The sequence below is a fragment of the Hyperoodon ampullatus genome (assembly GCF_949752795.1).
Source record: "Hyperoodon ampullatus genome assembly, chromosome: 15".
Lineage (NCBI taxonomy): Eukaryota > Metazoa > Chordata > Mammalia > Artiodactyla > Ziphiidae > Hyperoodon > Hyperoodon ampullatus.
In genome coordinates this window covers 81,774,541-81,835,488 of record NC_136928.1, presented here as the reverse complement: position 1 = coordinate 81,835,488, position 60,948 = coordinate 81,774,541, and the positions used below count along the sequence as shown (strand labels likewise).

At 46.4% G+C, this 60,948-nt stretch overlaps 1 protein-coding gene across 1 annotated transcript; it reads left to right on the top strand.

Moving 5' to 3' along the window:
- Positions 1–6,064: 6,064 nt before the first annotated feature.
- On the top strand, positions 6,065–52,029 carry GRHL1 (grainyhead like transcription factor 1). The gene is made up of 16 exons (XM_079720982.1): positions 6,065–6,097; positions 9,337–9,523; positions 12,068–12,138; positions 14,068–14,458; positions 15,506–15,582; positions 17,019–17,175; positions 17,361–17,472; positions 18,437–18,531; positions 37,228–37,386; positions 41,419–41,470; positions 42,751–42,890; positions 43,965–44,002; positions 46,099–46,190; positions 46,528–46,613; positions 49,127–49,191; positions 50,374–52,029. The coding sequence occupies exons 1-16, from the start codon at positions 6,078–6,080 to the stop codon at positions 50,486–50,488; spliced, it is 1,857 nt and encodes a 618-aa protein (XP_079577108.1). The 5' UTR covers positions 6,065–6,077; the 3' UTR covers positions 50,489–52,029.
- The last annotated feature ends 8,919 nt before the right edge of the window (positions 52,030–60,948 follow it).

The following is a 60,948-nucleotide window of genomic DNA, read 5'->3' as shown; positions in this document are numbered from 1 at the left end:
CATAGCAGCAGCACCACAACCTAGAGGGAAAGTGTGGGATTTGGAAACGAGATGCCTGGGTTCATGTCCCGAATTTACTGGCTATGAGACTTTGAAAATATTGTTTGATCTCTCTGGACCTCGTTTCTCCATCTACAAGATGGGCGTAACCCTCTCTACCTCGTAGGGTTGCTTTAAGAATCAGGTGACTCAGGTACGTGATCGCTTTGAGCACCAGCTACCTGCAGGAGGTTGTGTCATTACCATCCTGAAAAACAACAATCGTTGGTCCTCTGTAATGGGCTCATCCCCACGCTAGATGATGAGGGATTTTTAAAAATATGACATATAGTTTCTGTTCCTTAAGCAGCTTATACTACAGTGAGGGAAATGGGGAGATGGAACATTTAATGTTTATTGAGTTCTAATAGGTCTGGCATTGTTTGAAACACTTTTCATGAAACAAAACAAACCTATCAGCCCTTGGTGATAGGGATCTCTCATAGTCTCCAGTTGAGGAAACTGAGGCTCAGAGGTTCCAGAATCTCCTAAATCATAGAGCTGGGAGGCAAGGGTGGAGATTCCACACCCTCCCTTCCACACCCCATTTGTCCGGCGTGGATGACTTTCATCTCACAGGAGGCACTGGCAAACGGGGTGAGACACAATGGCTCTGGTGAACTGGCTGGTACAGATTCTTGGATGTCAGGCATGGAGGCTGTGCCCTTCAATATGGGCTGTTTCAGGGTGAGGTCCCTGCCTGTGACAAGCCCTGCACATGGCTGGTCAGGCTACAGTTAGGTCGCATGGCCAACAAACAAGTGCTTGGATGGATGGGACAGGGTTCCTGCCCTGCTGGTCTCTAAAGAAGATGGAAGCCAACCATTCAGGGCCTTTGAGCCAGGCATTGCGTGAGATTCTGTAACTGCATTATCCTTTGTAACTCTGCAAAACTTGATACTGTTTTCCTCATTTTACGGTTGAGAAAACTGGGGACTGGCAGTGAAGTAGACTGCTTAAAGTAAAAACAGGAGGCAGATCTGAGATTTGAATCCAGATCTTATGCACTTAAAGTCATCCCCTCAAACTCATGCAAAACTGAATTAACTAAAAGGCACAGATGCTCGTGATGAGTGGTTATTCAGGGGTAGCTGAGGAGCTGGGGGATGGGAAGGGTTCCTGGAGGAGATGGCATTGGAAGTTGGCCTTGAAAGACGATGCAGGACAGGGGTGGTGAGGTGGAGAGAAGGAACAGCACAGGAAACCCGGGGCCTGAAATTGCAGGACGTATTCAGGGAACTCTGTGATGGGGTCCAGGGCATTGGGGGCTTTTAACTGGGACATAAATCTGGAACTGTAGATTGGGGCCAAATTGGGAAGGAACTTGAATGCCAGGCTTAGGAGCTTGGACTGCAGTCTGTAAACTGTGGGTAGCTAAGATCAGAACTATTCTTAGCAACCATTCTTAGAGTTGGGGGACACTGGAGCTGGAAGGGACCAGATGACCTGTCCAACCTCATCCTTTTCCGGAGGCCCAAAGAGAAGTGACTCTACTGAGGTCACCAGCAGGTCAGTAGAACTTGGACTAGAACACAGGTCTGTGACTCTCCCAATCCACCTCCCGGTCCGCCTCTTTACTTCCACAAGTCTGTTAAAACCAGGTGGTCTCCTACAGGAGAGGGGCCCAAAATTCGTTTCCTATTCTGAAGCCCATGACTTGGGAAGTTACCGCAAAGATCCTCCTTCTCTTAAGAAAAAAAGGACCCAGGGGCTTCCCTGGTGGCGCAGTGGTTAAGAATTCACCTGCCAATGCAGGGGACACGGGCTCAATCCCTGGTCCGAGAAGATCCCACGTGCCGCGGAGCAACCAAGCCCATGCGCCACAACTACTGAACCTGTGCACTAAAGCCTGCGAGCCACAACTACTGAGCCTGTGTGCCACAACAACTGAAGCCCGCACACCTAAACCCCGTGCTCTGCAGCAAGAGAAGCCACCACAATGAGAAGCCCACGTACCGCGACAAAGAGTAGCCCCTGCTCGCGGCAACTAGAGAAAGTCTGCATGCAGCAACGAAGACCCAACGCAGCCAAAAATAAATAAAATTTTAAAAAGAATTGTTAATTAAAAAAAAACACGGATTGCTTACTCATAGGGTCTAGTTATCATACATCCATACGAAGAAATAATATGCAGCCATTTTTAAGGTGCAGTAGATGTATAGGTGCTGACATGGAAAATGTGCAAGACCCTATAGTAAGTGAAAGCAAGCAAGCTGAGGAGGAGTGGGCACAGTATGCATCCCACTGTATAAGAAAATAAAACATATGTATGTTTGTGGATGCATATGAAATATCTGGAAAGTTCTACGAAAACTGGTAACAGTGGTTATCTCTGGGGAGAGGGACAGGAGGGAAGAGGGAGCAACTCCGTGCTCTAAACCCTCTGTATTGCTTACATTTCCTTCTCCTTTTTTTACTATAAGCATGTATTATTTTTATAATTTTAAGAATAGTAAAAATATTTAAAATAAGGAAGGTATTGCCAACAACTCATAGATATGTATTTTAACTTCTATTTTAGAGAGCTCTTGGAGACAAACTAAATAAGCCAATACTCAGATTTACAAAATAGACCCAATGTTTTTTACTAGTACATCTAAGTTCTAATAACCTCGGGCCTTTACTGTTCTTGTTTTTGGATTTATGGTTTGATATTTATTCATTCATCCCATATTTATTTTGTGCCTATCACGTATCAGGTATCAGGCAGTGGGACTGAAGCACGAGGTCGTGCGTCTTCCGCAATAGGAAAGTCATTTAAGCCAATCCCCGATGTGGTCCAGATGGGAGGAGGCTGAGGGCCAGAAGAGATGCCTGCAGAGGAATGTACCCATCCAGTGAACACTTCCTGGACAGCTTCTATGTGAATACGAGGAGGCTGGGAACAGTAAAATGAAAGCGGTACAGTCCCTGCCCTCTCTTGAAAAGCTCCCACTTATGGTGGAGACAGAAACAAACAGAAAATCGAGTATTACAAACAGAATGTGGTAAGTGTGGTGATGGGGTGGTGCACAAGTACCGTGGGTGCACGTGGGCCATTTAACCCAGCCTAGAAGGCCGGGGAGGACAGCTGGAGGAAGGGGAGGGGGTCCTAGCCCAGCCTGGACGCTTGAGTGGAGTTTGCCAAGCAGGAAGAGGGGGAGCAGGGGCTGGGGGGCAGGGAGTGTCCTCAGCAGAGCAGAGCAGGGGCAGGAGCAGAATTGCAAAAGCATGGGCGGAGCTGTTCAGTCACACTCGCGCTAAGGCGTCTGGACTTTATCCTGAGCGTAAAAGGTGACACGATCTAAAATTTGTGCTTGATAAAGGTCACTCTGGCCACATCTGGAGACGGATTAGAGGAAGAAGAGGGAAGGATGAGGTAAAGAGACATTGTTTCCCAACTTGAGTCACGTCTGCGGCACAACTCTGCCGATTTGCACCATATCTGGGGACCACCTGTACTATTATTTACTTAATTTTTTTAAGTTAGCCCACTTTAAAAATATAATTTATTTAAACAAGATAGTGAAGAATAAAAAAGAACAGACTCCCTGGCTCCAGCGTGGTACCCAGGGCTAGAGGACAGAAACTGGAAACGGCAGAAGGGCCTGATGGTGAGAAGCGTCTGTGGTTGCCGGGTTAGGTCCCAAGAGGCCTAGAGAACAGGCAGCAGGAAGTTGGTGGGAGTGGATGAGGGACCAGCTGGTGCTGAAAAAAGGCCCTAATGGCCTCCATGCTGCTAAATGCTCATCTTCCTTAGCCTCCTGGCAGCACGGGACCTGGCTGACCACCCTTCCTCCTGGCTTCCTTTTCCTCCAGTGTTGGTCCCATTCTTTCCTCTCTCTCTGCCACAGAGATGCATCCCATCTCCAGGCTCTCAATACCATCTCTGTGCTGATGATTCCTGGAGGTCATTTCAAACCGGACTTCTCCCAGGACTCCAGGCTCATATCAAACCATCTGCTGATACATCTACTTGGATCTCTAATAAAAACCTTGAAATGAACATGACCAAAATGAAACCCCGACCTCCTCCAGACCTTCTCTGCCTGCAGTCTTCCCCATCTCAATGATGGCCAAGCATTCTTTTCCGTTTTCAGCTGAAAACCTTGTAGTCCTTGACTCTCTGTTTTTTCTCTCACACCCTATATCTGATTTTCAGGAAATCCTGTTGGTTTTACCTCCAGAATAGATCCAGAATTTGATCACCTCTCACCACTCCACCCTACCACCCTAAGCCAAGCGACTAGTGTCGTTGGCCTGGTCTCCCTGCTCCCACATTTGTCCCCTACCACCCAACAGCCAGCTTATTTACTTTCAAACAGGAGTGAGGTCATGTCACTGCCGTACTCCAAAACTTCCAATGCTTCAGCTCACTCGGTAGATGCCAAAGACTGTACAAGGGCACCTAAGCCCCACAGGGAGTGTCCCCTGCCCCCATTACCTCCCTTGTCCTTCTGTTCTCCAGCCCTTCTGGGCTCCTGCTGTCCACCGGGCGTCCCCACCTTCCCCAGGGCTGAGCCTCTGCCTGGACCACCCCTCCCCCACCTCCTGAAGGCCTCACCTCCTTCAAGTCTTCAAATCCGAGGCCACCACCTGCTCCCCAGCTGCCTGCTCTGCTTTATTTCTCTCCTGCAGTGGCCACTTTCTAACACATCATACAATTTATTTTGTCTACGGTCTGTTACAGCAAGAAGGATGCTGGAAGAAGGCAGGAAATTTCGTCCCCTCTTTTCACTGCAGTATCCCCAGCATCTAGAACAGTGCCTGGCATAGAATATTTGTTGAATGAAGAGCAGACCCTGGAGAAGGGAGCTTCGGCTCAGGGAGGACAACTGCGGCCAGGAATAAGTAAGGGCGGAAATGCATGGAAGTTGGCTGGTGAGAGGAGTGAGACGGCTTTAGGGGTGCCGGGAGGGGCGGCAGTCGGGGAGGAGAGTGCAGGGTGGCGGGTGAAGTCGGGATGTGGTTCCCAGAAGGCTAAGACGTAGGCAGAGATGGAAGTTCGGGACCCGTGGGGTCGTCCAGAGAGGTGGGGCCCAGGAGAGGGGAGGGGCAGGCACTTGGGACGGAGGCGGCTCCCGCGAGGCTGGGGCGACCACGCCACGGGCACCCACGCTGGCCGCACCGGGGGCGGGGGAGACAACGGGTTAGGAGACTGTGGCAGTCTTCCAGTGACATAGGGGACAATCTGAAGTGGATGAACAGGGGGTGCTAAAGCCAGACAGTGTCGGTGGGCAAGACGAGCAGGGAGACATCTGAGCTTCCTCGGGTAAAAGCCAGAGTAAGTGCACGCGGACTGAGAGGTGAGCGGGGGCACGAGGAGGGCGGGGCGCTCCACAGCGCCAGGCGGGAAGGTACCCGAGGCAGCCGAGCGGCGGACCGCGGGCACCGGTCGGGGGCACAGCCGCCGGGTGGGGAAGCTCCATCACTGGAGCAGCGGGTGGCTTGGGTGGGTGGGTGGGTGGGTGGGCGGGCGGGCGGGGAAGGAAGAGCGCCCAGCGCCCGGGAAGGCGGCGCCAGGGCACGGCCCGTCCCGCGTGTGGGCGGCCGAGGGCCGTGACCGTGGCGCAGAGCGGGGACGCAGCGCCTGGCCGCCCTGCCGTGGGAGCGCGGAAGACCGCCGAGGGGCTGCAGGTGCGCACTGGGAGCCTCGCGGCTTTGCCAGTCCGGACAGGAGGGAGGCCACGAGTGCCGGGCGCGCCACACTGACGCGGCCACGCGGAGCGGCGGGCCCCAGCCCGCGCCGCTCGGCCCCGTTGCCTCCCTTCGGCCCCTCCCCGGCGCCCCGGCGCGCCGGCCAATCAGGCAGCGCCGCCAGGCTCCCGGCCCCGAGGCCCAGCCCCGTGCCGGCGCGCCGCCAGCCAATAGGAGGCCGAGCCCGGGCGCCCTGTGCTCGCTGCCCGCGCGGAGCCGGCTCAAAGCGAGAAAAGCGAACCCAGCCCGTCGGGGCCGCCGCCGCCGCCGCCTCCTCCTCCTCCTCCTCCTCCTCCCGGATCGGGTGTACTGTCCCAACCCGAAAGTCCAGTTCTGCGGCCCGGCAGCGGCGAGCGAGCACGATGACACAGGAGTACGACAAGTGAGTGAGGGCGCCGGCGGGCGAGTCCGGCCGTGCAGCCGGGCCCCTGTTGCCCGGCCGGCCGGCCGGCCGGCCGCACCTGCCGCGAGGCAGGTGCGGGCGGGCGGGCGAGGCGAGGGCCGGGGCGGGTGCGAGGTCTGGCGGGCGGGAGGGCGGGGGGCGCCGGTGCGAGGCCGGGCGAGGAGGCGGGGGTGCCAGGCTGGGAGGGCGGGCGGCGCGCGTCTCGCCGTCCGCCTACTTCTCCGCCGCGGCCTTTGCCTGTCCGCACCCCCAGCCGCCTTTGTTCCCCCGAAGACCCCTGAGGGGACCCTTGCCTTGGGGGCCTTGACTCCGGAGAGGAACCGCCACTCCCGGCCTCCGCGTCCTGGTCTGGGGGACCACCCCACGGGCGCGCCCCGCTGCTGCTCTCCGGTGGCCCGGGTGCGCGGCGGGAGCTTCGGGGCGCCCCGCTCGCGGGCTGGGGCTCTGCCCGCCGGCAGCCCCGTGTCCCCACCGGGGCGTTTTCGCTCAGGGGGGACAGTGGAGCTCTTTGGGACGCGCTCCGCGGCTGGAAAGGGAGAGCTTCTCAGGTAATCTCTGTTGCTCAGCCGTGTCATTCGGCCAGGCTGCTAGAACTTCCGAAAGGAGAAATTGAGGGGAGAGTGGAAGTGCTCCGGTGTCCTGGCATTTTCTTTTCCCTGCTTGAGAAAATTGTTGCAGGAGTTTTTTTTCCCACTTGCCTCACTGATGGTAATTACAGATTATTGCAACTAGCAATGCTCAGAAATATCAAGAGGATGGAACTTTGAAATCAGGATGGTAGACTAGAAAGCACTGTGCTTACTAACGTGCTTTTTGGCGATCGTGATTAAAGAAATATTTTCACAAATGTGAGGCGATAATGTAAGATGCTAACATTAAGAGACACTGGGTGAGGGACAGTTCTGTATTTTCTTTGCAGCCTTTCTGTAAATATAAAATTGCTCCAAAAAAGAGAAGAAACAGAAAAACCCCGAAAAACCCCAAGTAAATCGCACCAGACCAGTCAGTGTATTTGAGATCAGTAAGTCCAGGGTAGAGGGGTAACTCTCCCAGCTTTATAATTATTTGCTGAGAATCACTTTGTTTAAGGGTGCTTTTCTTGTGGATGAGAGGTTTAGATGTTATTATGTATGAATAACTTAAATTTCAGTTAATCTTGTGGTGTAGAATATGCAGATAAATTATTGCTTGAACTGTATTTCAGAAGTCTTCCAGAGATCATTGATGAAGGGTTTAAGACTCAGGGAGAGGGCAGTGATGAGGCTTTAGGGACTAACAACAGCCTGACTGTCATGAGGAAGTAGACTAAAAAAGGCAGCTGGTTTCGTGTTTATTTCTTGACTTATAGTTTAGATAAGGCATATTTCCAGAGCTCCAATTTTGGCCTTAGGCACAGTTTGGAAATGTAAGACACCTTCAGGGTGATCACAAACAAAACCAGTGGCAAAAAAATATTTATTTTCTGTTGCTTGTGCAGAGTTGGGATGGGGGTGGGAGAAGAAGGGAAGCTGAAAAACTAGCATTATGGGAATTGAATGAGCCAAGTGCTGTCATAATCTTCTGGAAGTAGCTATTACACTATCAATAATAGCGTAGGACACCAAATCACCCCCAAGCTACCACTGGTTCAGTAGCTGTTCTGTCCTGATGGCACAGGGAATGCCCCTTTATATATTACATAATTGTTTTTAAATTTGAGATTTGTGGAAAGTCTTCATTTGTAAACCAACCATGTGCTTTGAACAGCCCATCGTGTTTGTGTTAAAATAGTATACCACCTCAAAACTTTTCCTACCAAATGTGAGCTCCTAGGACTTTAGGAGTAAAAACACTGGCTTTGAAATAAGACAGTTTTGACTGAGGATACATTAAGTTGTAGGATTTTTTTCCCCCTTTTTTTCAAAGATGTTCTCCTTTTTCTGAATCTGTATCTGTTTTTAAAGGGCCTGGGTGACTGCCAAACCCTAACCTTGTTGATTACTTGAGAAGATAATCAATCTTTCTACATTCACTTTTAGAGTAGGTAGGTCACCTTTAGGCAATTTACATATTTCATTTGTGTGTTGCAATGAGAACTGATCCTTTAATTTGCTTTGTTAGGATGGTGATAATTCAGAGTAGCTCTGAATATTTAAAAAGCTTTTCTTAAAAAAAAAAAACTGCTTGATTTTGCTGGAGGTAGTGTTCCACTTCTCTTTATTGACTTACTGAACAGAACCAACTGAACAGTTACTGAGGCTGTTTACATTTCAAGTTTTTGGAATCAGTAATGTTTGCTTTAATCTTTTAAGTTAAATCTTCTATAAGACTCTACTAAGTTCTCCGTTGATTTTTCTGGATTTTTCCCACCGAACTACAGTGTTAAAGTGGAACAGTTCTTGCCCAGTATGAAAAACCAGTAAAGATTTTTAAAAACTGATTTCCCCACTTATTTCCTTAAAAACCTCTTTTTGTTCAGTGGCTGCATTTATTGTTGTAGATTCTTAAGTGTTTATCTCTACGACAAACAGTTAACTCCCATGCCAGAGAATTGTGCCTCCTTATTGATTTACAGTCCCCTTTGGCCACATTCCATGCTCAATCTGCTGGTAATCAGTAGAATATTCTAACTCTCTCTTATACCCCCGAGGATTAAACCAAGTAGCCCTTTTTCTTTCCGTCTTCTCCTCCTCCCCACTTTGTTTGTAGTTTTTAAGGCATGGCATCACCGGGAGAAAGAGGGAGATATCATATACCAGCGTGGTGATTGAACCATATATACTCTGTTTAAGAGGGTACAGTCCTGGATGTATATGTCTGAAGAGAGTGAATGTTCTGTTTTGCCTTACTTTGTCCTTGTGTTTGTTTTTGTAAAGTGTTTGCATAGCCTGACATTTTCTTGGAGTGGGTTTTTGACTTTTGCTTTTGGGGTTTTTTTGTGCCAGGTAGTGCGTCCTGGGTTCCATGTGCAGGTTAACTGCAGGTTCCCTGGCTGCCTAAATACCTTATATCTTACTGGGTGACCCGTTGGGCTGCATTTAAGTGGATTGTCTTCTGATCTTGTCTTAATTTAACTTTACTAGGGTCATTGATGAAACAATGGACTATTTTATTGGACCATCAAGGAGTTGGTTGTTTGCCTTTTTAAAAATTAGCTTATGATGACTTGCAGTAGAAAAAGATGTGATATATATATATATATATATTTTTTTTTTCTTTTTAAAAAAATTTCTCCTAAGCAAACGGCCAGTGTTGGTTCTTCAGAATGAAGCACTTTATCCACAGCGTCGTTCCTACACTAGTGAGGATGAAGCCTGGAAGTCTTTCCTGGAAAACCCTCTCACCGCAGCCACCAAAGCGATGATGAGCATCAATGGAGATGAAGACAGTGCAGCTGCGCTGGGCTTGCTCTATGACTACTACAAGGTGGGGTTGCCTGCTGTTTAAAAGCCCTGACAGCAGTCCAAGGCACACTTGATTCAACAGCATATAAAACAGTAATTTGCTGGTAGAATGTAATGCAGGTTGCTTCTGTAGTGGCTATAAGTAGTTTAATGAGTACTTTGACTTACTGTGGTTCAAAGCTGAAAATCTACAATCATAGAATCAACGGGTCACTTTTAAAATGTGTAAAGTAGCCAGCTGTTCTGGCTCTATCTGAAAGGTGAAGCTCCCATAAAAGAAGATGTTACCTGTGCCTTAATGAGATTGATCATTTTTCCAAAGGTAGTTCTTAGTGCCATCAAGAGTGGACATTGGTTCATTGACCTGTGCTCTAACCTCTATTCCTATGTAGTCAGAGTGGTTTCCTTTTCCCTAAATGATATTACAGAGCATTTGATTTGATTTGATTGTGGGATTCATGAAAAAAACAAAACCCGTATTTTCTAGCCTTGGACTTTCTAGTTCTAAGGTCAGGATATATTTTGTTGCCTGTTCCTAGAAATTTGGATTAGTCTTAGTTAAACACAGCCTGTTCTCCGCCTGGAGTTTTACATGGTGTTCATATCTGGAGATGACACCCCTGATCTGTACCATCATCATTATCCTAATAATACTACTACCACTTACTGATTACCTGTATTGTGCTAGCCAACGTTACCAGAATGAATGTGATTTCTCATCCCTCCAGCAGCCCTGGAAAATATGTGCTATTATCCCTGTTTTGCAGATGATAAAAATAAGATTCTCAGGTCACACAACTAGTACGTGTTGCAGCCAGGGTTTCAGGTTGTGCCCTAGCCCCCCGCTCAGTGTGCCTTGCTGTCCTGTGGGGGACAGGCTCTGCTTGCTGGGTTCACTCTGGCATTCTTCTCTCTGACCCATAGCCCGTATATATATGAACTGTAAGGTACAGCCCAGGAATGGCTAATATTACAGCTTATTTTTTACCGTCTCTTTGTTTTTGAAACGTTCAAACCTATAGAAAACTTAGAATAACAAGATAATTAACTCCCAGATACTCTCACCCAGATTCACCAGTTGCCTGCCCTCTGTTACATTCTGACACTGTATTCTTCTCTGAATACAAAAAAATGCAGAGGGTAAAAAACAAAGAAGATAGTTTGATTATCAAAATGGGGGGGGGGATGACCTAAACAAAAGATTTAATTGATTTAATTGTTTTCTGGTATGAGGCCATGTGTCCAGCTTGTGTTTGAGGTCTGAGGTAAGTTTTTTTCCCTTAAATATGAATGGAAACTTGCACAGTAACCAAGGATGCTAGAAGAAACCCTTGCCTGGGACGTGTGCCACAAAGGGTTCCTTTGAAGTAGAACTTATATTATCTGTTCTTCTTATGGCTTGTTTTATTGACTCGGTGTAAAACCATAAGTTTCTAAGTATTAATTATGAAGTTTGAAGTTACATATTTTTAATTGAAACTTTTGAGAATGGGAGAAACCCAACAAGTTTAGTGCCAGAAAGACCTATGTAATAACACTAATTGCAGTGGTTGTATGTGTGTGTATTTTAAATAAAGGGTCATCCTAAAAGTATTTTACATCTTAGGAGGAGATAAATCCTCATGTCTGTCCATTAAGGGTGGCAATCTTAGTAGTACTGTATGTCAGCCTTCCTGCAATAGCTGTAGGGTTATTTATTTTCCTTTTTAAATAAACTGACTTATTTGTTTCAATTCTTTGGGTGTAACTATCAGTCATTTTTATATAATAACTTTGGTAAAGCTTTAAAAGCATGTTGTTAATACGTGAAACAATAATTTATTTTGTCTTTAAGGGTAGAATAAGAATGTAGGAATAGAATTTCTACGTTCACATTGAAAACCAGTTTCAAACGTCTTAGCGGTTTTGGAGTACATGTTGGGAATAAGTCTCAGCTGGGTTGATGTCTGCAGTACACCCAGTAATGTTTGCCTGCTGTCACCTCCTATGCAAAGAGGAGCAGAATCACAAAAGGAATAGACCCAACAGAGTTTGATTTGTCCTTTGGGTAACAGCGTGAATCCCAACGTATCTAAAGAAATTTACCATTTGGAACCAACATTTGGATCTTGGAGTGAACTGTTAATATGGCTGATCCTTTTGGCTGATCCTTTTGATTTTGCGTTTGATCTGAAAGAAGGGTAGCAGAGAAGAGCAGGGAGGATGTTGAAAGAGCCCAGTTGTGTTTTCAGTAGCTTCTTTATTACATTATGTAGATAAATGGGTAGAACCAGACCAGAGGCATTTCTTTTAACAGATAAAACCCAAACTCCATGACAAAGTAAATTTTGGATATTCTGAACTTATTTGACAACTAAATAAAAGTTGGTTTTTACATATCAACCCGGTGACCAGATTGTCAACTCCTTGAGGGCAGATACTGTCTTATTCATCGTGTGTCCTCAGAGCCTGGGGTTCGGTAGGCATCAGTAGACATGTGAATGGTTGCGCTTACTGAAAAGTAAGGATTGTATCTCTACTTCATGAGTAAGAACTAAATTGTTGTCATGTGTGTTTAATATCTCAGGTTCCACGAGAGAGAAGGTCATCAACAGCAAAGCCAGATGTTGAGCACCCAGAGCCAGATCATAGCAAAAGGTAATGTTTAATGTAGAGCGTAAAACAGTACACTTGAAAATGCCAGGTTTCTGTGAAAGTAAAGCAAAAGTTTGTTTAAATGAACAGGCGCTAGTGGAAGAGATGGGTAAGTTGGACTCTTAATTTCTGAATTCAGATTTCATTACTGATTTGTCTCTTACTAATTATGATTCTGTTGCTGAGAAGTCACCCGTTTCTTTAGGTGTAGTTGCCTTTTCTAGAAAACAAAACAATAACTTTCTCCTCACCCAAAGGGATGTTTTTAGTAATCACGTGAGTGCACTGTTTGCTTATTTGTCTTTTAGGTTCTCTTAAGAAGGATGTGGCTTAAGGCAATGGTGGGGGTCCATTAAAAAAAATAAGTATCAATGATCTTGAATAACTGCCTAACTGAGTAAAATTTAATAAAGTATGTTCAGCTGTATTCCAAACTCCTGTTGAGGTTATTTTTGAAATCTTTTAGGTTAAAACTTTCAGAAATTCAAATTAAGGCTTGACTTTATAGCCATGAAGAAAAAAAGTTAAATGCGCCTTTTAAGTTGCCCTGTGTTCTATTAGTAATAAAAGAATAAAACATTTTTGAAGAAAGAATGATCACTCAGAATCCCCCTGTGCTCACAGTTTAGTTGTTTGCCGTTTGGGCGTGCAGGCGCATTTTATGGGGCTGTGATTATGTTCACAGATAGGATTTTCTTCTACTCAATATATTTCATAAATATTTTCCATATTGCTGTTTTAATCTTCATAATTTGGAAAAGGGCTTATGGCTTTTATTTTTTAATTTTTGTTGTAGGCACTTTCAAATGTAACAAAAGTAGAGAAATAGTATAAGCCAGTAGGTACTCAGCTTCAACTTACTTCCTCCTTTTTGATCTACTCTTCCCTCTTCTCCAACTTTCTAATTAATTAATTTTTAAATTTTATTTATTTTTGCTAGAGTATTTTAAGGCAGACCCTAGCTATCCTTAACATTAAGGCTGTATCTGATTTTTGCTATTACAGAGCCTTAATGAACAGCTTTCTAAATAGCTTTTTCCTTTTCCTCTAAAGAAATTTCTTTAAGACAGTCTTGGGAGTGAACTTATGTTTTAAGGTTTGAATATTTTATTGATCTTGAAATGTGCAAAGTTGCCGAATAGCTTTTTTCCCTTAAAGGTATCAGCCTATATGGTTTGAGGGGGCTTTGAAAATGTATCAATTTTACTCTAAACTAAAAATCATCTTATGTTGCCCAGGATATTTATTAAGCTGAAAGTAATTTGTACAAATATATCTGCTGGTACTATGTAATCATAGGGTGTTTTTTTGTTTTTTTTTTTTTTTTTTTGGTGAACGGGAAAGCAAGTGAGTCTAGTACTGGGAGAAGTGGTGGTTGGGGACCAGTACCTCACACTTGCTGAGCCCTTGTGTGTCAGGCATCGTTACATGCATTTCAGTGTATTCTTGTCTCATCCTCATCACCACCTTGTGAGGATACGTACCATCATTATCCCCATTTTATAGATGAGCACGTAGTGACTGAGAGATTTTGAATCTACATTGTCTGACTACAGAGTCTGTACTTTAACCACCAGCCTATACTGCTCCAGTTAATCACGTTTGTAGCTTCAGGCTTCTAGTACAATAGGATCATTTTATTAGGATTATTGGAAATAAAATATAGTAGAGGAAAGCTCTGAGTTCTCAGCATTTCAAATGAAATTTTACTCAATACTTTTGGATTTTACTTGACCTGTAACTATAAAGCATTTTTTTTCCTTTCTCTGGTAATGGGGTGTTGTGCCATTTCCTGTTTATTTGGTTTCTACCAAGTATATTATTATTATTGCCTGGGACCCAGTAGCCCAGTGCCATTAGGAAAATAAAAATTGTCAAGGAACTGTATCAGCACTGAGTTTGAAAACACAGTTTTCTTTTCTTTTCTTAAAGAAATAGCATATCAAACGTGACTGAGCAGCCCCTCATTTCTGCTGGAGAAAACAGAGTGCAAGTGCTGAAAAATGTGCCATTTAACATTGTCCTTCCCCATGGCAACCAGCTGGGCATCGACAAGAGGGGCCATCTGACAGCTCCTGACACCACAGTCACTGTCTCCATAGCAGCGATGCCTACCCACTCCATCAAGACGGAGACCCAGCACCACGGCTTTGCTGTGGGGATCCCCCCAGCAGTGTATCATCCTGAGCCCACAGAGCGTGTGGTGGTTTTCGACCGGAACCTGAATGCTGACCAGTTCAGCTCTGGTGCTCAACCCCCAAACGCTCAAAGGCGTACTCCAGACTCTACCTTCTCAGAGACCTTCAAGGAAGGCGTTCAGGAGGTACAGGAAATGAAAGCATCTTCCTAAGACGCTGTGTGTTTGTATAAGTATTGGGTTCCACCTCTTCCTTGTTATGTAAGCTTGAAACTCAGCCTGAAGTCAGTGGATTGGGAACAAAAGAGTTGTTTTTCTTTTTTTCTTAAAGAGAAAAGGTCCATGGGTATAATTTGTAAACTAAACCTATAAAGCCAGAAATTATTATCAAGGGCACATGGCTAATCTTACAAGCAGCTGAGTTAACAATTATGATTTCAGCAAAGTGATTTGCTGGAGGATGAGAAGGAGAGCCACATACATAATCTTCCGTGGACGGACAGCAGACATAGACACACAGTCTGTTTTTGGCTTTTGTCCTAGACCAAAACAAGCTCCCCGCAACTGGTCTTCATATAAAATGATTTATCATATATTTGCTTAGTGTTTCTTGCTTGGTACATTGTCGGGGAGGCGGGTGGAGCTTGATGACAAGTGCATTGTGTGACATTTACCAATTAATTCCAAGTACTTCTGAGGGCTCCGTGGTGATGAACACGTCACTCGGGTGAAAGTTAGGGGCTGAGGACGTTTGGACCTGTGTTTAATGACTTATGGGGGAAAGGAGCATCCGCCTCCACTTACGGAGTGAGGAGAATAGTAACCTGGGAAAGTGCACCGACCCATCGAGCCACGGTGCCGACTTGATACTGTATCTTAACTTGGTGCAGCAATAGACCTGACTCCTAAAAGTCATGAGATTTTGGTTGCATATTCCAGAGTTTGGACAGAATTGGGATGTGTGGGAAAGATGGGAAAAGAGAAGAAGGAAGCGCTTTGTGGGAGCACTTATGTAAATTGTCTTAATTTAATCAAGGGATGTATAAATGGATGTTTTTTTCTTTTTAATTTTCTTTTAAAATTTTTTGTAGAGTTAAAACTTTTGTTTCAGACAAATTTTGAAAGAGTGGTGGGTTGCTGTAAGCCACATACTCTGATGCTGTACCAGACGTTGGATTTTAGTGAGCCTGATAACCAGTTACATCGTTGTGGCTTATCACGTTGATATTTCAGGTTTTCTTCCCCTCGGATCTCAGTCTGCGGATGCCTGGCATGAATTCAGAGGACTATGTTTTTGACAGTGTTTCTGGGTAATAGTTGTCTTTTAATTTGATTTTTAACTTTCAGCTTGTACGACTTACTTCCTTTTTGTTAATTTGATCTTGGAAAATCAGAGGTGGCTTTCGCAGCTTTCAACTTTACTTTCTTGCAGTTAGTGTGGTGACATCTTTGCTGAAGGACATTTGCTTTAGTGCATTCAATTTTGCACTCTGAACTGTGTTTCATGTTTCCCTAATTCTTGGTGTTGGTGCTTTTTCTTTCCTTTGGTTTCTTTATATGATGGTAGTAGTAGTGGTGGTAGAATGGAATCTCAGAGAAGAGGTGAAGGGATTAAATTAGATCTGAGGTCCCTTCTGTTTCCAAAAGTGTATAATTCTGTGAGAATTTAGGAATAACATCAGGTGGATAAAGGCTTTTATATTTTTATTAGTCTCACTAATGATAAAATAAATGAAGTCAACTGTTTACTGGGCTGACAACCTCTTTTATACATCACAAAATTGCATCTCACTCTGGAAATATCAATATTTTCCAAGTTATATATAAACATCTTTAGTTTTTTTAGGAGTGTAATTTCATTTTATGCATTTTTATGTGTGCTGTATTTTAAAATAAAAGTTCTATTTAAAAGTCTAAGATTTTATGGGAATTGAGACTGCCTTATAGACCTGCCTCAAGGTACAGGAGTCACAAACTCAAATGCCTTCAGGATCTAGGATAGAGGTCAACAAACTTTTTCTGTAAAGGATCAGATAGTAAATATTTTAGGCTTTGTGGGCCATACAGCCTCTGTCGCAACTGACCAGCTTTGCCCAGCTCTGTCACTGAAGCCATAATGTGTAAACAAAGGGCGTGGCTACATTCCAATAAAACTTTATGTATAAAAATAGGAGTAAGTTGCCAACCCCTGGCCCAACAAGGTTATTAAACAACTTCAGGGGAACATATATGTGGTGCTATAAGATAAAAGAAAATGTAGACACCCGTGGAGTGCCATCTGAGTACATTTAAATTATAAGCAAAAACAACAAAAAAGTGCTGGCAGGCCAAATCACATTTAGTCAGAGGCCTCCTAGCCTCCTGTTTGCAACCTTTGCTGGGTAAATACCACGTTGGTAGCGTGTCTTGTGAGAGTTCCTTCTGGAGCGCTTTTCACTCATTCATACCATTAATATCCTTTGCCTCCAAACTTCTAATTTGTTAGCATCACTTCACAGATTTTCTAGTAGGCATTTAGTAGTCCCACATCTGAGAGATTTGAGAATTTCTGGGTTGCTTAAGATTATATTTACTTTGGAAAAAGCAGCAAATGCTGTCTATTTATAGCATGACATGGTCAGTTGGATGTTTCTGGTCATCTGCTCTCTGCATACATCCACACTGAAGCATGTCAAGTTTGAGCTCAAGCATTTAAGAAGCTTCCAGGAGAGTGAATTAGAGATCTGTGAGTTTTTTTGTTTTCTAGGAACAACTTTGAATATACCCTAGAAGCCTCAAAATCGCTCCGACAGAAGCCGGGAGATAGCACCATGACGTACCTGAACAAAGGCCAGTTCTATCCTGTCACCTTGAAGGAAGTGAGCAGCAACGAGGGCATCCACCACCCCATCAGCAAAGTCCGAGTGAGTCCTGCTCTCAGTTCTCGTCTCTGGGAAAGCTGGTCAGAGCTCACTAGTTCCAGGTCTGAGGCAGATCTAAATTAAGGTCTAAAATTGCGGTTTGAATTCACCGCAAAATCGAGAACTAAGTTTTCCAAAAGATACTCCCGCATTTGTGTCTTTACGTTGTGGTGCGTTCTCTTTCACAGAGTGTGATCATGGTGGTTTTTGCCGAGGACAAAAGCAGGGAAGATCAGTTAAGGCACTGGAAATACTGGCACTCGCGGCAGCACACGGCTAAACAAAGATGCATTGACATAGGTAAGTGGCTCCGGAGCCTGCTTTTATTCCCAGAGGTGCAAGCATCCAGTTTTCTAAATCCAGTTATTTTTGGCAGTGATCAGCTTCCTGCCGAATGCATTTGAATTTTTATGCCAGCTACTGGTCTGTTCCAGACATTGTCCTTGGCCTCCTGGAATCGGTGCTCTTAACGTTACTTCCTTCATGAGGACATATGCCCCATGTGGTAGCTTTCCCTGTGACACTGGGGCCAGGAGCTGTAGAGCCAGCTCGTGTAAGAGTGTCCTGCTTTTCAGTCTACACATTTTTTGAGGGGTAATGTCTTCTTTAAGAGATTCTGATTATTTGGAGATGATAATCAGGTGGAGGGAAAAAAATCACCAAGTTAAAGAAAATACTGCTGATGTGCAGCAACACACACACCCTTCCCTAGTTCCGTGCTGAGCTGCATCGGAGGTCTCTTCTGTCTGTACACAGACCCAGAGATTCGTCACCTGGAGTGTAGCAGCAGACCTGTGCAAATCCACATTTAGTCAGGGAGCTCTGTGAAAACCCGTGTTCTTGCCATGTATATAATTTTCATGTAAAACCACTGTCTGTATCGCAAGATGGCTCTTAATCTTTGTGTTACTTCTTTTCTTTGCCTGTGGTAATATTCATGTTCTCTTTCAGAAGAATGAAAAGAACTGAGTTCCAGTCTTGATTCTCTGGACTAGTTTTGTGGCCTTGGGACAGTTATTTAAACTTTTTAGACCTAAGTGTCCTAATTTTGACAAAATGGGATAAATTTAAATATGCCTAAGCTTGCCTCCATTACAAAAATTCTGTGATTCTTTTTCTTCCTTTTTTGAACTTCTTTCAACCCAACAAAATGTTTTTAAAGTATCCAACAGTGATAATATTAAAAGCTGAATCTTACATTGAACTGCTGTAATCTCATGTTGGAAACTAGAAACCACGACTTTCTTTCTCATCCCTCGTACAGCTGACTACAAAGAAAGCTTCAACACCATCAGTAACATTGAGGAGATTGCGTATAATGCCATTTCTTTCACTTGGGACATTAATGACGAAGCAAAGGTAGGTAACGAAGTCCAGGGACTCCTGTGTTGACCGGCACTTTGAGGAGGAGTGGGAGGAACTTAGTGATTTGACAACCGATTTTTTTTTTTTTTTTTTTTTTACAGTTTTACTTGTTTTCACTCCTTTGCTAAGGAGGAGGGAGAACAAGCGAGGCTAGGAAGGCAGGTCACAGCCATGGTTGTGGGGGGCTTGAAGCAGGACAGGACTCCAGGAGAAGAAACAGGCCCCCTCCTCAGCCCGTCCCTGTGTCCTGTTCCTCAGCCAGCGGGTTCTCACTTTCTGTCTTTTCATTGGTTCACATTTTCTGGACATATGGCACTTTCCCAGATGTTACAGAACCGTCCCTCTCCCCTGTCTGTTCTCTTCTCCCGGAGCAGGGCCGGCAGCCACTGTCTGGCCTCGAGTCTGACTTCTCATTCTGGGCTCCGTTTCCTCCTTTGCGGAGTGGCATCAGTTCCTGTCTCTTCCCTCCTCCAGGTGTGTAGTCAGGGTGATTGGAGCAGGGCCTGTGAAGCTGGCGGCGTTTCTCCAGAAAGGCCCTTGAGTACAGGTTGTCATAGTGCTCCGTCTTGTGTCGCTACCCTGGGAATACAACTTGCTTACGGTTCTTCTCTCTTGGGCTTTGACAAGTGAAGAGTTGCCTCCAGTTCAGATGGTCATTTGGAGAACTGTATTTGGAAGTTTTAGTGCCTTTTAAGAAAAATTAAGCAGATTTTTCAGTCATTGCTGCCTTTCCTACAGCCCTCTTCCCTTTTAGTAGAACCCGTCTCTTCACTAAATTATTAGCACTCTGGTATTTTTTTTTTTTTTGCCTTAGTTTAAAATTTGGAGCTCAGGCAACACAATAGAAACACATTAATTTCAGGCAGTTGCTCAGGTCAGGCTGATCTTTACTGTTGGTTGCAGTTGTAGGAATACTTTTGTATATCAGGGACCAGGTACAAAGTTACCATCACCTTCCTGTCCTTTCTCAACCTTTCTTCTGTTTTCTCTTTTATTTATTCAACAAGAATTTTAGCAATTATGGAAGAAGACACTGAGTTAGGTGCTAAGTATTGTAGAATTTAATTTTTTCCCACCTAGCCTTGCTATTAAAAATCATATAACTGGATTCTTGAGACCCATGTTAACTTTGTATTATAATTACTTTCCTTTCTTACTATGGTTGTGGTGTCTAAGGCAAAAGTGTGTCTTAAGAGTGCAGGATATAGTAAGCGGGGTCTGCCAGTCTGTTAGGAAGCTTAAGTTGCTGTAATTGCCTTAAAGGTTTCCTACTGACCACCTCCATCCTATGCAAACGTCTTTGGGCTGCTTAGTCCAGAGTTTGGTGCTTGATTAAAGAGTGAATTCACTACAGAGAAGCTAGTAGAAGGAAAAGTAAACATTTCGTTTTATACAATTGTTGTTACAGTTATTCTGAAATTAAATATCATAATAGGACTCAACGTGCAAGAAGCCTATAAGAAGAGTTGGCCATGTGCCCCCCGGGTGCTTCTGTCCTTAAATCAAGCTAGGGAAATTTGTCCTCTTTGCCATTAGGGGCCGATGGAGAAATTGTGGAGGAGCTGATCAAGCGCATTGAAGTCCTGAGTTCATTTTCCTGACTTACCTGTGACCTTGGATTGGTCCCTTGATTCACTGGCTCAGTTTTCCCCCTCTTTCTGCCTAGGAGCATAAAAAGGCCACAGTGGTCAGCTCTCTTCTTTGCTGGGATGTCGTCAGGACTAATAAGCACTTGTCGGGGTACATGGAGATCTTGGCGGAAGGGCCCTGCGTGTGGGCAGGGTGCTTTGTCTGTTTGATGTGTCACTCTTCAGGGTGGGAGTAATGAAAGTCCAGATGAGGGGTAGGGATAATGGCTGGTTTTACTCTGAAGGCCTTCAGCTTGTTTGTATTAAAGAGAAGTAATGTCGGAGGCATGTCCTAAGTAGCCTTAATAGCATTGTTCACTGATGTAGGTAAATTCAGTTTCATTCTCCTTTCCAGACCCCCAGCACTGACTTGATTTTTTAAGCCTTTGCCAGCCCCCAGATGGGGCTCGTGTCATTTCTTAATGAGGCTGCTGCCTTTTGAAGCTGATATCAGGCATCAGCTTCAAGCGTGTGTTGAAATTAAGTCCATAGATATTTTGCTTTCCCTGGCCAAGTTGATGTTTTCTGTTTTCACACTGAAAGTAATTGATGCCCCAGGGCAACTAGAATGAATAGATATACATGCAGAATCCTGTATAGATTTTTTTTACTTCTTTTTTTGAAAGCAACCCACTTTCTTGTTCTAATTTAGGAGGCATTTGTTGATTCTTAATTCCAGTTCATTCTCCCCCACAAACATAGCGTTTCTTGGAGACATGTGGCATTCCCTTCTCCCCCCACTTATTAAAGATATCTAATATACCCTTTTGGCCCAGCCAGGAGGAGTAAAACCAGAATTCCAGCCCAGGGTCAACATGAGAATCTTCTCTGTAGCTTCTGCTGCTCTTTGGAGGTGATTGTTTTTAGGACGTGTCAGGTTGAATCTTGAACACCTTGGCTTAGGTTCTAGTTTGGGAAAAGCACTGTCCAAGCTAGACTCATCTTATCCTGTCCCTGTACACACTCCATTGCCAGCATAATCATATACTTGCTGTTACCATGGAGATTTGAAGAAGTTATGAAACTTGTTTAAAAAAGAAGTTATTAGACTTCAAAGCAGCAGGGGAGAAGGAAGTTGCTTTGAAAAGCAGAAATATCTTAGAAGCAACCCCCCTGGCGGCCCTGATCGCTCTACTGTATAGACCTATTTCATTCATTTTTCTGTACTCCACACAAAATTAGATGTGTTTGGGTGGTCAGGCATCTTTTTAAGAGTCAGAAATATCTACACAAATTATAGTTTATCTGACATTCACATTTCATTGAGAAATAACTTAATCAGATTTCTTCCCTCCTGATTTATGGCTGAGATCAGCTGCTTGAGGTAGTTTTGGCAGGGAGAAGAAGCGGTTCCCTTTGAAACATTAAAATATGGTGCTCTGGTGAGATGCTGAAGTTTACAGTTTGTAAGATAGGAGGGCACTGGTCACTTGGGGAAGAGAGGATTAGGAAATTGTTGGGCGTGGGGAGACATCAGGAAGGTGGGAGGAAGCTAAATTTCATCCAAGGCCAGCTGTGCACCTTGCCCCCAGTCGCAGGAATTCGTAACTTTACCCAGCAAATATCCAAGTGCTTGCTATGTCCCTGGTACTGTGCTCCATCCCGGCAGAAACACTGGTATTGTAGTTCAGATGTATTGTGTGTTAAGTAGGCGTTTGTGGCCTGAGATCCTAAATATAACATCGTGTTTCTAAGGAAAAGAAACTTTGCAAATGAACTTTGGAGACACAAATAATTTATAAGTTGGGGTTATCTGTCCTGCACCAGTTTCAGTATTTCCACAAGCAACTGAGTAACTCTAGATACGCTGCACATAGTGGACTAGGGTATAAGTTTTTGCTTGGATTGTAAATCTAAGAGTTTACAAGAGCTTTGAGACTTGGATGGTGATATGAAGCCTGAAGATCTAAAATCAACAGAGGAAAAGGAAGTTAGGCAGAGAGAATTAACTTCTTTGAATGCCGGTTTTATGCCAGGCACTGTGTGTGCTGAGGTGCCTTCTCTGTGTTCGCACTTAACGTGTCAGTGCTGCCTGCTCAGTACCCGTGAGAAAGTACTTAGTCCTCCAGGTGGGAAGATGTTTGCTGCTTGGTCATCCAAATGAGATCACCTGAGGAGGTAAGAATCTACACCTTGTAATGGACAGAAGGTGTTCCTGACAGGGGGGAATACTTAAAAGTGTCAGCATTCTTATTAATAGAGCAGCATTATGGATTCACTAATATAAATTCCCGGGATAAGTAGACCACTTTTGCTACAAGGAAACAGTTTATGTTAATTGTGGGATCAGTGATGTTTACCTACAAAGGAGAGGAAATTATAAACCAAGAAACCTCTGTATGGAATCGAGTGAACATTGAGCCAGCCAGCTCTGAGGGAGCCCTGGCATCCAGGGGGGCACTCACAGGAAGGGGTATCTCTTGATGGTATAGAACGTGGTTATACTTAACTAGACAATATGGGAAATGGGAAAACAGGTGCAGTTGAAAGCAGAGCTCAAGATTGCTTTGATCATCTGTATGTGGCTATGGTCTCCATGAGTACGAAGCAGACCTTTTAAAGATGTAATGAAACCCCAGGGATACAAAATATCTAACATGTTTTTCCCAGAGGTGACTTCTAATCCTTACTAGAAGGTGGATTGGGGTGCAGCTACCATTCATACATTTCGTGTTTTAAATAGTAGCAGAAAAGAACTTGCTGTCAGACACGCACTAAAGCTCCACCTGGAGTGAGCAGTGTCAGACAAGGAATAGGTGTGGAGTCTGAGTTTCTTTATGCTGGATTTTGTACCCGTGGCTTAAAACAACCTGAAGACTCGGGAGTTGTCCCACCGTGCCATGCTGGAAGCCGGTGCTTCCCGATGTCTTCATCAGACCCACAGAAGGAGGTACTCCGGACCAGGTGTGATGAGCATCCTCACGGGCAGAGGGAACTGCACCTTGTCCTTGTGGCAGGATCGTATCTCTGGCGGGACAGAGCCCATTGCAACAGGCTGTTCATCTCTTCATGGTTCACTTCCTTCGCATGTTTCACCTTCCGCGTGGTGCCTTGGCCTGCAGAGAAGGGAGAGGAGAAAATCAGAGCATCCCCTTCCCCAGAGGGAGAAAACCCTCAGTGAGAGAGCACTTTGTGCTTTTACTTTTAATTATGAATCTGTCAGCTCTAAGGAGGAACTCCAAAGCATTCTGCAGGATTGTCCTTTGGAACCAAATGTTTTCTGTCATGGAGAGGCTCGTGTTACAAAAGAAAGAGGATTCAAGTAGAATGCAGAGCCTGTCTGGAGCACTGAGAGGCTTGAGCACGGGGGGCCTGGGTCCGGCTGGAGCCCTGGTATCTTTCCCTTTTGTCTCCTGTCTCAGCAAAAGTGTATGGGGTTCCTGCCGAGGATTATTGAGGCTCCCGGAGTTCATTCTGTCAGAGGGGTGGAACCCTGCTGGTAACTTGAATTTAAGACTTTGTGTGTGTGCTGTGGGATACAGGTTTATGAGTTTAATAACAGTTTGTTGTTTTGTCTAAGCATAATACTTGGAATTCATCGTGAGAGTAAGTTTTAATTTGTTTGGACTGAGCGTATTGCTGGCGTTTTATAGGGATTCCATTCTGCTGAAGCATCTGTCACGTGCTCCAGTAAAATAAGGTGTCAGCCAGTTTGGTTGCATTAAGCAGGGACAGGTTCGGTTTGTTTCTCAACTTTACATTTCCAGTGTGAATGGGAGGGAGGGGGGAGAGGTGAGTCAAACATCTTACTTGCAATTGCAATTAAATGTAGGCAGGAGATTTAAAACAAAAGTGTATCCTCCCTGGCCTAACTAGAAAAGGAAGCCAGGAAGCATTGTTACTTTTAAAACAAAGATAAGGGACTTCCCTGGTGGCCCAGTAGGTAAGACTCTGAGCTCCCAACGCAGGGGGCCCGGGTTTGATCCCTCGGCAGGGAACTAGATCCCTCATGCATGCCACAACTAAGAGTCCGCATGTCACAACTAAAAAGTCTGCATGCCGCAACTCAGAAGTCCGCATGCCGCAACTAAAAAGTCTGCATGCCGCAGCTAAAAGGTCCGCATGCCGCAAGACCCAGAGCAGCCAAAATAAATAAACAAACAAACAAAGGTAAGAGACTTTCAGAGTCCAGACAGATGCAGGCTAGACTCTCCGTGTGTCCTGTCCTTAGACCCTAGAGAAACTCAAGGTAGCCGAGGAGGCTTCTTAACTGACATTCTTTCAACTCCAGGGGTGTCCTTCCATGCAGTTGGAAAATACATATTTATTAAGGTAAAAAATAAAATTTTTGGTGCCAGAAAGGTAAGTCACATTCCTTTATGGGGAGTTGTGGTTTGATCAGTATTGGAAGTGACAAGAAATTTTTCTTGATTGGAAATGTGTGGAGAATGCTTTTCATTAGCTGATACAGAATAAACTCTTCACTTGGCAATTGGAAAGCTGACTTTGAAGAACCTGCTCTGGGTCTGATTATGAGGGAGGTTTCTCTTTTAAAGTGAGCGTCGTTGGGCTTTGGCTGCAATGTGTTTCACGTGTTACCCTAGTGTCTGGGCAAGAGGTCCGTCCTGAATCCGGTGGACCTTCAGAACCTGCAGGTAACCAAAGCACACATTCATCACTGCACACACCTGAGGGTGAGGGCCGAGTCACGATGTTTCTGGTTGGACAAGGGGGACACGTGGCAGCTGAAGAAAGCCTCGGTTTAGTAGTGAAACTTGCGTCTTGTGAAACGGATTTGAGGCACCGTGTCTGGTCAGCCACTAGAAAAGTGCTGTCACTTGAACTTGTTTTTCAGTCCTTTTTTTGGTGGGGCAGAGGTCAGGTTTTTCCCCATCCTCCACCCTGCCCATGTCACGAAACAATGAGGTCCTCTCTAGAGCTTTTTCTTTTTGACACTTTGTCACATTAACCCTCCTGTTCCTGGGTCCTTCCTGGAAATTCCATCTCGAGTGGTTTTCTAAATCTGTCACGTCAACCAGTTTTGCTACTTGTAAGCTAAACCAGAGGGCTTTGACTCAGCCCAGACATTTTTAGTCATAACTGAATTTACCTGGAGTAGAGATTTCAGGGCAATGCAGGGTCTGGGAGTTCAGGGGTTTTTTATATGGCAGATCTTCTTCATCCGAGACTCCAAATCTGGTAGTAAATATAAGTGAACTCTACGTTAATTACTCAGGGACTTTTTCTTTAGCTTTTTAAAGTTCACAGTATCTAATTAGAGATTTTGATTGGAAGTCAGCTTCCTGCCAAGTCTTCCCTTACGACCTGTCTGCCCCCCTGCCCTACTCTGTGCCTAGAGATGCTGGAATGTGGCTTGTGTTTGCCTTGTGTCACACCTGCATCCAGATTTTCATATTTCAAACAAATGTTCTACTTATTTGGGACAACAGGTGCCCGATCACTGTATCTGGCAAGTGTCCTTAAGTTCACCAGGCCCTGCTTGTGGGATATTGACAGAGGGAAGATGGGCCGCAGGTGCCTCCGGAATGTTTCTCCCTCTCTCTTTTTTTTCTCTCTCTGGGGCTTTTCCCCCGGCTCGCTGCAATCCGTGCAGGAACTAAAGCTGCCGTGTGGGCGGCGTGGGAAGGCAACACTGTGGCAACAGTAAGGGTGATGACTGGATCCTTGTTTTGTCTTTGGGGAAACGCCCCGTGCCAAGTCCATGTGAGATTGCACGTTAGTGCTTTGCTCTTCCCACACCCCTTTCCTCGCTGCCCCAGCCTTCCAGTTCTTTTCTCTTGATGGTTGTTTGATGGTCTGCGAAAGGACACAAATACTAGTTGCACGTGTGAAGGGTTTTCGTTCGTGCTGATGTTATTCCGTAGTGGGATGTTTTACTCACCTCGTGTCATGAGAATAGTGGGGAAGTGTGACTTTCCTAGGATTAGCTGGTGAATCAGTAGTGGAGCTGGATCCTGCTTCTGAATTTATAACTCAGTCTCTGATACCTTCTGGGGCTTAATTAATTAATTAGACCTGCACGTCGGGAGAAAGTAGGGGAGCGACAAGGCTCATACAGAACTAAGATAATCAGCCTTTGTTTGGTTTGGGGTTTTTTGGTTGGCGGGGAGGGAATGTTGATTAAGATTGTGTCTGCTGGGCTTCCCTGGTGGCGCAGTGGTTGAGAGTCCGCCTGCCGACGCAGGGGACGCGGGTTCGTGCCCCGGTCCGGGAAGATCCCACGTGCCACGGAGCAGCTGGGCCCGTGAGCCATGGCCGCTGAGCCTGCGCGCCCGGATCCTGTGCTCCGCAACCGGAGAGGCCACAACAGTGAGAGGCCCGCGTACCGCAAAAAAAAAAAAAAAAAAAAGAAAAACAACAACAACAAAAAAGATTGTGTCTGCTGTATAATGCTCAATAAGTGTTCCTGTCTGATTAGACTTTAGAATTGGACCTTGATTTCTTCCTTTAAACTGTTTCCCACTCCATTGGTTTCAACCGGCATAACTTCATATACGCACATTGGGAAAATGGTGATTGTATTCTAATTAGCACTGTTGGATTTGGTGAGAATAAACTATGTTATTGGCCTCATATTGTAATTTCATTTATCAAGAGGTTTCTAAGAAAAGCTACTGAGAAATATTTTAGAGTGATCTTTTTGGCTGATATGGAAGAGAGTTAAATGAAAACTCGTTCTAGGGCTTCTGCTTTCAACTTAGCAGATCAGTTACATCCCAGGAATGAGGTTAGGAATGTGATCTCTTTATTTGACTAAGTTGAATTTTAATACTAGAATGGGTTAGAATGATAAAGGCTACCAGAGGCAGCGGGGATGGTGCCTGTGACGGCTGCCACTGTCTGACGGGGCCGAGCCATCTCTAAGTCCCTTGCACGTTAGGAAGTCACAGAGGGACTTGGCGTAGACTCCCCCACGTGATCTGGGGTATAGGACCTTGACCTCATGCCTCCTGAGCAACAAGGGACCTTCTGCTCACAGCCATTTTGGGGTCATTTTTTCCCCTACTTCACTGAACAGTTTTTCCGTTAGGTTCGTCTTCAAGCTTTCTGTGCTTCATTGTGTCATTGTGGTTTCAAGAGCACAGATTTGGAGCAGGAGGCGTGGGTCCTGGTTTTGCCTTTGTCATCTGTGTACCGTGTGTCTGTATCTTCAGAGCCTGAACTTCAGCCATAGTTGGACACTGTCTCTCTTGAATTAAAAGGTGTTGAGTAGCCAGATTCTGAACCATGTGATGCTCGTGTTAAAGGTCAATGTTTCCAGGGAACACAGCAAGGATAAGTGCATTCTTGGGACATAAAACATTTTTCAGTTATCAGCTTTGTGAAGTGTCTTCCATAGTTAAGTCAGTCCATTTTCCTTTTTCCTTTTCTTCCTTCTATTAGATCTTTTCTCTTTTCTTGCGTATATTTACCAAGCAGTTAGAACTCACTTGAACTATCTGAATGTGCACCGTAATACACAGTGCACACATGTAATTTTGACACAGGGGAATCAGGCACACTCTCAGCTCTGTAGGCTGACACTTTTCCAAAAGTCTGTTGTATATAATCTGACTTAAAAGAGCAAAACACCATTCTCCCTTGAAAACTTTTTTCAGTCATTATTGATCAATTTAACTCATGTCTAACATCCTTCCAGGAAATTCTCTGCAGGGTAGTTATCAGTTGCTCCTGTGTGGAAGGACTGGCTAGAAGTCATGCTGCAGAGAGTTGACTTTCTCAGCTGTACGTTCATTCATTCAGCAAATTATTCACTGTGCTTCTTTCTGCAGGCAATGAGGGAGGGAGTAAAAGACGATGCAAGCAGAAAGCCTGTCCTCAAAAGAGGTGACACTCTCTGTGTGATGATACAGGTCATAAGGGAGGTTTTAAAATGCTCTTTAGATTTCCAGGGCAAAGGGGTGCTTTCAGCTAAGGGAGTCAAAGGCTTTATGGAAGAGATGGCACTGGGCACCATGCTTTGAGAGATTGTAGCTGCAGAATATTTTTGCAAAGGCTGTTTGATGGGCCCTTTTTTCTTCCTTATTTTTCCCCCACAGAGTAGCTGTTGTGAATTTAAGTGGAAACGAGGCACCTGGAACAGCTTACTTAGTCTGCAGAGGTGCTGTGACACACTGAGGCCCAGACATTGCAGTGCAGGAAGCAACATTGGGGTTTGTCTGCTGCAGCACTCTAATTTTGCAAGAAAGTTGTAGATGTTACCACACCTGTCAATATGACACAAAGCTACAATGAAGGGATAACATGCTTAGTTATCAACTACAGACTGTTAGGTATACCTGTAGTTTCTGTAATGGAAAGATGGTCACTGTAGATAATGTTTTAAAGTATAAAAGTGAATAGATGCAGTAGAAAATTACCTCATGGCTCCCTATGTGAATTTATCTCTGCCCTAGAACTTACCTGTCTGTCTCTATATATACATCAGTGAGCCTCTAAATTCCATAATCTTTTCCAAATTGAGGGGGTATACAGAGTCAGTTTAATTATTCATTCAACAGATATTTATTTAATGTCCAGTATGTATAAAGAGCTGCTTGGGGGCTTCCCTGGTGGCGCAGTGGTTGAGAGTCCGCCTGCCGATGCAGGGGACACGGGTTCGTACCCCGGTCCAGGAAGATCCCACATGCCGCGGAGCGGCTGGGCCCGTGAGCCATGGCCGCTGAGCCTGCGCGTCCGGAGCCTGTGCTCCGCAACGGGAGAGGCCACAACAGTGAGAGGCCCAAGTACCGCAAAAAAAAAAAAAAAGAGCTGCTTGGTATCCTAGGTTCTACCAAGATGACCTAGATTGACCTAGGTGTTCACATCTGCTTGGAGGACGGATGTGATCATAAATAACCTGTGAACTTGGGCAGCAAGTTACCTAACCTCTAAACTTCATCTGTGAAATGGGGTCAGAGCAGAACCAATTTCATAGGTTGTTTTGAGGGCCAAAGAGTCAGTACATTGCAGGAGTACAGTAAATGTAACTCAAAGGTCATAGCAGCATGTAGTTTTATTTGGCTGGAGTTTATGAATTTGGGGTCATTCGTTCAGTGGACGTGTATTTCTTATTGGCCAGGCACTGCAAGGATGCCTGGGGAATGTAAAGGTGGGTGGGACGTGGCCCAGTTCTCAGGAAATGCAAAATTTAGTGGAGAAGATTGCCACTCTAGTACTTACAGTGATAAAAGTAAACACAAAGGAATAGAACTTACCTTGGAATAGGAAGATCAGAGAAGGTTCCTCAAGGGTGACACCTGAGTGAGTCATAACGGACAATAAGAACTAGCTGAGCATTCAGAGCCCAGAATGAGCCTATAAACTTGATGTGTGTGAGTACAGAGCTCAGATCGGGGCTGGACATCCAAGGCAAGTGGGCGGAGGGGAGGTAGGGACCAGATCCTGAAGGCCCTGTGGTGCCCTAGTGAGGACCTTGGACGTCTCCCTGTAAATGAGTTGTCTCAAACCCTTGGAGTCTGTGGACCAAGTATATTGGGGTTGGAATTTCTTTGCGTTTTCAATTCAGTGATTAGACTTTTAAAATCACAAGTATATTCTGGTGCCAATTGCTGCCAGGAGGATTCAGTGCTAGTGTTTGTGCTTAGGTGTTAGGTTTGAGCTAGATAAAGGCCAGGTGAATTCTTAGGGTGCTGTGTGATCAAACATTATGTAGCTGTTTGAATAGAGTCATATTTCTCAGACTAGGATTGGATATGTTTTTAGGGGTTGAGGAACTTTTTTTTCTCTTTTAAAAAGGATACATGTATTATAAATACATTTGAGAGGTACTGCTCTCGGTGGTGGAAAATATGGCTGGAAAGGCGGATTGCATCACATACGGCATTTGACTGCTAAGGAATTTAGTCTATTACATAGGCAGTGGTGAGCCACTGAAAATTGTTGAGTAAGAATAAATGATTAAGATTCTGTGGTGATACTGGTGTTTGGTGATTGCCTAATGTCAGGGAAGCAGTCTCTCTTTTTTCATTTCTTTTCCTGATTTGTAGCCATTTTACTGTTTAAAGGGCCCTCTCCTAGAGGCTGGAAGAAAGAAGGGTTAATTTATGTAAATTTATATTAGCTCTTTTTTTTTTGTCAAGTCTTTTCATTTGTTTTTTTGGCAGGGGGAGCACTGTTGTGTGTATTTAAAGTTTTGTGAGGATTTGAAGCTTGTTAAATTAAGATTCGGAGATAATAGCTGGATTTTTATATACCTGTGGTTTTTCTATCTCTCGTTACCAGCTTTTAACTCAGTACCATTTAGTAGTAGCAGGCATTAGGAGAATACACAAAATATACTAAACACTGGAAGAAATGTTTAAAATGGGTCACACGTAATTCCTGCCATCAAGGGGCTTAGAGCACTTATAATCACAGTGTGACAGAGTGACCAGGTGTTCAGTAGAGGTGACGGGGGTGTGGATACCAGGCCCTTGGCCTGAAATAGAAGCTCACAGTAGGGCCACAGGGTGCTGGGGGCAAGGCTACTTATCACATTGTGGTAGATAGTAAAACAGGGTTGTAATTCTTTTGGGGTAGTTAGGGAACCGCATCTCAGAGAAGTTCTATCAGTTGTTACTAGGTCTTTATTTATAAGAGAGATGTCAGTAGAGAATGGAATAAAAGTTACTTTAAGTTGAGGGGCAGAGAAAATAAAGATCCCCAAAGTGTGTGTAAACATTCCTGTGAAGGAGGTGTGAAACTAGAATGGGAGTTTGGAGCTGGGTTTTGGAGGGCCTTAAGAATTTGGGTCCCTTCCTTCAGACTCTGGAGAAGCACTGCAGCTTGTTAATGACTTAGTTGTCCCGGTCACTGAGGTGGCATTATGTGGCTGAACTCCTGTGACCTCTCACTCTTACGAGCATTACGCTTTGTTACTCTATTGTAGTGTAAAAATCAGAGCCCTTCAAATGAAAACTTTATCCCTTAAAAAAACTTAATTAAAAAGAAAACTTTATCCAAGCTGTCATAAGAGTGGTTCATATAATGTTCTTAGTGAATCTAAAGGTTCACATTTTGAAATTTTTTATTCCACTCATTGAGAAAACCATATTATGGAAGTCAAAGGAAATGATTTTCACCATTTTAGAAGCAATGTTATAATAACGTGTAAAATTCCACCTAAATCTCTCAGTGGGAAAAAAAATTAAAACTATATTATTTGGCTGTCAGGTTCCTGTACAGGAATAATAATATAGAATGAGTATTACTGTTGTGGTAACTTTTTGAAAAGGAGCAGCCTTTTTGTTTATGAAAATTATCCTAGTGTATTTAAGTGAGTCAGTTTCATCATTTAGCTTCTGACTCACCTGCTTATAATTTTTGAAACTTCTTCCTGATGAATTCCAAGTGCTTTGTTAATGCTTTCTTTCTGTGAATTAGGTGGGTGAAAAATTATTTCTAGAATATCTCCCCACAAATGAAACTCACTTGTCAAAGCTCATGCATCTGACTACACCCTTTAGACTAGAGAGTCCATAAGTTTTCTGGAATTGTGCCTTGGTTTGTGGAATTGATGGTAAAGCCCCCAAAGAACAGGAGAGTTGGGGGTTTATAACATTTGACCTCAGTTGCTTTCACTCTACCGACTGGGAAATGAACTGCTGATTGTGACCTGTGTTTTGAGCAGATTAGTTCCCTGTGTCTTTCTTCTCCTTTTCTTTCCATTTGAGGAGTAACAGTGGACACAGCAGCTGGCTAGTGAACAGTATTGTGCAGCTGCCATAATGCTTCCTGGAAAAATCATCATGAATTAGTTCAAGATCTGATTTCTTGTTGGTTCTGTGCTTATAAACATTTGGAATGAAAATATCTATACAAGTTACTCCTTTGATAATGTAAATCTTTATTCTGTTGTTTTTTTCTCATTTTCAAACTGAGGTTTGAAAACAAGATTAAATCTTTTGAAAAATTCTAAGTGCATGAAAACAAAATTAAATTTTTTGAGAAGTTCTAAGTGCATGAATTCTCGGCCAAGAATGAGGAACTGTCTTAGAAAAATGGGCTGGACACTTAAAGAGGAATCTTGCTGAGCATCTTTCCACCTGTTGAGCAGGGTTTTTTGTGGTTAGTTTTTTTTTTCTCTCTAGTGATTTTAGATGGGAACATTAGTTGCTCATCTTTTGAGATTTATGTTCCAATTATTTGAATAAAATCAAACTTTTCCTCCAAATAAGTGGCAAGGAAGTATGAAAACAGAGAAAAGGTCATTACTTGAGTTCTTAAAGATCTTTATTTATGTCCTTCTAGAGAAGGAAGGTTGTGTATCTTTCAGCCTACTCTCAGACTTCAGAAATAGGGCGTTTTAAGTGTGTCTGCGTGTGTGTCTGTGTGTGTGCTGCACACACGCGTGTATTTTATAGAAGAGGAGCTGGATGTGCAATAATCCATCTTCCTTTTCACCTCTTTCCCACCTTCTGTAGGTGATACTGGAGTTTTTCTGTAATCTCATTATAGAAAATATTTCTCTGCACAATGAGTATGGTCTGAACATTTTGTTTCATCCAGACTTGGGTGACTTGGCCTGTTGTCCAAGGCCAAGTCAAGGCCAAGTCACCCAAGGTAGAACCCACCCCAGGTGTTAACGCTGTGAGGAACAGAACACGTCCACCATGTTGCCGCCCCAGGACCCGAGCACAGCTCTGCCTCGTGTTCCTGCACGTGCTCTCTCCCTGTTTTGGGTGCTGCTGATTAAAGATTGTCACCTTCCTAAATAAAGATTCACAGACACTGACTGAGCTTCTCCAGCAGAACTTAGTGTAGTCCGTCCACGAGCGTGGGCTGCATTGATCAAGAGTGTGGGTGTGTGGGTGAAGGTCACACTAAGGGGAAGTCCATAGCGGGTATCTTCTCAGGAGGTCACCTGCGGGGAACGTGGAAATACTGAATTACAAAAAGGGGGGTGGTGCTTCCTCGCTGTTTTTACCACATTGTGATGTCGTAAGGATCAATTACTATCTCAGCAGCTTAGAGAATGGTGTGGCTCGGGGGTCAGCAAACTGCAGCTCTCAGGCCCTGGCCAGCCAGGGGCCTGTTTATGTGAATAAAGATTTTTCAAGATATCGCTACCCGCATCTGTACACGTATCGTCTCTGGCGGCTTTCACACCGTTACTGCAGAGTTGGGTGGTCGCATGGGGCCCACAAAGGCGAAAACTCTATCAGGCCCTTTTGCAGAAAAAGGTAACCCACTGCTGGTTTAGATAAATACGTGAAAGCCGCTTTAGGTGTCTGCATTGTATTTCTTCTTGGTCATGTTTGTTCACTGCACCCTCGGCATCTTCCTCCTCTTGCTAAAAACCTGTGAGCTGAGCGTGTGCTGTGTACCAGGCCCCAGCAACAGGAAGGGCTGCTTGCACGTTGTACCTGTCCTCCGTGGGCACGACGCCACCAGCCAGTCTCACACCCGAACACACAGTTCATCCATACACGTCAACCCCCATGAAGATCAAACGTCACGTGAGGGATAAACATAAGAAGTAAAGTCTGACAGGTTTTTAATAGGTTTTTTTCTGGTCTCTGTCTTCTAAAGTAGGAGTTCTTGAGAATTTACACGACCTTATTGAATAGCAAAGTTGAGCAGATGCTTTCATCTGTATCTTTCCTTTGATTAAATGAATATTATTCTTATTTGATAGGGCTGTACCTCTGTAAAAAAATTTTTTTAATTAAAAACAACCTGATGGGATACATATAAATACATGTAAGCACATCGGAACTCTTTCAAGAAAGGAAACCATATATTGGGACTCGTTTTAATAACCTCAGAGTTTTGGAGCCAAAGGAGATCTTTTATCGCTCAAAGTGTGTAAGTACACAGAAGATTAATTACTTGACAGCAGTGGTTTTTATCCCGGCTGATCACGAGAATTACCTAGGGGGGACCTAAGACAGTTCTCGAGCCCGAAACCCACCCCGGGCGTGGGAGCAGGAACTGTAGGCGTGGCCTCACCGTCACCGGCTCAGGTACAGGCTGACAGCCCGGGGATTCCAGGTGAGTCAGGGTGTGAAGCACTCGAGCTCCCAGGCAGGATTATGCTCCGGCCACATTTCGAGAACCACTGCTTTGTGAGAGTCTTAATTTTATACAGGTAGCTAGTATGATAACTTTAAGTGGCAGCTTCACATGGTACTCTTAAAAGAACACGATTTGTAAAACGTGATTGATCAACGTATTACACAAAATTATTGTCACTAGACATACAGAGTCGGGATATAGGATTCCTCGCCTTTCAGTGTAACTATGCTGGGACTGCAGTTGAAAGTCATCTGGAGACCGTTGTCTAATCCACGCCTGTGTTTGACAGTGGAGGACCCTTGCCCACGTCACGGCACAGGTAGTGACAGAGCTGGGACCACGACTCAGGCGTTTTGATGTTCAGACCAAAGCCTTTCCTGTTGACCACGTTACCTCTTGCTAGAACATACATAAGGCATCTTGCACCCTTGCCAGCCTTTGGGTGAGGCTTCAACACGGCGTGCGTGTCCCCCTCGGGGCCAGCTGTCCCCGTGACTGTCCAGCTTGTTCTTGTGCCGCCCCCATTTTTCTCCTGCAGGGCTTCAGCCCGCTGTTCTGTACCTCGTGTCCCAGGCCTAGATACCGCACAGCCCGTTCACTGTTTACTGGTATGTTTATGTGTTTATCTAGAGAAGGTGGCACTTTTTTAATGCTGAGTTAGGGACGCCGTACACTTTCTCTGACACATTTAGAACACCGCCAGGTTTAGAAAGAGTTGATGTGAAAATAGGAGAAGCATGTCCATAAGAAAGCAGTTGTAAGTGATCATGAATAATAAGAAAGCAATTGTAAGTGATCATAACAGTGAGAGTAATGTCTTTCTGAAGGCTGCATGTTTATACTGATCCTGGGATCTGGCTCCTGCTTATTTTTCTGCTTTGAATAGAAACTTGACACTGGGAAGCAAGGGCAGGTTAGGTTTTAGGTTGGATTACCGTGCAATCTTCTTGTAAAGGGAACATCACTTTGGGTCAAAGACTTCCTGGAATTGTTGAGGGTAAAGTGTAACTTTCCCAGGCAGCTGTTTTTGAGTTAGGAATCGAGCCGGGTGGCCTGGAATGATGGAGAAAATTTCAGATTTTCCATTTAGTTGTAAAATGAAAAATGTGGTGGTTTGGTTACTTTATGTACTCAGTTGTTTGCGTGAACTATTGTCTTTCTGTCTGCCTTTCTGTTTGTCCTTTCATCTATTCCATAGACTATCTTTTTAACTTTGATTTATGGATTATATATGAAATGGTTTTTAAAAAACGTATAGGAAAAGATACAAAGTCAAAGCACTAAGTTTCTGTAGTGGATTTGAAATTCATGTGTGCCACTTTTGCCTACATATCTAGATTTATGTATTTAAAAAATGAGAGCAATTTGCTTATTTGCTGAAAATTACTTAAATGAAAAGAAAAAATCATAGGTAAGATAAGACAGTCCTAGATCAGGAACCGTGTCAAGTGGAGAAATGGACCCAGCCTGCTGAGTATTTACGATCTAGTCAGGGACCTAAAACATACACATATAAAAATGGCAAACCATTTCAGGTAGTAAAGGAAAGCCAAGTGATTTGTCTATAGGATAAGAAGTTGGTTTGGGAAACAGAGGCAGCCAGGAGTGAAGGGGAAAGTCTTTTATATGAATCCCAGCCCTTTGCTTTCTACCCTGGGGGCAGTTTAAAAGGTCTCTCCAGGCCTCACCTGTAAACAGAGGATAACAGGCCCTCCAGGCTGTGCTGACGACACCAGGTCCAGGTCGCGTGTGTGAGGTGCATGCCCAGCAGGACAGCTCGGTGCTGTCGGCTCCGTGTCACAGTGCGGGCTGAATGCAGACAGTCTGGGAGCAGGGCCTTGAGGCGGACCTTTAGATGGAGAGCAGCAGAGAGGAGCTGTGGAGGGGACCGGCCTGCGACAGGAGGGGACAGGAGCAGGAGGAGGGACAAGGACAGAGGGGAGGCCAGGCCACGCTGCCAGCGCGTCCTCGGCTCCAGAGGGCGGCCGGGGCTGAGTGGAGGGGCGAGTGAGGGGCGACTTCTCAGTCTGTTTATTTGGACAAGTTCTCAGTCTTTTTAGGATGTTTTGGTCTCTTCCTACTTAAAAACAGTATATAGACTAGAGCAAGAATAGAAGCCCTGGTTCAGCAGTTTGCATACCTTCTGGAGAGCGTTCTTTGTCCCGTGGTTATAATTCTCTTCTCCTTACCCCCTGTTCCCACTCCGTGCTCTCTTATCTTACCTTCTTATAGATTTTCCCCCCTCTGCTGACTGAAACGTCTCCCTCCCTCTCTGGGTCTTGCTTCAGCCAGCGGCACCCCGCACGACTGTGGCGGATCTGTTTTTGGTTGTTAGGGCTACAGGGTTGTCACCTCACGCAGGTCTGGCAGGAATCCAGAGTAAGGGTCTAGGGTCTTTAAAATGCGCCAACCGGTTTTAAAAACTGTAATTCCAATAATACCCACTATGTGGTGCCCATGCATCAGAAATAAATTCTAAAACTACAGCATTGACAGGGAGCTTAAAAACCTGTGACCAGGTGTGGAGAGGTTAAAATCCAGGATCACAAATAGGGGGCGGGGCGGGACGGGGCGGCGGAGGAGGCGGGTGGGGGGAACGGAGCGTGTTCGTGATCTGTACAAGGTTCACCTGGGTCTCTCTAAGGAACAGTTTCCTAAATTCCAGAATATTTGGACATAGATGTTACAGGTCATCCTAGGAGGTGGTATAGATATAAAGACAGGGGGATCCCCAAAGAGTTTGTTGCAAGCTCTAAAACAGCTGCAAAGAGAATGTATACCATTTGGAACATTCAAAAATGACATCAAGAAATACAACCAGCCTCAGCCCCACCGTATGATACTAAATAAGTGTTGTGGGGGAGAATTGGCAGGGGGGTCAAAGCTGCTGTCTGTTTTTTCCCTTTAAGGTCTGCATTCTTAGGACCAAAGGTGATTTTAAAGTAAACCCTTTGTTACCTCTTTAAAAAATCTTTTAACCAAGAAGCTGAGCTCTCATTTAGAACATATTTGGATAGGTTCAGTGACATTACTGTTTTTACAAGCTGTGCAAAGGTTGACCGTCAGTGCCTGGTGCTTACAGAACCTTTTCTTCGCTTTGCAGGTTTTCATCTCCGTGAACTGCTTAAGCACAGATTTCTCTTCTCAGAAAGGTGTGAAGGGGCTGCCTCTGAACATTCAGATCGACACCTATAGCTATAACAACCGCAGCAACAAGCCTGTGCATCGGGCGTACTGCCAGATAAAAGTCTTCTGTGACAAGGTAAGGCTGCCGACTCGGCAGGGACACTTAGAATACAGCGTGCAAGGGGCACCCTTCCTCACAGGACAAGACCAGGAGCTGTTTAAGTTCAATAAGAATGTATTGCTGATAATACAAAATAGCTTATTTTAAATAAGCAATTCATGTTTTAGCCACACAAAATCACATTATATAGGGGAGAAAAATAATCTCCTTTTGACTGAAAAACTGGAAGCGTCGATGAGCACATTTTGCCAGGCGTGTCTGATAGGGTGGCACACAGGGACTCATGCCAGCTGCAACCAACCCTTGGTGGCCCCTCAGCTTACGGGGACCTGCAGGCCACGGCTGCAGTGTTGGAGCTCTTCCTGAGCTCTGGGTCTGAGGACTCTGTGCATGTGTTATCACTGGCTCACCTCCCTCCAGGCTGTTTGGCAAGTGGTCAGCCAGCTCACTAAGGCAGGAGAAAATGAGCTGCAGATTCTTCTTGACAGCAGCAGGTAGGCAGGAGGAGAGAGCACAGGCCCGAATGATGTCAGTGTCATTTCTTTTCTCTGGTGTGACGCCCTTTTTTCTGGAGAAGAGATGTGCACTTTTGCCGGGTGCAGAGCGGGGGGCTCAGCTGGATGAAATCCGGAGAGAAGCTGTAGGCCCACCCTGGTTTGGGGTTTGGAGACAGTGGTATCCTCAAGAACGGGGCGGAGCCATCTGCTGAACTAAGATTGAAGAAGACTCTGACTTTTCCCACTCAGAAATGTCGGACTGTATTGCTTTTGCCAGTCTCCTCTTTTCATCCCGTTAAAACCTCTCTGTTATTAAGATTTTTAGAAGGAAACTGGCAGTGTATTTGCCATCAGGGGTCTGGTATCCTGGCCTGTGTTCTGGGTGCGCAGAGCAAGCATGCGGCCCTATGTGGATGAGCCTGAGGCCCTCCAGGCCCAGAGGACTCCCTCAAACACCCAGGCTCAGCGATGTTTACCGAGTACCGGCCACGTGCCTGATAATGTGCTAGGTGTGTTAGTTCTCTGCTGCTGTTAACAAATTACCACAAACTTAGTGGCTCAAAACCACACACATCCATCATCTTACAGTTCTGTAGGTCAGAAGTCTGACCCAAGCCTTACTGGGCTAAAATCAAGGTGTTGGAAGACTGATTCCTTTCTGGAGTCTCTAGGGGAGAACCTGTTTCCTTGCTTTTCTGCTTTCCAGAGGCCGCCCGCATTCCTTGGCTCATGGCCCCTTCCATCTTCAGAGCCATCCTCACACGTGCTCCTCTGGCTCTCCTGCTCTTGTGGACCCTTGTGATTAGACGGGGCTCACGCAGGTGCCCCAGGATACTCTTCCTGTCCTAAAGTCAGCTGGGGAGCAGCCTCCTTCTCCTTTGCTGTGTAAGCGGACAGAGTCACAGGTTCTAGGGTTCAGACGTGGACAGCTCTGAGGGGCATTAGTCTACCCACTGCAGTGCTTTAACATGTGCTGCATTTTACAAATGACAAGTTACATCTGCTGTAGCGCAGGGATTTCTGACCCGAAGTCACGTCTCTTTCCTCCATACCACATTCTTCTTTTTAGCCAAAAGACAAACTATTGCGATATCCATGTTCTTTTTTTAAAAATCTAGGGAGAAATTAAAGTTTTATCCGTTTAAAATTTTTTCTGACATCTCCTGTTTCTTTTATTTATTTATTTATTTTTGGCTGCATTGGGTCTTTGTTGCTGCACACGGGCTTTCTCTAGTTGCAGCGAGCGGGGGCTACTCTGCTTTGCAGTGTTCAGGCTTCTCACTGCGGTGGCTTTTCTTGTTGTGGAGCACGGGCTCTAGGCACGTGGGCTTCAGTAGTTGCAGCACGCAGGCTTAGTAGTTGTGGCTTGCGGGCTCTGGAGCACAGGCTCAGTAGTTGTGGCGCATGGGCTTAGTTGCTCTGCGGCATGTGGGATCTTCCCAGGCCAGGGCTTGCACCCGTGTCCCCTGCACCGGCAGGCGGGTTCTGAACCACCGTGCCACCAGGGAAGCCGTCCACTGGCTCTTGAACACGTGGCCTGAGGCTCTGGTGACCGTGTTCACGTCTGATTTCTGCATCAGTCCTGGGCTGTTCCCGTGGTTTGATCCTCCTCCTCACTCTTGGTCTCCTGCCTCCCTGCATGCCTGGCGTCTCACTGGACACCAGACGTGTGAGTTTTACCTTGTTGGGTGCTGGTTGTTTCTGTCATCCCGTGAATCTTCTTGAGCCTTGTCCTGAGATCTAGTGAAGTTCCTTGGAAACAGGCTGATCTCCCCAGATCTCCCGTTTCCGGTCTGCTGGGCGTGTCTGGAGCAGTGCTCAGCGTCAGGCCGTTCTTCCCCACGGCTGAGGCGAGCTCTTCCTGACTCTTCTACCCAGTGCCTGTGAATTATCCGTTTTTCCAGTCTGATCGCTGGGATCAGGCGCTGCTTCTGGCCCTGGCCTCTGGTCTTTTCAGTTGTTTTCTGCTCCCCGGCTGCAGGTGGCTTCCTCACACCATGCGCTCTCGGTGCTCTGCTGAGTGTGTGGGGCCCTCTGAAGACATCCAGCGTTCTTTCTCTCCCAGCTTTCCTCTTTGCCACTTTGCCTGCCACCTTGATCTCTCTGCTTCGCCTCTGCCTTCTCATTCCGAGGAATCTGGCTTGTGGAGACCCCCGGCCATCCCTCCCTGGGCCGCAGCCTGGAAACTCTGGAGGGTGCTCCGCACCTGGGGGTCTGGCCCCGCTGGTTTCCCGTTTCTAGGGAATTGCTCTTCTTCGTTGCCTGGCGGCTGGGGCCTTCAGAATCCTCGTTTCATGCACTTTGCCATTCTGTCAGTTGTTTCTGAGCAGAGGGTAAATCTTGAGTGGAAGCAAAAGCCCCTTCTCATTCTTTGTAGATGTAGCTGATAAATAAGGAGGAAAGTGTCCTATTTTGTAAAACTTCGTTTTAGGGAATATAACTTACCATCTACATGAAGTTATTGTTAGACTGTCAGAAGGGCCTGAGAGATGCCGACCGGCTCCCGTCGGCGACTCGAGGAGACGCGTGATCTCTGCCTGTCCTCCTCCGTCAGGGAGGTGATGTTTGCCTCAGTATCGCGTAGCAATGTTGACAAGCAGGTTGTATGTTTACTGGTACGTTAGTGGAGCAACACCTTCTAAAAGGCAGAAGGGGGTTTTGTATTCCGTATTTTAAAATGTGGTTTTGTTGTACAGTCGTGCTAAACTCAGTGGGATGACTTTTACTGCCTCTCTTTGCTATTAGGGAATTTATTTACAGAAAAGTAAGTCACCTTAAGTCAAGTAAGTTCATACCTGAATAACTTTGTCAAGAAATCTACGTCATCCAGAAAAAATGCCAGTGGGTCAAGCAAAACGACTAAAGGATAGTTTTGTTTTTATTGCACTTGCTTGCTTACTTTCAGGTCGTGCTTGTTACTAACAGGCCTGTGGGTTCCGCTGTGTGGCACTGCCGTCCTCTGTGTGGTTGGAGCGCACTGTGTACATGTGTCCTCTTTGTAGGCCTGGGAGCATACTTTTTCTCTTTTAGGTGACTGCAGCTTTCTAGTTAAATGTTTGCTTCTCTGAGTCACAGTTGGTCCTCTCTGTCACTTAGTAGATGCCAAGTCCTTGGACAAAATCACAGTTTTCAGTGACCACATTGCCCATACAGGAAAGTACACTCAAAGCAGGGTTAACATGTGTTTTTTCTTTCATTTTCTTGTTAATAGACAACAAGAAAAGTCACTTGTGTCTTTGAAGCCAGTGTGTGGTACATCAATGGATTTTCTTAACTTTCCATTTAACCTGGCCACGTCCATTGTCGAGGGGAATTTTGCTCTATTTGTTTGTTTTTTAAATAAGTGTTTTCCTGTGATTTCATATAGTTAAAAATAGTTTTAAGAGTGGGCTTTTTGGAGGAAACTACTGTGATAAGCTTCATGAGTATAATAAGCAATGCAGCTCATTTCCAAAGAGGAGATATTTTCCCCCCATAGGTCAGGAGAAGAGTTAAATATTTTCAAGAGGATCAGATAAACAGAACCATGTCTTGTCTTCTCTTGACCTAGGGAGCTGAACGGAAAATCAGGGATGAAGAACGAAAACAAAGCAAAAGAAAAGGCAAGTGTACTGACCCCAGCTCCCAGTTGAATGCCTGTAAGTAGAAGTGTTTTCACCAAGCATTTTAGACCTTTTCCATTCAGAACAGTGACTTGAAGGTTTCAAGCAGAAGATAGAGCAGTGGATATTTTTTACTGCTGTGAGGTGGTAGCTTTGCTTCCTTTAACCAGGTACAAGGACAGATGAGGGCTGAGCTAAGTCATTTTCTGGGGAACTGCAGGAAGGATTCCTGAGTTTCTCCAGAGTTCAGACGATTTTGGCTGTCAGTTCTGCTTCAGGTTGCTGGCTCCAGTCCTGAAAAATAACACACAGTCCGCCCGAATAGCTCATGATGAAATTGGAACTTGTCTAGGTTTTTAAGAATAACACCCTTTGGAATTCATGTTGTCTTCATTCCAAATGAGTGTGGTGGTCTTATGTTGAGTATTCTGACATTTGCAGAATCTGTAGGGCTTCTGTTTGGACATGGCACTGGGAAAGCTTTTTTTCTTTTTCTCTTTTAATGTGACCAGCATTCATGTTCACAAAATCCTGTAGCTTTCAGCTAAAACGAAAAAAAAAAGCAAGCTGCTCTGTGCGGGCAGCGCTTCATCCACAGTATGTGGGCGGCCGCACCTGTTCTCTTCGTGGCTGGCGCCCAGCAGACGTGGCCTGAGTGCAACAGTCAGGGCTCTCGCGCTGGCGTCACACTGCAGCCTCACGACGTCACTTCAGAGAGCAGCTAACTGGCTAGGAAAGCTTGTCACTAAGCCCCGCAGGGTGGGGGATGATGGGGTCTGTAATTCGGTTAATAAGAGTTAGATAGTCATGCTGACTCTCAGCCTCCCTGAGGTTCGGTTCTGAAGATGAAGGTCTGAAGTTGGGGTTCGTGTTCTGAATTCAAGCGTACATCGCTGTCAGAACAAACTATCTAATGAGGAGAGCTAGGGTGAAATTAATTCCAAATTATGTTTATACAATCATAAGTTTTAGCCTTTCAGGCAGAAACTAAACATGCTTTGCCTCTGTTCTGGATCTTCTGGTTGTGTGTGTCTGGGTGTGCTTGAAGATGGCTTTTTCTCTCCTGATTTTAATAAGATGTGCAGTTGATTTTAGTGCAAATACAAACAACCTGTTCCTTCACATAAGCTGCAATTTTTCTCAGTTCAGGCAGCGTGACCTGTATTCGATATTCTTCCACAATTTAAGTTTCTTAAACAGTGAGGAAAATGCTCTCTGGCCTGCATCCAGTCTGCGTATGTAAGCTGTTGACTGTGGTGTCCTCTTTTTTTTTTTTTAAGTTTCTGATGTCAAAGTACCACTGCTTCCCTCTCACAAACGAATGGATATCACGGTTTTCAAGCCCTTCATTGATCTCGACACGCAGCCCGTCCTCTTCATTCCTGACGTGCACTTCGCCAACCTTCAGCGGGGCGCTCACGTAGGTAACCAGGATCCCAGGGTGGCTGCAAGGAAGTGACACTCCACAGAAAGAAAGTCTTTGGCATCGTTCATGGCAAACAGAAGCCAAAACTTCGTGAGGTCAGGCCAGTGTTAGGTGTCAGCTCTTTGGAGTGTTCGGTTTGGGCAACATGATGTCCCTGCAGTCAAGTGTGTGTGAGCATTGTTGGTGGAACCACAGTGCAAGACCCGGCAAGTTAATTCTGTGTGAATTTATCTCTTTGTATCTTAGCTCATTTAAAGGATACTGGAATAGTAACAGAATTTGGAGTTTGAGTCTATGATCCTGTGAATTTAACTTACATGGGTCTGGACAGGAGGGAAAAGCCAGATGAATGCCTGGGGTGGGATCCTTAATGGGGTAAAGAACATCTGAGGGCTCTCTCTACGGTTTAAGTTAGGGGATCATCATTGGCACATGTTCGGCTGTGTTTTGCCGACTAATGTGAAATTTAACAAATACGCAGTCAGCTTTGCTTGGAGCAGAAACTCAGTGGAGGTAGGACGTGGGTGGAGTGGAGCGTGCCCGCTGAGCTGAGCTCAGAGAAATACCCCAGAGACATCTGCCATGCACTTTGTACACAGATTCCTACAGACATGAGTTTTCAGAATTCTGCAGGAAAGTCACTGCCAGCGTCTTCAGTTTCTAATGAGAAGCTTTGGGGTGAGCAGGGGTCAGCAGTCTTGTGCTGTAAAGGGTCAAATAATAAACATTGTAGGCTTTTGGGGGTCAGACGGTCTCTGTTGTGACCACTCACCTGTGCCACTGTGGGGTCAGAAGCACCGTAAATGCTGCGCCATGAATGGGTGTGGCCGTGTGCCAACAATAAGCAGGCACGGGGCCAGGCTTGTCTCGTGGGCTGTAGTTTGCCAACCCCCGAGTTAGAGGAGTTCAAGACATCCCCAAGAATCTGGGCATTGAAAAATAAGGCTAGAGGATTTTGTATGAGATTGGTCACATTCCATTTTAGGAATAATTCATTTAAGGTCTAAAGTATTTTAGCATATTCTTGAAAAGCAACCTTTTTTTTTTTTTTTTTTTTTTTGGTCTTAGGTCCTTCCCATTGCCTCAGAAGAATTGGAGGGTGAAGGGTAAGATTTATGTTTTGTTTTAGCAAATTCTTTTTATTTTGAAACAATCTCAAACGTATAGAATAATTATAATACAAAGAACTCATTTTTTCCTGAGCCATTTGAGAGTAAGTTGCGGACCCAGGGACCCATCCACCATTCCTAAATACTTTGGTGTGTGTTTCCACAAATGAGGATGTTCTGCTGCATAAAGAAGTCAGGATATTGACATTGAGACCTTAGTACCAGCCAGTCCATGTTCCCATCCAGGCTTTGCCAGTTGTTCCAGTGATACCCTTTATGGCAAGGAAAGGTCCAGTTCAGACTCCCACAGTGTACTTAGTTGCCCTGTCTCCTTAATCTCCTTCAATCTGGAATGGCCTCAGTCTCTCCTTGACTTTCCTGAGCTAATACTTCTGAAGGTTACAGACCCGTTGTTTTGTACAACATCCCTCTGTCTGGGTCTGTCCTTCGTTTCTTCTTGGTCGGGGTAGATGGTGCGTCTTGGCGGGAACGTCACAGACAAGGCCCTGCTCTCAGTGTGTCCCGTCGGGGGCACACGCTTTCAGGGCACCCCGCGGCTGGTGACGTTTGCTCTGATCGCTTGATTCAGGCGGTGTCTACCAGGCTTCTCACTGTGGAGTTCCTCTTCTCCTTTTGTAGTAAGTGTTTTGAGGGGAGGTGCTTTGTAGCTTTGTAAATATCTCATTCCTTGCCCCACTCTGCATTTCTTCATTTACATGTTTATATCAGTATGGACTCGCGGTTTCTGCTCACATTATCCGGGGGCCACGGGGTCCCTCAAGCTTGCTCCTGGATCCCTTTGACACGACCCTCCTGTCCTCACTGCTCGAGCACTTCCTCACTTTCAGGCAGAGTGTGTTCCAGGTACTTGCGTTTTCCCTTCTCCGGCCCTCAAGTCAGCCTCTTCTCTAAGAAACCCTGGTTCCTTGTGGAGACTGGGCTTTAGAAACCCAGAGGAGGCCTCTGGGTGTGCTTGTTGCTGTTGAGGTGTTGCCGCTCCCCGCACCTGGGGGCACCCTCCTTGGCCCACACCAGCAGCCCTCCCGCTCAGCACTCTACCGTGTTGAGGGTCCAGTCCCCCTCTCTGGGCCACCCTGGCTCCCCGTGCCCACCCGAATTGGCCACAGGCCTTCTCTCTGCCTCTTTAACTCGTTGTGTTCTCAGACGTAAATCCTGCAGGTGCTTTCGTTGGAGGCCTGTTATGTGCTGGCAGCTGACACGGAGTACTTTAAGGGCCAGCCTCTATTCTTGAAGTGATGACTCTGCTCAGAAGCAAAGCACTTAGTTCGTTTTCAGTTTGTTTTGCTATTTTCTTGCTCACCTACTCTGAACCTCACACATCGAACACCGCATAACTTGTGACTTTGAAAGCCAGTCACTCTGATCTTTTCACTTCTTTCTCCAAACATACTGTAAACATTTCCCCTTTTTATTTCCGCTGACACTGCTGTATTTTAACCCTTTGGAGTTCTATGCTACGATTGTCTCCAAAGTCCTCCAACCGGTTCTTCTGCTTGTACGTCCTGGAGTCCCCTCCGATCTCTAGCACACACTGATTACAGCATTCTTGTCTCACAGAACTTTCAGATTCCCTGATAACTGCAACATAAAATCTAGAATTCCTCAGAGCTGAATGATCAAGATTTTCCAGATTAGATTTATCTTCTTCTGGAACATTCTGTTTCAGCCAGCCTGGCTTTGCATTTTCCTGCTCACACTTCCTCCCTTTTTTGACATGCCCTCTCCTCTGTTACCACCTTCCTGTACGTCTCAGACCCCACCTCCTTCATAAGTGTTTTCCTGAAAAGAAACTGCGTTCCCGCACCGGCAGCTTGAGCTGTGTTAAGAGCAGCCGGGGTGTCTGGCAGGTGCCTGAGTGTAGTCCCAGCTCTGCCATTCAGTAGTGCGAGCCTGGTTCACTTGGCATCTTTCCTTGGGCCTCAGATTTTCATCCACGAAATAAGGAAGCTGGATCAGGTAGAGAACGAAGGTCATTTTAAATCTAAGATTCAGCGATACACCCCCAGACTCCTTTTGTTTCTGCAAGTGATTTAAGGTGAAGTCACTAATTGCATACTTCGGATCACCTGCAGGTCTAACTTGAAAAGGGGGCCTTATGGCTCGGAAGACGATTTTGTGATCCCTCCTCCCGCTAAGCTGAGCCGGATAGAAGAACCAAAGCGAGGTGCGTTGGTTTACATTTCCTAGTGGGAGCTTTCAGTGGGAAGTGAGCTCTGAATTTGTCAAAAGCATACATTGCTCAAACAAATCTCATCAGTGTTGACTTCCTTGAGCGTTCCTCCATCAGACCAGCTCCCGGCTTGAGCCGGGACTTCCAGCAGAGTTAAAAGAAGCTGAAAGCTGCGTTCCTTAAGACAGATTTTATATCGGTTCGTGTTTGCTGTCCTTGATGTGGACGTCTCGTTTTATTTTAACCAATGCCCACGGTCTTTTTTCTTATTTTGCTCCTGTCAGTGAAGTGTGTTTTTCTTTTTCCCTCCTTATTTCCGATTGGGGGTCAGTGCTGCTCTATGTGCGAAAGGAGTCGGAAGAAGTCTTCGATGCCCTGATGCTCAAGACTCCGTCTTTGAAAGGCCTGATGGAAGCTGTAAGTAAGAGGAACTTTGTGGTCCTCTTTAAAAAGTAAAAACAAACTTACATAGAATTTGATTGGAACAAATCTTACCAGACCATCTGGATTTGTGTGTGGTACTGAAGCCTTTCCTGAGTCCCAGCGCCCTGGCTGTGGCTGCAGCACGTGCCACGTTTTTCCCCACGTCCCAGGGTCCTCAGCGGCTGCAGGGCTGTCCCCACCTCAGACCGCTGCACCCAGTGCACTGGTTGGTAGATAGTAATCACTCAGCCATGTCTAATCCTCTGAATTGAGTGAATTTGTGATGACCTATGGAATAGTTTAATCTTCATAGACTTGGTTAAAGGGAGATTGCCACTTAAACTACTTAGAAGCCGGCAAAAGTTAATTCTAGTGAATAAAATCTCACAAACTTCACGCATAAAACAGTGGCTCCTGGGTCTGCCTTTGAAACTCCTGATCTGGGGCCTGACCGAACTTGTGTCGAGATCTTACTCAGAGCCTGTTCATGAAAATGTAGACGTGTGACCAGAGACGACCACAGCCCCTCCTGCAGGATCTCAGCAAAGGGCCCACAGCAAACTGACCCCAGCCTGCCCTTAAGACATCAGAGAGAGATGTGAGAAGGGTGCCATGCTGATGTGAGAAGCGTGCCATGCTGATTTTGGCTTTGCCCCAGGGGGAAATTCAGGGACTCAGCACTGTGTCTTGATATTCATCAACCTCGGCCCCCTGTAAACCATCGGGATCCTTGAGCTCAAAGCACGCCCATAACTGGGCTGGAGATAGGTTTCTCCCGGCCCCCCCAACCCCTGACTACTGCAGTGTGTTGGATTCATTTAAGAAACATTTGTTAAGGGCCTGCTTTGTGCCAGGCACCGTTCTGGGCCCTGGAGTTAGAAGGGTACGTGACAGTGCCAAATGGAGCTTAGATTCTAGTTAGGAAGATAGAGATAATGATGTAAACGAAGACATTACTGTGTAATGTGCCAGGTACTGATAACTGCGATGGAGAAAACTAAAGCAGGGCAGCGGGACAGAGGCTGGGGGCGCTATCGCTCAGCCCCTCAGGGAGCTCGGCGTTCACAGCGGCTCTTAGCCCGTGCCTGCCACCCGTAGCCCTCTGCTTCCTGCGATTTCTCCTGGGTCCCTCTGGCTTACCTTGTCTTCTGACGGCCCTTCGTAAGAATCACGCAAACTCTTGATTATGGGGAGAGGAGAATAGGAAAAAGAGACTGACTATGCCGAATATACCTTGTTCACAGCTCACGAGGAATTCATTACAGTCTTCCATCTCCTGGGCGGGGATCACATAAATATACAAAGAATTACTCTCCAGTGGTACAGAAAAGAAATGAACTTGTTTGTATGATGGGAGCTTGGATTTGGTTTGAAATGTATGTTTTTGTTAGATTGAAAGTGATCTGAAGGTTGGTCTTCTGCGGCCCCATTTTCAGGGCCCCCTGGAGCTGTGCTCTTCAGATTGAGGCTGGGTGGGCAGTGACCCCAGTGTGGGAGTGGCCTGGACAGCAGTGCAGATAAAGCGTTTGATCTCAACTGAATCAGCTGTTTGTCCTGTAGTAATCCATCCCCTTGATGTACAGATTGCACCTGTGCCCTGAGAGGAAAACCCCCAAAGTTTGTACCGTACTGATTTCATCACACTGTGTGGACCACCCATTGGTCATGAAGGGAGGAGGAGCCACACCTTGGCCGGAGCCTCGCTGCCCTCTGGAGAGGCTCTGGGCAGCCCTGGCAGAGGTGCAGGCCTTGCTGTGATCAGGGCCTTGGTGTTCCTTCTGGGCTGTGGGATGTTAAATTGTTTCTTTCCTTCTCATAATTCTGTACCCCAAATGAACTCCTGCTTTGTGCTGGACACGTTTTAATCCCACAGCAGTCCTGGGGTGGGCGAGGTGAGATAAGAGGAGGCTGAGGGTTAGAAAGGTCACCTGCCAGTGGAAGGTGAGTCAGAACTGATCCCGCTTAGGTGTGTCTGACTCCAAAGCGAGGCCTTTGTGTGCTGCTTAAAGTACCTGTGACAAGATGGATGTGTGTCATTGTACGCTTGTCAAAACCCATGGACGTACAGCTCAGAGAGGGAACCCGAGTGGATGGTGGACTTCAGTTCCTAATGGCGACTGAGTCGCCACAGTGTCGGCTCAACCACACACAACACGTGCAGCTCACTGGTGTGGGGGGCAGTGAGCAGCTCTGTACTTTATGCTCAGTTTCTCTAGAAATGTCAAACTGCTCTGTGAGGTATTAATTTAAAAAAAAACTATGGCCATATAATAGACTTACGACATCTGTAATCTCGCGAGAAATAACAAACACCCGATTCCAGCTTTCTCCAAAGGCATATAACACCCCTCCCCAGGATACAGACGGGCTCTCATCTGGGTCTTTGCATGTGCATTTGTGAGAAATGGAAAGTCGAGTGTCTGTACCACTATATTAATATATATATTGTTTGTTTGTTCAAGCCATGAAAACAGCATTTTGCGATTATTTTTCTTTTACTCTTTCAGATCTCAGACAAATATGATGTTCCCCAAGACAAGATTGGGAAAATATTCAAGAAGTGTAAAAAAGGGTGAGCAGTGACTGGCGTACTTAGTACCTCTAAATAGTGTTAATATTATACAACATTCATGTTATTCACGTGCATTTGTGCCCGGTCAAGAACCAGTTAATAGAAGCATTGATGCAAGAATGTATTTTTTCTTACTAAATTATCCCATAAAGTTGATTTACTTTTCCAGGACATTTTTGTGGGTTTTTTTCAAGTAGAGTCTTTGTTCTTCCCATGCTTGGCTGCAGTGCAGTGGCTCCAAATTCCAGAACACATGATGAAATTTACTAAGGATGACAACAATCGCTACGCCATTTATTGAGCCCTGTCGTGAGTCAGGCACTGGACTGGGCACTTCGTGTGTTATTTAATTCTCATGTTACCCTAAGACAGGTGCTACTACTCATAGTTTTTAGACGAGGCAGCCGAGGCCCAGAGAGCCTGAGAGGCTTGTCCAAGAGCAGGTGGTGAGTTAGTGCCGAGGCCGTGACTCAAGCTCTGTTTTGACCAACTGCAAAACCTTTGCCCTTCCCACTCCATCCTCCTGCCCGGGATCATGTTTTCAATTGCAGAATATTGCTTCTTTGTCCAGAAGTTAATATTTTTAGTACTGTTTTACTTAAGCATCTGTGCTGTTTGGCATGCGTAAGCAGGGTATAGAATAAGAATTTTTTGGCTTAATTCTAAAGCACATGGAATTTCCTAGATGGGCCTAGTGGGAACGGTTGGACTTGATAGTAGTTCAGCTAAACTTTAAGGGTAATTAAATTAAAGGGAAGATAATTTGTCAGGGAGCTCTGGCTTCAGATCATGTAGGTTAATCTTACTGATGTGCTTTCGAAAGCTGGACCAGTGAAGTGCTCCTCTGTAGACTTACTTTGTTCATTATAATAAATGCTGTTTATTGAATGATTACTACATGCTGAAATAATAACAATAACAAGGCTGGTGTGTTTTCTCTAGCACATGCCCTGCATGGTAAGTGTTTCACCTGAGTCCCTCGTTTAATCCCTACAATAATCTTACAAGGTGGGCACTGCTGTTATACTCATTTCGTAGATATGGAAATGGAGGCATGGGGAGGTTTCAGCAGTTTGCCTCCCGCGTCCTAGCCAGTAAGCGGCAGAGCTGACGGTGACGGCCGGGCCTGACGGCAGAGCGGGCAGGACTGAGCGGGTCTGTCTTGGCCGCCCCCCCTTGCAGGATCCTGGTGAACATGGACGACAACATCGTGAAGCATTACTCCAACGAAGACACCTTCCAGCTGCAGATGGAAGAGGCCGGGGGGCTGTACAAACTCACGCTCACCGAGATCTGAGGGCGCCCTGGCCCACGACTCCCAGCGAGCTCAGGGAAGCTGTCACGTGGGCCTTTGGGTTGGCAAGCCGCAGGTTCCCCGGTCAGCCACCTTCCAAATGTGGGTGGATGTCAGTGGAAGGGGTTCCTTTCCAGTTGGAGATGGCGCCGCATTTGGCTTGGAGATAGCATTGACTATATTGCATTGGCGTTTTTCAGATGACAGAGAAAGCATGTACCACGATGTTTGAATTTTCTGATATAAATACTTAGCATTAAAAGTGAAAACTTTGTTCCAAGATTTACTAGATTACCTGGGAACCTTAAGGTATCTGCTACGTTATTTATAAAAATATTGTCTCTTCAGTGCTAGTGGGCCTGCTCACTAGTGCACGTCAGACTTGGCGTAACTATGACTGCCTCAGGTTATGGGCACGGCGCCCCAGGAGGACCAGGTGCGTCCTTTCTCCCTCGGCCTCTCATTCCCCAGTAAATGTTTACTCCAATAGGGCAAGTTACCGAAGTCTTCCTTTGCAACTCTCTTGAACATATCAACTGCCTCTCTCATGAAGAACTTAAACGGTTACAGTGTGCGTCCGTCAAAGCTAAAGCTGCGTGTATGTAAGTGCAATACGTCTTGAAGGCCCGTGTCTGTAAATGTGTACATACCTGTCTTATATAAATAGATAATATATACATGTGGTGTCCGTGTACATATAGTGAAGAGATGTGATATGGGCTACCTTAAAGACTTTCTTGAGACAAGAGGATAAGTTATTTTCGATCACCTACACCCAGCAGATAGCATACTGCGCTTAGTGGAACCCACTCCGACGCTTTCTTTGCGTTTTCCCAAACACAGCAGTCATTCGGTAGCATAGCAAAACCTTCCCAAACGACAGACATTCTGTTTGCGCTTGCAAATGTTATTATGTGGATGTCAGCACTGATTAACAAATGAAGTAAAGGAAAAAACACTGCTGCAGCTCATGACTGCTGTGTCTGCTAGTCATCAGTCAGGTGGACCTGACAGAGGGAATAAACACAGTAATCGGAACACGTACTGTGGTTACTGTGAACCGGGACACAACTCAAGACGGAGTTCTTCCTGATCTTCCTGTTAGGAGAAATGACTTCTGTTTTATCATGTTCCAGAACCTTCAAGCTTTGGTTGTCTAGTATGCTAACAGTTCTAGAAAGCATTCATGAATTTATGAGACTGTGTTACTATGGCAGGGGAACATTTTGTACGCAAGTTGAAATACATAAAAATCCTAAAAAGTGTAATTTTGTAATGGAACTAAAATCGCAGGTACCTTTAGGCTCAGGGAGGTAGGTTATTTGTATAAGTAGGGTTGATAGTTACATTCTTATATTAAAATATTCTAATGAAGTATGTGAACTAAATTGCTGGTTTTCTAAGATAAGATATTATGGGACACGGGTCATATAAACAATATTTTATATTTTGTTTTATGGGATCGATTTTGTCTTGTTTTTAATTGTACAATTGAAGATGTATGTTAAACCAAAGGGATTAAATTTTATATGTCTATTTCATAATATGTCATTTCCTGTTATTCAGTTTGACTTTTTCCTTTCATTAGTCAGTAAAGCAAAATCTGAGATCTTAAAATAGTAGAGCTGAAAAGAATCACCTTAGCATTTTCTCCTTATTTCCCAACATGTATATTTAGGTCTCTTCCTTCCTCTTAATTTTTCCTTAGACGGGTCTGAAATGATCCGAGTAATTGTTAACTGAGGGGGCCCTGAATTAGTTTTCAACTGCTTCCAAAATTTAACCACCAAAGCTTAAGAGAAATGCTTTCAGACCTAAAAGCTTAGTGTTCTTGGTTTTTAAAAGCTTAACAGAAAACATCTATTCCCTGGTGGTCCAGCAGTTAGGACTTGGTGCTTTCACTGCCGAGGGCCGGGGTTCCATACCTGGTCGGGGAACTAAGATCTCATAAGCTGTGCAGTGCAGCCACAAAAAAAAAAAGGAATAAAAATCTACCAGTAATGTCTCAGTTCATCAGAATTTCTAAGTCAAACGGCTATTGTAAGCATATGCAGGTAATCCAGGGCCTAAATGTGATAGACACTAAAATATATTTCTAGTGAACACATGATCACGTGAAGGAAGTAAACTCCCTGATAGATGTCCTGCAACGTCTGTGCACCTTGCACTCTAATCCTCGGGCCACATGTCAGAACTTCTGAGGTGTGCGGACTCCGCTCCTGGTCACCCAGCGGCTCCAGAGCCTGTGGGCTGAGGCCCACATGTCCTCTCCCTGTGGGGCCTTCCTAGACTCCTCTGCCCGGTCCCCTCACACTCTCTGCCTTCCCGCCTCTGGGTTTCTTTCTCCCTTGGTCACTAGCTCTTTCTTTTGCCTCAGAGCTTGTCTTTGCCCTGGAGGCGAGGGGCTTCCGCAGCCTGCACAGTGGACGCGCTCGGGTTGCCTGGCCCTGCACTGCTGCGGCACGTTGTGACCCAAACTGCCTCTCACCTCCCTGGATCGCTGGCACCCAGCCTGGTGCTGGTCACGTGGCAGGCGCTCAGTAACTGATTCTGCAACGACTAAGTGCCAGGCTGGTGCCCTTGACGAGCCCCATCCCTTGCAAGACATCATCAGGGAGATGGTTTAGAAGTTAGAAGCTCAGAGCCGAACGAGGCTGGACCTGGACCTGTAGGGACACAGTGGGGGTCGTTCGCTTAACCTGGCGGCAGTCAGGAAAGCAGAGCCGCTGAGGCCATCGTGGGGAAGGGGTCGCAGGAGAAGGCGGCCGCGGCCGCAGGTGTGGAGGGCTGGACCACGCCTGCTGGGGGCCGCCAAGCGTGCCCTCGTTCGAGATCGCTGTCCTCTGCTCACGCAGTGGAGGCGGCACATTAGTGTCGTCCGGTACCAGCCGTATGGCATCTCACCCGCAGATGCTGGCCACCAGGATACAGCAAATATAGGCTGGTAGGGGGCATCGTCAGGCCTTGAACCCACACCTCCCCTCCGCCTCCCCCTCGCCAAGGGCGTCACGGCAGGTGTGAGTAACAGGCCCGCAGACTGTTCCTTCTCTGTTCGGGTCGCTTCTGTCTGACACACACACCCTTGGCCCTGAACTCCTTTAGCCGTCACCCCCTTCAAATCTTTTAGCCAAATTCTTAAAAATTTTATAAACGTAACACATGGCTAAGAAAAAAACATAAGCCATTAGAATGAATGGAGCTCCATGAGAGGATCTCTCTGAGGGACGAATTTTCTGCCACCCCAATCCCACACCTCGGAGAGAACCACCGATCATTTTTCTAAGGCCACACAAGAATCCTTGAAGCAAACTCAGGTGTACTGTGCATACTGTTTTGCAGATAGGGTCGTACTATTTTTTTTGCAAACGTTTTCACAAAAACACTATCACTGTTCTTTAGACGTGAGTTCTTTTTAATGACTGCGTTGTGTTCCATTATATAAATAACCATCATCTTATCAGTACCTACCCGCTGATGGACATTTAGGCCAAGATCTTGCCATTACAAACATCGCTGCAGAAGAAGCTGCGGGCAGGTCTGTCCGTACGTACTTGTGAGGTGGAGCTGTAGGACGAGTCCTGAGCAGAAGAACACTGAGGCAGAGGCTACGGGCTGTAAACATCCTGTAGAGACTGTAAAACTGCCGCCCCGAGTAAACCAATCACATTCCTGCCCACTGAGTGAGAGTCTGTTTCCTCAGCATCTCACTGCTTTAATTTGCACAGCTCTGAGCGCAGGTGAGCGTCACTTCGTGTTCAGTGTCTGTTTGTTCTGGGAACCGTGTGTTTACCTCCTCGAAGGGATAATCTGTTTATCGTCCCGCTTCCTCACTTCTTACGCACTCAGCCCGGGGTAGCCTGACTTCTCTCCCCGCCACACCACCTGTGGAGCTCTGTGCCGGGTGCTTGATGACCTCCTTTAATCCTCAGAGGACCAGTGAGGGGGGCTATCGCCCCATTTCACAGAGGAGGTTCAGGAGATCACACTGCTAGGGAGAGACAGCAGTACGTCCAAGTCCAGGCCTCCGTTTCTTGCCACTGTCACATGCTGTGTCCACTGCAAATGCTCTTTTCAAGGTAACCGATGACCTAATTGCCCTTTTCCCTCTCTGTCTCGGACATTCAACGTTAAAGAAAACCTTCTAAATTACTTTGGCTTTCGTGACGGGTATATCAGCTAGAAAGTTTGGGTTGCAAATATCAGAAGCTCTCCAAGCTGGTTAAACAATAAAGAAAATGTGTTGCTTTCCAAGCTGAAAGGTGGCCCAGCTTGGTCCTGGACCTTGATGTCACCAGCAGCTTAATTTCTTTCCTCCTTTTTAGGCTCCATCCTAAATTTTACTCTCCTTGAGGAGTTCTACCATACTCTCTTTCAAGGATAAAATGCTGAGGAAGGCTAGGCAGGCTTTTAGGAAGGTAATGCCTCTGGCGGGTGGGTGGGTTTTCTTGCAGAGATTAGGGAAGAAAATTGGACGTTCCCAAAAATGTTTCCAGCCAGCACACACGTGTGTTCAGGTTTCATTGTGTACTTGCGTGTGTACTTGCAGGAAGATCATTTCGACGACCTGGGTGGATTTTTCCTTCTGGCCTCCTTTCCGTGCACGGTCTCCTCTTTCTCTTTATAGAAAATTAAGTCCAAACCCTCCTCACACGAGTTCACACCAGCCTCTGGGATCAGGAGACTCTGAGGCTGGACAGCAAGTTACACAGTCACACCTGGTCACCTCTCCATTCGTTGCATGGCCCCGCTGAAAAAAAAGCACGCTTAATTAATTTTCAGGAAAATCGTAGATGATAAAAACTAAAATAGTACAAGATAATTGTTTTTTTACTCCCTATTTCCTTTGAGGCTTTCCTCCCTCCCTCCCTCCTTTTTTTCCTTCCTTCCTTCCTTCCTTCCTTCCTTCCCACATGTTCAGAACTCAACTGCTGACCAGGGGAATGATGGGAAGAGAAAATGCTTGAGAGTTCCAGGTGGCCGGCTATCTAGGCCGGAGGAGAGGCCTCTCCCTGTAAACAGCCCTCTTCGGGGTGAGGCATGATCCCTTCTGGTCCCAAAAGCTTAAAACTCACCAGGTTGTTTATCACGCAGACTGCTGTGCCTGGGCCACCTTAAAGGAGGGCAGGAAAGTGCCAAGAGTAGTTCACATTTTAACCCCCTAGAATGGGTACAGAAGCTCTCCCCAAAATGATCTAGACATAGACTTAAAGCCTTCACAAAAATTAGTTAAAAATGGATCACAGGGGCTTTCCTGGTGGCGCAGTAGTTGAGAGTCCTCCTGCCGATGCAGGGGACACGGGTTTGTGCCCCGGTCCGGGAAGGTCCCACGTGCCGCGGAGCGGCTAGGCCCGTGAGCCGTGGCCACTGAGCCTGCGCGTCCGGAGCCTGTGCTCCGCAACGGGAGAGGCCACAACAGTGAGAGGCCTGCGTACCGCCAAAAAAAAAAAAAAAAAAACCACACAAAAAAATGGATCACAGGCCTAAATGGAAAATATTATAAAAAACTATAACATTCCTAGAAGATAACACAGGAGAAAACCTAGATGACCTTGAGTATGATGATGAATTTTTAGGTATGATCCATTAGAGAAATAATTGATAAGCTAGACTTCATTGAAGTTACAAACTTTGGCTCTGCAAAAGACAGTGTCACGAGAATGAGAAAACAAGCCACAGGCTGCGAGAAAATATTTGCAAAAAACACACCTGATAAAGGACTGTTAGCCAAAATACAGTTTCCAAAGAACTTTAGAAACTCAGTAATAAGAAAACAAACTACCCTTAGCCAAAGACCTTAACAGACATTTCACCAAAGAAGATATACAGATGGCAAATACGCATATAAAAAGATGCTCCACATCATCGGTCATCAAGGAAATGCAAATTAAAACAACCAAGAAATACCACCACACACCTATTAGAATGGCCAAAATCCAGAACACTGATGGCACCAGATGCCGGCGACGATGTGGAGCGACAGGAACGCCCAGACGTTGCTGGTGGGGATGCAGGATGGGACAGCCGCTTTGGAAGACAGTTTGGCAGTTTCTTACAAAACCATATTCTTACCATATATATGATCCAGGAATCATGCTCCTTGGTATTTACCCGAAGGAGTTGAAAATCTGTATCCACACAAAAACCTGCACATGGATGTTCAGAGCAGCTTAATTCATCATTGCCCAAACTTGGAGCAACCCAGATGTCCTTCAGTAGGTGAGTGGATGAATCACCTGTGACGCATCCAGACAACAGAGTGTTATTCAGAGCTAAAAAGAAATGAGCTCCCAAGCCACGAAAAGACATGGAGGGAACTTAAATGCATATTATTAAGTGAAAGATGTCAATCTGAAATGTCACCTATATGTCACCTATATGACATGCTGGAAAGAACAAAACAATAGGGACAGTAAACATATCAGTGTTTGCCAGGGTCCATGGGGGAGGGGCGAATAAGCAGGACACAGGACGTCTAGGACGGTGAAAACACTCTGTATGATACAATAATGACGGACACACGTCGACATGGTATTACATGGTGTCCAACCCACAGAACGTGCAACACCAAGAGTGAGCCCTTATATAGACCGTGGGCTTTGGGTGATAATGATGTAGCATAGAGGCTCGTCAACTGTGACGAATGTCCCACTCTGGTGAGGGATGTTGATAATGGGGGAGAGAGGCTGTGCGTGTGTGAAGGCAGGGGGGTAATACATGGAATATCTCTGTACTTTCAATTTTGCTGTAAACCTAAAACTGTTCTAAAAAAATAAAGTCCTAATAAAAAAATGTTTTTCCCGCACAAATGCACAGACCTGCTCTCCTTCAGGCCTGAGGTGCCCGAGAATGAATGCACAGCCGGCCAGAACCCAGCCCGCCCTCCCCTCCTGGCTGCGTACCCAAAGCCAAGGCCAAAGAGTGATCCTTTGGGGGTGCGCAGACCGCCTGTCCTGGCTCCCCATCCCTGGGCAATGTTGGGGTGACCCTATCCCTAGGTGGCCTGTGTGCCCAGATCTTGGGCTCAGCCGTGCAGGGAGGGTGGTCCAGGTGGACACAGCCCTCTCGGCCTCCTGGGACCTGAGGCCAGTCAGCTCTCTCTGCTGCGGTTCCCGGACTTGCAGCAAGCCAGATTGTCCCCCGGCCTCACCCTCCCATGTCCACGTCCTGCTGGACCACGTGGAGGCCGTGGCCTCCTTGCCCCGTGGCTGCAGATGGAGCCCGAGGTGAGCCTGGCAGCCGGCACAGATGGCCCAGTTACCAGGCGCCCACACGGAGCTCCCCACCTCTGTTTGCATGCGGGTTGCGATAAGAGCAGGCAAACATCCTGCAGGCCACGCAGGCTGAGGGGTGCGGCTCCAGAAAGAGAAGGTGCCCCAGGGACAGTAGCTCCTCCCAGGAGGGTCCTGGGGGTGAAGCCGAGAGAGAGGAGGAATCCACCCTTACAGTCGGTCTGCCTTTGATTCTCAAGGCAACGCTGTGAGGTGGGAGGAGAGGGGTTCATGATCCACTTCACAGAGAAACAAACAGGCTCAGAGAGGCTCGGCGGCCTGTCCCACATCACACAGCAGCAGACAGAGCCGGCCATCCCTCAGCCCTCCCCAGAGCCGCGTGGCGCCGGTGTCTGAAGACAGCCGTGTCCCTTTCAGTTTCCACCCTGCTCCCAACAGCTGACTCCCATTTCCCATTTTTATTCACGTGGAGTCTGTCCTCCAAGCCTGGTGTGCCCAGCTCAGTAGAAGCAGGCAGGGTGCCCCTCAGGCTGAACCAGCTGCTTCCTCAGAGGCCGCCTGGCCTGCCACTTCCCTTCCCGCTCCCTCTGGGTTGGGCGGGGGCCTTGAGGGGCGTCTAGTGCCCCCCAGCCCAGATTTCCAAGGGCAGCCGTCTCCGGGCAACCCTCAGAGGGCGCAGGTTGGGGGGCAGTGTGGGTGACCCTGAGTGAGCCCACAGCACGAGGGCTGCTGTCCAGTGAGGCGTCATCCTCTCGCTTTTTGTTCTTTAGACATGGTTTCCTGTGGGTCTGTGAACACATTTAAAATAACTGATTGAACACCTCTGTCTAGTAAGTCCAATATCTGGGATTCCTCAGGGACAGTTCCTATTGGTTGGGTTTTTTGCCTCTTTATGAGTCACACTTTCTTATTTCTTCTCATGTCTTGTAATTTGTTTTGTTGAAACTGAACATTTTAGATAAGGCAACACGGCTACTCTGGAAATCAGATTCTCCTGCTCTCCCAGAGTTTGTTGTTGTTTGTTAGTTCAGTAACATTTCTGAACGAATTCTGTAGAGCCTGCATTGCACACTGAGCATGGACACTGAAATCTCTGCTCACTTAGTTTAGTGGTTGACCGACGGTCAGAGATTTCCTGAAATGCCTGGAACCAATGAATCGCCTAGTCTTTGCGGAGGGGCTCAGTGTGGATGCTGGGGTGCAGCGTCCCCACTCAGTCCCGCTGCTCACAACCCTGCCGTAGCCCTCCAGCTCAGCCCGAGGCGAGGGCTCAGGGCCCCCTCAGGTCTCTTCTGGGTGTGCACACAGCCCTAGACTGTGCCTGGCCTTCCAGGCTCCCGGGAGCCTTTCAAAGCACCTATGCCTTGTCATGGCCCAGGTAGGCCAGATGATAACCGTTCTCTGGGAACGGGGCTCTGAAGGAGCTCCAGCTCCTCTGTGCCCCCTGCGGTGGCTGCTGGCTGTCATCGCAGCTGCGGGTTTTGGATTTTCAAGACTCCCTTAGAGCTGAAGAATACAACAGGATACTACTCTGCAGTAAAAAGGAAAAGCTATAGACACACCCAGAAACATGGGTAAATCTCAAAATAATTACGCCAAGTTAAAGAAGATGACCCAAAAAAAAAAAAAAAAAAACCATATTATATGACTCCATTCACAGAAAACTAGAAAACGCCAACTAATCCACAGAGCCAGAAAAGTCAGCGATGCTTGAGATTGGATGGGGGCAGGGAAGGGTGGGTGAGCTTTGGGAGTGACGGAGACGTCTGTCCTCTTCATTGTGGCCATGGTTTCATGGGTGTATACGCAGTCAAAACTTATCCAACGGCACCCTTTAAATGGGGGCGCTTTGTTATATGAATTACACCTCATTACGTTTTTTTTAATGTAACGACTACGTGGGTTTCTCTACCACCTGAAAACAATGTTCTCCCTTCTCCCCACGCCCCCACAGCTCCCGTCCACCTGCATCCAGAGCTGACGCCAAGGTGCGTCTCCCTAAGTCACAGGCCACCGGCCAGGTCCCCGTGGACGTGGACCCCCTCCCCTCCCGCTCCAGCCCCTGGGCCTCTGCCCCCGCTGCTCCCCTGGCCCGCATGCCTTCCCGCGACTGGCCCCTTCCCCTTTACCTGGTGGATGTCTACGCGCCCTTCAGCTGAGCCGGAGCTCCCCAGGCCAGGGCCGGTCCGCCCGGGGCTCCCCCAGCAGCTGCACTGCTGCTCTCTGCGCAGGCGCTGCGCCCCAGCCCCACCCCTTGATCATGGAATCCTGTTCGTACAACTGCCTCTGTCAGGAGCAGGGAGGCTCTTCGACGGGCCCTGGGAAGCACTTAGCGGGAGCCGGGCTTCAACATCCGCTGCTTGAAACAAACTCAGCAAGAATCTGGAAACAACCTGAATGTTCAACCCTGGAGGCCCGGGAAGGTGGCTGGCGGCGCCCCTCGCTGGGATGCTCTGTGCTCGGACAGACAGTTCGGGGGCATCTCGGGTGAGGTGGGTGGATCGGAAAGGGCGGGATGCCTGGCCAGGTGCCCCACGGGCCGCCGTTTCCCAGCTATGGCCTGGCGTGGGCAGGCCTCGCCGAGCGAGGAAACTCCGAAGCTGAGCCCCGTCCACCTCTCTCCTCTCTGTCCACGTGTCTCCTCCGAGAGCCTCTGCCTCCGGTGCGGAGGGACAGACAGACAGCTCTGCGGGGCCTCACACCCACCAGACCCCCTGGCCGCCGCCCCGGCACCTGGCCCTCCGTTCCCAGGAAGCCCTCCCTTTGGGAAGCCAGGCCCGAGGCTGCAGGAGCCCCGGTCAGGGGCAGGACGGCGAAGCGGCCGCAGCGGGGCCTCCGCCCACCGAGCGCGCCCGCCCAGGAGGGCAGAGGCAGGCCCGGCCTCCACGAGCTTTATGCCGCCTTCCTGGGGCGGCCGGCAGCCAGCCAGGCGCCGGCCCGTGGGTGTCTCTGGCCCAGCTGGACGCCGGCCGCCCTCCTCCCGCGGGCCCTGGCGCACGGCCGCCGCTGGAGCGACGCTCCGACCTTTCCCCCACTTCCCGCTCTGGCTTCCGGATGATTCCAGGCCCCTGCAGTTGACAGGAGTCACATGCGGCTGGCACAGGGCCTCCCAGGCCATCCCCTCCCCCACTCTCATCGCTCGGGCCTCAAGGCGGCCCGACGGAGCAGGGGGAGGACCTCTGGCCCCGCAGAGGGCCGGGTCTCCGGCTGCAAGGCTGGGGCCACGCCCAGTGC

What these genes read in the sequence shown, in the direction of transcription:
- GRHL1 (XM_079720982.1), top strand. Translation starts at nt 6,078, where the DNA reads ATGACACAGGAGTACGACAA. An exon ending in ACCCCATCAGCAAAGTCCGA is followed by an intron (nt 17,176 to 17,360) that starts GTGAGTCCTGCT and finishes TCTCTTTCACAG; the next exon opens with AGTGTGATCATGGTGGTTTT. An exon ending in GAAGAATTGGAGGGTGAAGG is followed by an intron (nt 44,003 to 46,098) that starts GTAAGATTTATG and finishes GATCACCTGCAG; the next exon opens with GTCTAACTTGAAAAGGGGGC.